This window comes from Quercus lobata, chromosome 4, assembly GCF_001633185.2.
Source record: "Quercus lobata isolate SW786 chromosome 4, ValleyOak3.0 Primary Assembly, whole genome shotgun sequence".
Lineage (NCBI taxonomy): Eukaryota > Viridiplantae > Streptophyta > Magnoliopsida > Fagales > Fagaceae > Quercus > Quercus lobata.
The window spans coordinates 37,048,161-37,113,683 of NC_044907.1; the positions used below are offsets into that span (position 1 = coordinate 37,048,161).

At 33.3% G+C, this 65,523-nt stretch overlaps 7 protein-coding genes across 7 annotated transcripts; 1 reads left to right on the forward strand and 6 right to left on the reverse strand.

Moving 5' to 3' along the window:
• The first annotated feature begins 10,904 nt into the window (after positions 1-10,904).
• Positions 10,905-13,715, forward strand: LOC115986893 (putative pre-16S rRNA nuclease). The gene is made up of 6 exons (XM_031110256.1): positions 10,905-11,271; positions 11,359-11,418; positions 11,630-11,742; positions 12,411-12,479; positions 13,205-13,256; positions 13,370-13,715. Exons 1-6 carry the CDS (start codon positions 10,975-10,977, stop codon positions 13,505-13,507), a joined length of 729 nt encoding a protein of 242 aa, XP_030966116.1. The 5' UTR covers positions 10,905-10,974; the 3' UTR covers positions 13,508-13,715.
• Positions 13,716-15,881: 2,166 nt separating this feature from the next.
• LOC115985135 (F-box protein CPR1-like) lies at positions 15,882-17,075 on the reverse strand. Its single transcript, XM_031108103.1, has one exon. It carries the CDS (start codon positions 17,073-17,075, stop codon positions 15,882-15,884), a length of 1,194 nt encoding a protein of 397 aa, XP_030963963.1.
• Positions 17,076-25,365: 8,290 nt separating this feature from the next.
• Positions 25,366-25,986, reverse strand: LOC115985136 (F-box/kelch-repeat protein At3g06240-like). Its single transcript, XM_031108104.1, has one exon. It carries the CDS (start codon positions 25,984-25,986, stop codon positions 25,366-25,368), a length of 621 nt encoding a protein of 206 aa, XP_030963964.1.
• Positions 25,987-28,036: 2,050 nt separating this feature from the next.
• Positions 28,037-29,936, reverse strand: LOC115986892 (F-box/kelch-repeat protein At3g06240-like). Its single transcript, XM_031110254.1, has one exon. It carries the CDS (start codon positions 29,858-29,860, stop codon positions 28,694-28,696), a length of 1,167 nt encoding a protein of 388 aa, XP_030966114.1. The 5' UTR covers positions 29,861-29,936; the 3' UTR covers positions 28,037-28,693.
• An 11,867-nt stretch (positions 29,937-41,803) lies between these two features.
• LOC115985137 (F-box/kelch-repeat protein At3g06240-like) lies at positions 41,804-45,187 on the reverse strand. Its single transcript, XM_031108105.1, has 2 exons — positions 45,060-45,187; positions 41,804-42,590 (listed from the first exon to the last, which is right to left on the reverse strand). The coding sequence occupies exons 1-2, from the start codon at positions 45,185-45,187 to the stop codon at positions 41,804-41,806; spliced, it is 915 nt and encodes a 304-aa protein (XP_030963965.1).
• LOC115987735 (F-box/kelch-repeat protein At3g06240-like) lies at positions 44,498-46,714 on the reverse strand. The gene has a single exon (XM_031111327.1). The coding sequence runs from the start codon at positions 46,635-46,637 to the stop codon at positions 45,471-45,473; it is 1,167 nt and encodes a 388-aa protein (XP_030967187.1). The 5' UTR covers positions 46,638-46,714; the 3' UTR covers positions 44,498-45,470.
• An 8,331-nt stretch (positions 46,715-55,045) lies between these two features.
• LOC115987734 (F-box protein CPR1-like) lies at positions 55,046-56,454 on the reverse strand. The gene has a single exon (XM_031111325.1). The coding sequence runs from the start codon at positions 56,403-56,405 to the stop codon at positions 55,221-55,223; it is 1,185 nt and encodes a 394-aa protein (XP_030967185.1). The 5' UTR covers positions 56,406-56,454; the 3' UTR covers positions 55,046-55,220.
• Positions 56,455-65,523: the final 9,069 nt, after the last annotated feature.

A 65,523-nucleotide genomic window follows, 5' to 3' on the forward strand; every position in this document is an offset into this window, starting at 1 on the left:
TTTCCTCAAAAACTTCTTTTCATGAGAGCTTTTAACTTTTCATAATGCATTTAAACAAAATCATTCTCTCATGATCAATAACATAATATAGCTGTTCATAACATATTGGTTATTTCATATCTAATAAGTCTGTACAGAGAAGGCCTTATCACATTTAGGTGCCCTCGTGTGCATGATATTGTCCTCTTTGGAAGGCCTGATGGCACATCCCCTCAAGGTTTTGTTCCTCCCCGCCATCCGTACACATTGGGGAGAAGGCCTTATTCAGATTAGAGTTATAGGCAGCCCCATTTCCTCTACTTTAAATGGCCAAATAGATAACATTTTCCATGTAAAGCTAGTAATTTAACCCCTACTGGCTAAGTTCAGATTACCAAAGGACAAAATCCGAAAACATTTCATACTTATACATCATACTGAAATTCATAGTTTGCATAACATTCACAATAATAGCATTTCCATTATTTTCTTTAAACATCATGTTCATGGAAATTAGTAATAGCATCAATATGCTTAAATCATATAAATAAGGTTTCGAAAGCTCACGAACATATCTTTGTCTAAAAAATGCTTATATGTCGTATCTCTAATCAAAAACCTTTTAATATATACTACACTTTAAAATAACCTCATGACTTACCAAATGCATATATAACTTATCCCTTACCTGAAAGCAGAGAAATCGAAAGCCTACAGTCGAAGGAGCTTCAACTTGGGAATTGGTAACACCTAAATCAAATATCAAAGCTTATTACTATCAATTATTACTTATTATAAACTTACACATTTATCTCAAAGCCTATCTCTTATAATTAAGGAAATCCTAATTTCACCTCAATGAGGTTCTCATAAATATATTATGCACACATCAACAAATGATGTATCAAACTAAAGAAAGCCATCATTCTCATATTTATATCATGTCTCCAGAGGTGCCAACTTCATTTCAAAATGTGCTTGAGATTAAGGCAATAATGCATGCATAAACATAAACCCTTTTAAGCATGGTCATATAACCATATACACTCATATGGCAACATAAAAAAGCAGTAGAATAGTTTAGAACCCCTCCTTTAAGTACTAAACCTTGAACCAAGGTATACAAAATTTAGCTATGATCCAGACATATCAAATGATGAGCATAATAAATTATAGCTCAAATCATTCACCCTAACTTTAGAATTAAATCCTCAAAGTTAGGCATGTCCCTTACTATTCACTGTTTTATTCTAACAGCATATACTTCACTTATAAAATACAAATGGGCTAACAATTCACATCCAAACTTCATGAAATTTTACAGAGAAACTCCTCTGGATGTCTAGTAAATACCACATCAATTTTGGAGTCAAAGTATAAAACCATAATTTACTAAAATCATACAATACAGCATACTCAACTCTGTCCTGACAGAAATTCATGCAACTTAGAAATTGAACCATTATTTTTATATTAATCCAAATGCTGTGAGACCACTTTCATTACAACCATATTTGTCTTATATTTCATAAGAAATATCCCTAGCATCCAAATTCACTGTATACAATTTAATACATAATTTATCATACGTAAACACAAAATCTGTCACAGTGACAGCTTTGCAACATTTTCTTGTAAATTCACAAACAAATATCAAACGATGGTATTTTGATATGAAATTTAATATACACCTACTAGACATATCATATAATAATCTCATAAATACTTTACCCATAGCTGTCCTAGAAAAATACAGGATTTATGATGACCAAATAGGTTAACCAATGAGTGCAACTCTTAACAAGTTCATGAACTAACTCTCAACAAGCTTCAATTACTGAATCAACTACACATTCAGCACCTCAATTAGCAATTCCATAAAGTTTATCTAGCTATTTTACTCATTTTAATACTTACCAAAACAGTTTTTATCTTAGTCTATCATCTCGGAGCACATGCAAGCATAACAATGATTCAATTCGAATTAATCAACAATCTCTAGAATCCAACCCATATACAAAATCATATAACCATTACTTAGGTTTAAATGGATAAATAGATAAAAGAAATAGATTTTCCCCTTACCTTAGACACGGATTCTTGGAGTGATAAGAGCTAGAATCACTCTAGCTACAAGTTGGGAACAAGTGCTTGAGAAGATTTGAAAGAAACTCTTGTTACTGCTGGACTTGTAGGTATGAGAGGGAGAGGAGAGTTGATAGTTTTTCTTTCTTTTGGTGTTGGACTCGTGGGTATGAGAAAGGGGACTCAAGAGAGCTTCTTAAGTCTTCTAGTTGTTTGAGAAAGTCAAAGAAGAGATAAGGTGCAGCCAATAAGAACAAAGAAGGAAGAAAAGAAAGAAGCAAAGCAAGAAGGACCAAAGGAAGTTTCTAGAGCAGCCAAGAAAAGACAACAGAGATTGACTTGGGTGGGGCACATGTATTGCAAAGGAGAATAGTGAGTTGATGGCTCACCTTACAACCTTTTGAAGTTTACTTCCCACCCCCCTCACAAGCTTATATTCTATAAAGGCCCAAACTATAAAATAACTTTGCATATAAACCCTTACCTTTATAATTAATTAAATACCAACAACTATATTTCTAATAACTTAACCACTTAATATAGTTTTGTACATACTTATACTTAGTATATATTCATAATACAATTAGTCATTCAATTACTTATAATCTTTACAATTCTTATTTAATGGCATTATAAAATAATATATTTATTAAATACCTTTTTATTAATTATAGAAAGAAAGTGGCTTAAACTAATAATTAACCATTAAAACACATAGTTTAATTATAAAGTTGGGTCAGGGTGTTACATCCTTCCCTCCTTTAAAAAATTTTCATCCTCGAAAATTATAATAGTGAATATCTTTTTATTACAACAATGTAAAATGATAAGTTGAGAAAATCACAAAACATAGTAGAATCACATGTCAAGTCATTTACATACATTACAACTCTTTATCTCATTATAAAATTTCCTTAAGTTATGATACATGCTTTCAACAATTTTCATGCCCAATTAAAAGATACCACACTATATACACATGCAAACGAGTACTAAAAGCACACTTCACTAACATATATTCAATCTAAGAAGAAATTCTTTTATACACTGATCAGAATTTATATTATCAATATAATCAGTGGATTTGATAAGAAAATATCTTAATTGTGACAAACGGATGTTAGAAATCATTCACTTGTCAAAATTTTAGTAACTTGGGCAACATATTATATTTCAAGAAGTACAACAAAATAAATTAATCAAATAAGGTCAATTTCACAAACTCAAAGAATTTCTTAGAAAGCATCCATTTAGCATATATCTCTCCTTTATTAAAAATATATATATATATATATATATATATATGAGATATAACGTTATACATTATCAACAACCAAAAACTTATCAAAATTCACTTTGACAACATTTTTTTTTTCCAAAATAAACTTCATCAAATAATATCATCACAAGTGATATTATGTTATACTAAAATTTTTCGTTGTCAATAACTTGTTTAACTACACGTGAGCTCAACGGTAGTTAACAAATTACTTGACTGAGGAATAGGCATAATAATCATTTTATGTCACCCCACATAAGGTTAGTTGGCAAATGACTTAACAAATCACACGTGGCCAGTGGTGTTCAACTAATGATTTTCAATAATACATTGAAATTTAAGGCTCAATCAATCACATATATTTAAATGGAAGACCCTTGAATTTAATAATTAAAAACTATCCAAAACAATAATTGAATTCGTGTTTAAGTGAAACCTCAATTCAATAATTAAGAACAATCTAAATTATTAAACATTTAAACATTTAAAGTTTAAGTCTAAACTTAAAGTTTAAATCTTGTGCGTTGCATGCTACATGTGTGTGTATATGCATGAAAAATGATCTAAATTTAATATTTATTGTAGAAAAGAGGTGGTGTAGTCTTACCCCTCTCTAGCTAATTCTTATTATAATTCCTTCGTTTAGCGTGTGAATATGCATGAAAAATGATCTAAATTTAACATATATTGTAGAAAAGAGATGATGTAGTCTTACCTCTACCTAGCTAATTCTTATTATAATTCCTTCGTGTAGTGTGTGAATATGCATGAAAAATGATCTGAATTTAACATATATTGTAAAAAAAAGGCGGTGTAGTCTTATCCCTGTCTAGCTAATTCTTGTTATTGTCCATTTGTTTTGCAAGGAGGTAGAAAACCCCTCTTATATAAATATATAAATATATATATATATATATATATATAAGTCAGCGTTAATATATAATAGCTAAGATATTAATCTTTGGAAGTGGTATCTCATACAAATTAGTATTTCAATTGTGGGTTTTAGTAGTTAAAAGTTAGCGCATAGTAGTTAATAATTAGAAAATTACTTTGCAATTTTTTTAAGCCAATCCCTTAAAAAAGGTATTTTAAGTAAATTAATAAAAAAATTATTTACATATGAATTTTGATTAAGTCGTGCATCGCACGGGCATAATGCTATTACTATATAATAAAAGTTAGGCTTAGAAACCGTGGTTGCGTCAAGTGGTTATACTAAATTGCAGGAATTTTTTTAAATTTTTAAAAAATTAATATATTTTTTTGTCCATGAGTCTTGTGGTGTATTCTTGCACCCATGTCTAGAATAAGTAGACAACAACCATCCCGACCCTCTTCATGGTAGTCAACTCTCGATAAAATTGAGGGGGCGGCCCGAGATTAGGCGCCCACAAGTCACAAGTGCCTGGAATAACTTCACATAATTTTCAATTTGGGTGTCACTTTGCGCTTAATATTTTATAGTTTTATTGTTCTCATAATTCTCGGCTTTTTTCCTCAAAGTCTTTTCCTGTTACTCTAACTTTTTTTACAACGCTTCACTCCATTAGACTAAAATCAAGTACTACCCAAACTTTTTCGATATCTTTTTATTATTATTCAATATATAATTTTTTGTGCATTGCTCAAACTTTCTTTGATGAAAGGAAGAATAAGTATTTGTCAAAATTGTCTATATACCTCGCTCGTATTTGCAATAAAACCTTTTGTTTTCACCAAGCTTAACCAATTTTCATCGATACGGGGCAAATGACCTTGTTTTGGTGCACCCACTTGATCTTCCAACTTAGATTTGAGTAATTATTGTTTTTGTACTTGATCAAAGAAATGTTTTTAGGGAACACGTGACAATGACAATAAAAATAAGATATTGTGATTTTTGGAGAGCAACTCTTTTCTACTAGTTATCTACCCCTCAAAAAATAATTGTTCTAGAAGTTCATGGCACTGACCAAGATATTACTTTAGTAAAGAAAGTTACTTATAACATCTCTCTATCTAAAAGCACCGTCTAACTTCTCCCTATTTAAATAAAATTATGTTTTGGGATATGTACTATAATATTTTTTTGAGAAAGAAATATGTACTATAATATAGTGTAACTATTTTTCCCAATCAATTTTAAACTTAAATCAATCGTTTCAATTATCCATTTAATTTTAAGAAATTTTAGGATGATGCGTAATCGTTTAAAATTAGTCATGAATTCAGATGTTTACAAAAATTTATAGTTTATTATAAGTATTGCAAATGATCTCACAGTATAGATGATTTTTTCCGCAGTTATTTATTAATTTTATAGTAATTGTTTTGCAAACTCATAAGTCGTAATAGTAAGCAATGGACAGGATTTTATGGAAAAAAAAAAAAAATATATATATATATATATATATAATTTTAACATATTTCCAATTAAATTTGTCTTTTAAAGAAGATCGTCATATGGTTGTGTTTGTACCATAGAGCTTTATGCAGTTCTTAAGCATTCATTAAATGCAATACTACTGTTTGTGGTCAAATATTTTAATATGATCAAGTTAGTTTATTTTATTGGATTTAAAATAAAGCTATATCACAATCTGCAAGATTTTTTTTTTCCAATACACTAATATGACTTGTATATTATGAATAATAACTTGAGCAGATAATTTGATCAATTTGTTGTCTTTAAATTATGGAATAGTATGATATTTTGAATTCCATATACACTAATATTACTCATGTGTATCTTCGTTCTAAACAAATATGTTATATTAAAAGAATTAAAAATGGATGTTTGACCAACTATATTGTGTCTCTTTGATCATAAATTCTCAAAGTTCAACTCAAAGTAATTTCACACTTATGAATACACTTGACCTTTGATGAAATTATATGTTAACAAGAAAAAAATAAAATAAAATAAAATAGTTTTGTTATGAAACCTTCTAACCACCGAAAGCATTACTTAAACAACAAGCAACATAATTAAAAATGTTTATACTTTTAAAAGTAAAAATTCCTATTTGAATAATACTATCCTAAGAATTAATTAATTTATTCACTAAATTAGTTATATTACAAATGGTTATAATTATTTTGAAAAATGAAAATTTTAAAAGTAGTAGAAAATCAATAGCTAGGAAACTTATGAGGAAACTTCTAGTGTTGATTATGCATCTTGTTATCCTTATTTTAATTGATTTTTAAATTAACTAGCATGTAACTCCATGCAACCATTGCTGCATTTAAAATTAAACAAAATTTTTATTATAAAAATATAAATAATTAGTCAAATTATTTATTTTTTTTTTAAAAAAAACATGTAACACATGCATTCATGCATACATATAGATACATTTAAAATTAAACACAATTTTTATCATAAAATATAGATAATTAGTCAAATTATTTTTTTAAGGTAAATAGAATTAGTCACATATTAAAATTCTTACCTAAATTTAATACTACTTATGATAATTTTTTTTTCTAATTTTTAATAAGATAGAATGTGTGGTGATTTTTATTTTATTTATTTTTTGAGAAACATGTGATGGTTTTTATTGAGTATATGTAATTTTTTTTTTTTTAATTTTATAGTTCATTAATATTAGATTCTTAGTATTTTGCACTTATTAACTCATTTGACACAAAGATTAAAAAACTTAAGTAGACACATGGCACATGCTTAAGTGGGTAATTATAGTGTAATCCCCACATAAATTTAGACGTGCAAAATTGGATTATAATTTCAAATTCTAATTCAACTTTCTCTATGTTTTACCTATTAATATATATATATATATAGATGACTTGTAAATTTGAATTTTTTTTAGTTATATAATTATGTTTTTTATGGTTTATTATATTGGACTTCTCGTTTTCTAAACTAAATTAACTAATTTGGCACAAAAATTTAAAAATTTAGATTAGATGAGACACGTTGCAAAATTAAACTCTAATTTAAATTCAATTTTTACACTAAATTAACTCACTTGGCACAAAATTTTAAAATTTAGATTAGATGGGACATGTGGCACAAAATTAGACTCTAATTGAATTTCAATTTGAAATTTAATTAGATTTTCTCTCTGCTTTACCTATTATTATATATATAGATGATATGGCTTCTACTTCTTTCCATACCCTTTCACTTTCAATTTTGCCTCATTGTCTTTCTGAACTTAATAATATGTCCAAACAATTTTCTATTTTCTTAGTTCAAAGGATTAAACTATAGGTAATAAAAAAATAAATAAAAAAAACCCTATAGGTGTCAATGTTCAACCCAACTCACGAACACGATACGAACCCAATGCAGGTTTTTGTGGGTTAAGGTTGGGTCATAAACGGGTCAACCCAAAAGTGACACGATAAGAAACGTGTCATAAACAGGTCAACCCGCATAATATGCAATAGACACGTTTGACACGTCAATTTATTGGTGTCAATTTGAAATTACTCATTTTAAAAAAAACTCATTTAACTGGTATAACAAATAAATATTCATTTTATTTTAGATTTGTCAAATACCTTTTATATCCAACCTATATTTTAAATTTAAAAAGAAAAGTGAGTAATTACAAAAACTTATAAGGGATATAATTGGAAATTGAAACTTTACAAATCCTGAGGATATTATATTTTGTTGAACTATGTTATTTTGAATTTGGGTTGAAGTTTTTGCACTTCTTTTGGGATGTCAAAAAAAAAAAATCCCAACCACCTGCAACCTGACCCGAATTTTCCAGGGAAGAACTCGACCCAACTCAAAGATGTAATATATATTATTTTATATATTATTATTCATATTTTGTGTGTCTACATTGGGGTGTTCATAGTGTGGTTTGGTGTGGTTTTAGTTCACTTTTATCGCCACATTGCAGGTGCAGTTTGGTGTGGTTTTAGTCCATTTTTATCACGGCACTGCACTATGCAATTCGATATGATATATCATGGTGCGGTTTGGTGGGTTTTGGATTGGGAAATTTTTCAAAATTTTGGGCTAGATTAGCCTAACCCAAAGCTAGTTTTTCTTTTGTTTTGGACCAATTTTTAAAATGTTGGACTGATTTTTCTTTATTTTGGGTTGATTAAGAGTAGTGTAAAAAGTTTTTAAGTATGAAATTACTCATCTTCATATAATATTAATAATTTAGTATAAAATAAATAAATTTATTTATTAAGTGCAGTGCGATTACAATAGTGGTTTTTGTCGATTTAGGTGTGGTGATGCAACTTGAGTAGTTTTGGTGAACACCCCTGTCTATACTACAATGCAAGATTTACACAATGTTAAACAAGATTTTCCTTTGTTTTGTATCAAATCCAAACTATGTGTAGGCCTTTTTGGAGAAGATGCAGGTAGTGAGGGATTTTAGGAATTTTGTTAACAGAGCAAGGAGAAGGAATTTTGGAGAAAATACGGGTAGTGGGGGATTTTGAGATTTTTGTTAATAGAGCAAGTAGAAAGAAATTTTGGAGAAGACGCGGGTAGCGGGGGATTTTGGGAATTTTGTTAAGCAGAGCATATTACATTTAGCAAGGGAATAGGGATTCATTACTTTTAATAAAGAAGGTCTATTCCTCATTTTAAGGAATGGGGATTTATATGGAATGATTATTACATGTAACTAGTCACTAACCTGTGCAATGCACGGGATAATTCAATAATAATGATATATATTTAATTTGCTTGAAGGTACATTAATAATTAGTTTGCAAAAAAAGAAAAAAATGTACAATGAAACCCCTAATTGACAGCACACCCTAACATCAAAGATAGTAAAAGACTTAATTAAATTCAGCTGGAATTTAGTTGATAGGTGGGGAAACTAAAGCATACCTTGCTTAGAAAAATTTTCATTTTGATAAGACCAAACCTTGAATATCACGAAAGGATCAGGCCAACGTTCTTATCTTTAATGCAAGGTCTCAATAGAAATTCCCAATAAGTTTAGTCACTCCAAGCCTCCAATTAAGAAGAGCTTAATTCAAATTATTAAAAAAAACATAATTCATAAACTATGAAAGATGTAACCAAAGAAATAAAAATTATTTGAATACGTTGGCTAGGACACTTGCAATGCAAGCACTTGTCCATGCACTTACAACAAAAGTATCAAAACATGAAAATCACAATAACAAAATACAAAATTTTAACTAAATAAAAAAGTGCATTAACCTATATTTTACAATAAACACCCATAGAGCAAAATATAACAAAGGAATAAATATGTTTGAAGAATAAATGTAGAGTAGAAAATAAGATTAGTCACAAACACAAGAAAGAGAATGTTTATTTGTACACTATTGAAGGTTGAACTACAACAAACCAATGAATGCTTCAGTAATTAACTGTAGCCTAATTTTGGCTACTACTACTAAATTCAATCTAAATTATTGCCAAGACTCCTCTTACCATGCCACATGTTTTCATAATCCATATTATGCATCTATACAGTTAATACTATCTTAGTCTTTGGCAATTTTAAACAAATGTATACTGTCTTGTGGCAACTTTAAATTAGTGATCTACTTTTACAAACATCAATTTAGTGTTGTGAAGCTATGAAGGTAAACATGTAGAATTTCATGTTCAAAAAGTCATATAATTGAAGGTCTATGCAATAGTAAAGATATAATTTTGGTACACACATACCTTTTTTTTGGCTGATCTTCTAGCCTCCAATTCTCTCTTAGCTTCTTCTTTCTTCCTAGTTGTTTATTCTTTTTCACTCTCTCTTGTCGCTACAATAGGATCCTTAGCTGCTTGACTGTAAGCTCTGTAGCTACATGACTTGAATACTCCGCTCCTAAGGAAGATTAGATGTACAATTGAAAACCCAATATGGATAAACGTTGAGCAACTTTGCTTTCTTTGTGGTCGATGTTGTGTAATCCGTAGTTGTCTTAGTTGTGCTTACAATAGTGTCCTTTACTTGTGTTCCCTTCTCTATTGCAATGTCTTTCATAGCCTCACTTTTCTCTACGACTGTATCCTTTACTTGTGCTGGTACCTTAGTCTCTACTGCAAACATTAAAAGTATATGTATATAGTGGATTATATACTTGGAGAGATTGTAGCTAGAGAGAATAAAGCCTCTGGAAGGCATAGCAGCTTTCTCGGAGGCAAGGGGAGATGCTTGCTACAACGTTTAGGGTTGTTGAAGGTTTAGGGTTTATGGAGGCAGCTTTTATTTGAGTCAATGATGAAGTTTGGGTTTTGGCAAAGAAGGGTTACAAAAAGAGAGAAATAAAGATGTGTTCTAATTGGAATTGGAGCAAAAAAAATAAAAATGATGTGGCAAATAAAAAGAAAAAGAAAATAGTGGTGACGTGAAAAATTGTGGAAGTTTCAAAGGTTTCGGTTTTATATATATATATATATATATATAAACATAACAAACAATTATATAATTAAATCATAGGAATAACTATTATATTACAATATCTATTACAATCTACCAAACGTAGTCTTACTATTTTCACCAAAAAAAAATCCAAACTATGCTTCTATCTTGGATCTCAAAAAAAAAAAAAAAATCCAAACGATGCGTTTGGCATCTTCGTAATCTCTGTCTCTCTCTCTCTCTCTCTCTCATATCAGTCACTCAGATAACACACTACAGACTCTACACAGCGCGGAGATGGGTTGGCAGCAGCAATTAGGAGTAGGAGTAGGACCTTTACAACCACACTTTCTCTCTCCAAATCCAACCACTCATAAACCCGTAAATACCCCTGCTTCTCTGCCACTATCCTCTACCAAAACCCTTAATTATATTCCCACGCTAAGGGCGATTTCTCTACAGCAACTTCCCCCTAATGCCCTCCGCCGGAAAAGAGACCCCAATTGGAGAGGTGGGTTCAGTCTAGGGGTAGATTTGGGAATGTCCCGCACTGGCCTCGCACTCAGCAAAGGCTTCTCAATTCGTCCTCTAACTGTAATGTTTTGTATTTCTCTTCAGATACCTTTTTTTTTTTGTTAAGGATAATGAAACTAAGAAATGGACAATATTTTTGAATCTTAGGTTCTGGAATTACGAGGACAAAAACTTGAGCTTCAGCTTCTTCAGATTGCACAACAAGAGGTACTGCTAGTCTGCTACTAAATGTACACTTCATTTGGAGTGCCGTATTAGTGACGTGTTCGTGTTATGTTATAATTTTTTAAAAATTGCTCGTGTTGTCATGTCATACCGTACTCTTTCCCGTGTTCGTGTCCGTGTCTGTGTCGGTGTTTCCTAGATAATATGTATGTGTTTATATTTTTATTTATGGTTAGAGAGGAAAAAAATGTAGGAAGCTGATGAATTTATAATTGGGCTTCCTAAATCAAGTGATGGAAAGGAGACACCTCAGTCAAACAAAGTTCGTAGTGTTGCCGGAAGATTTGCTGCTCGAGCTGCCGAGAGGTATACATACATACATACATACATAAATATAAATACACTGAGGTAGTGTAATGTTTATGTTGTTTAATAATGATCATGGCCAGGTCAAATTCCGGATAACTGGATCTATGATTCTGTGTATTCTGCCTTCTTAGTTGGTAATTGACTAATGTCTATTGCATCAGAAACTAGATTTCTGAATGATTTATCAAGTCTCTATCTGCCTTGGTTTATTTCTTCTAATTACTAATACTTGTGCAAATTTCTTTTTTTCTGGATAAATAGGTGTAGTTTGTGTTCTTATTACTTTATAAGGGTTGTTTTTATTTAGGATAACCCACATATTGTTGACAAGGAATCAAAAACACTGAATGGCAAGAAGAATCCCGAAGATAATGTACCACTCAAAAGATTCTCTGTATCTTATTATGTTATCTGATATTTATCTGTTGATTCTTTGAATGTCTTGTTATAGATTAGAGCCCCTCACCTGTTGTAATAGTATTTAAGGACTTGTAATGTAAAAGAATAGTATTATCCCTGTGAATACAAGAACAGGTTGTCAATTTTCTGAATTTTTTCTTCCACTTCAAAACTCTTTAGTTTTTCTTTCTTTCATTTTTCAATTACTACTTCACTAGAGTTTTGAACTTTAGATGTGGATTGGTGATCCCAAATTTAATATTCAGGGGTTGGAGAGTATACCTGCAAGATGAACATGGGACAACAACTGAAGCAACAGATCGCATGATTTGCATGTAATATTTTCTCTCTTTTTCCTTTTTTCATGCTTTTAGGATTGGATACCAGTTATAGGCAATTGTGGTTGCTCTTTTATTTGATTCTTCTGCTTCGGTTATATTAGTTTGTCTTTGCCAAGAAGCTAGAGTTGTTAAATGGCCTTATCATTATCCTTTTTTTTTTTTTTTTTTTGGAGTTGTATAGCTATTGGTATATTATGTTCTTCATGGCATTTGTGAGTGTGATGTAGAGGCATAACCACATTCACTGAAATGAATATACAAGGTCATACTTTGTGAAAAACTGTTGAATTGTTTAAGTTTTATAACATTATGAAACCTTTTTCATAAGCCATATGGAACACAATGGATGAATTCATTTCTCTAGACCCAAATACCATATAGTTCCCTGTTAAACCTGCATCATGAGCTATTTGGTGAAATACATTGAATAAAAGTAGTAATTATCCTTGATGTTTTAAGGATTTGCTATGGGCACTGTTGCAGCTGTTTCCAAATTCAATATGCTTATTTTCTTGGTTCTGTGCTTTACACCTGATGAAAGATACAATGTCTTGTCTCAAGTATATTGGTTGATATGCCTAGTTATTTGGATCATTATCTAATTTTCAAGGCATAATACTCAACGTCTATGGCATAGGTTATAATTATATCATTGAAAAAGATGGTGAAAATGCATGTACTAATGAATACTGTATATCTGTGATATAACTGATTTTCAGGGGCCTCAGCAGGTCTACTCGGCAAAGCAAAACTGATGCATATGCTGCCATGGTATGGAACAAAATTTATATTTGGTTCCTTTCAGTTTTTAATCATCTACTCTTTTCTACTTAACGAAGTGTGTTATTTTGCCCCCATTCCTTTTCTACCTTTTGTGGCTGCAGATGGTACTGGAGAGATATTTTTCCTTGGCTGGCCAGGAAACTGAACTTGTACTGCCCAAGAATTTGGATTTACAAGAAAAACTTAAGACAGGTCCACCTAGAGACATTGATTTCTTTCCTGAAGAATTTGAGTGTTGACAATTTTCTTTTGGTACTCAGTCTGATTCAGATTCATTCAATTACATTATGCTCTCCTTTGTAACACAAGTAGCCTAGAGTAGTAGAAAGTAGTAGAAAATATAATTGTAAAAAATCAAACCAGCAGAAGCTGGCAGTGTTTTTCAATTGGTAATATTTTCACAAAGTACCCATATATGATGAGTGTACCATTGGCTTCTTTTTCTCATTTGATTCTACATTATGCACCCAAAGTTGTAATCTTTATAAGTTGTTTTATACCATAAAACTTTTACAAACCAAACGATTACAAATGTATTGCACTGCTGTCAGAAAAGATTTCTTTGAAAATAAGTTAATTGCAGGAAGTGAGTAAATAAACCAAGGAAAAACCGACAAAGAAAGAAACAGCTACTTATCTTTCACGTACTAGTGTACGTCTTCAATGATTATCTTTTGGGTGACGGGTGCTTCATATCAATCATTATAATATATTTTTAACATGGTCATAATTGAGGTCATATTGAACAAATTATTGATGATTGACGTGTTAAAAAAATGCAGTAACTTATGTGATCAAAAGGAGGTTCTAATTCAACCATGTCACTAGAAAAGCACAAGTTGAGCTACAAGGTTCATGGCGTATGATTTGGGCTCAAAATAACTAGAAAGTGCTAGTTAAGTTACAAGATTATTGGCTTATGACATTTTTCATTCATTTTTTAAACAAAAAAATACCAATACTAGACAAACAACAACACAAGCACCAAGGATGAAATAAATCAACAATAATTTTACTCTACTACATCAGACCATTACTTTCATGCTTGTTGCAAAAGAAAATGAGTTATTTATTTATTTATTTATTTATTGCATGAAAAGGGTGGAATCCTTGGAGTAAGTCACTTTTCACTGTAACAAGTTAAACCCTCATGCTAGATAGCCCTGCCATCTTGGTATTAATTTGATAGCACGATTTGAACCTAAGTTCTAAGGCGAGGCGGACGAAATGCTTGACTGCTAGACTCCCACCTCAAGGTCAAGCATTAAACATTTCTCAATCATTGCTTGCATTGCAAAATCCTATAATTCCACCAATTATGCCACTTCTTATTCAAAAGCATTTCTTATTCAAAAGCATATTTTCTCCCTCAATTAACACAATCCTCCACAAAAATAGCTGGGATAGTTGGAAAACCTAGAATACCAAGATACTTCCCATGTAGAATTTCAGGATCCAACAAGTCTATACACAGAAAATTCCCCATTTTTTTCACAAGTTCTCTGTTTCAATTGTATTATATTGGGCCAAGTGAAGTGAATACATGAAAGAAAATGAAAAATTCGAGTTTTCTCGCTAGCCAAAGCAGGGACCTTTTGAACCAAAAGTCCCTTGCCCAATGCAACCCAAAATTAATTAGCTTTCATCACCAACAATGATTTAGATACTGTGGAAACCGCCAGTTAGCACATCTTTTTTGAATGTTCTCCCATTGTGAGCTTCTTTCCATTTCTCTTTCTGGTTTAATGCTAGGGAGTTCTAATCTAATTCTTTGTAACAAGCAGGTGTGTACAATGGATTACCGTTACCTATTTTGAATGCAAAAGGAAGAACGGAGACTATAGGGCCTGTTTGGATAGAACTTATTTTGTTGAAACTTAAAACTGAAAACTGAAAACACTGTAGCAAAATAATTTTTAAATGTGTGAATAGTACCGTGAGACCCATTTTTAATGAAAAAGTTGATAAAAAGTGGAGTTTGTGGGTCCGTGAACAGTGCATATGTGCACTGTTCACTGCAGAAAGTAACCGCAAAGTCAACATTTGCTGTTACTGTTTATTGAACAGTAACCGCAAAACTCCAACACGCGTGAAAACCAAAAAAAAAAAAAAAAAAAAAAGGACAAAAACGCAAATTTGAAAACGCAAAGCAGAAAAAACTGAATACAAACATACACTATGGTATTGAAAATTCATGCAGCAGTTAAACCCAGCTCCTTATCTCTAATATTGTGGAACCAAATAATATAATTTGAAACAAACCAACCACTAAGACTCGGCAACAACTAAGGACTTCAACCTTTAGCAAGCCACGTTACCAACTAAATCAAATATGTAACAACAAAAATGATTAATACCTAATAGAATAAGAAGAATATGTTTCCCAAGCATGTTTATGTTTCCAACAAAATTAAAAAACATATATCAAAAACTCTTTTAAAATATAGCCGTAGGCATTAAAGTTACACAAATAAGCCTTTCTAGCAAAACAATAATGCCCACTATAACGAAAGGAAACAAAATAACAATAGTTTTTATTTCTACCATACCAATATACCATGACTTCTTATCTAGAAACCACCGTTTACTAATAAAAGCGTCACAGTTTCTCTGTTACAGCCGTACAGGTACCATATCTGCCCTATCAAGTAAAACAAGGCTCTCAATGAAATTAGTCCCACTTCGAAAATCTTCGATACCATTACCACCAACATCCTTTTCATGTAGAGTCTCGATGTCAATCGAGATACGCTTAAGATTCATCCATTCTACAGTAGAATTTCTCCTTTTCATGGATCTTCTCTGCCAATGGTGAAGTAGAATTTCTACTTCACCATTGGCAGAGAAGATGTCATAACTTTTTTCAACTATAAGTAAACCGTTGTCGGAATAGCCATTGAATCTTATGACTCTGTGGAAAGGAACAACAGAAAGTTTAGTCCAAGATTGATGGACACCATACTCCTTCATCACCCACACATGTAATAATAAAGGGTCTCCTTCCTCTTCTGTCAAAGCCAGTTTTCCTTTGAACACTCGACACAAATTAGAGCGTATGACAGCAAAAGGCGTTTCCATCATTCCGAACTTCTCTTCATTAACATCAAATGTCAAAATAAAAGGCCTCGCTGGTTCCCTTACTCCTTTACGTACATAGGCCATCCAATGCAAAGCTCCACTAACAAATGGAGCGAGGAACAAATCAGTATGGATATTGAAGAGGAGAACATCGGGTGCGAACGGGGGATGAAGCCTTTTCCATGAACCCGAATTTATTGAGTAAATCTCTGCCTGAGGCGGAGTCCCTCCTAAGTAATAAGAAATCTTAACAATTTTGTAGTCATTGGTTTCAGAATGATAACAAAATCCAGTTTCAACAAAAGAAAAGCCAGCTGATGAGCTTGAGGATAAGAGAGAAACCGCCTTAAATTTTCCAATGCTGGGGTTCAACAAATATAACCCGTCTTTGGCAGAAAAACAAAGTAGACCATTGCAGGATCCCACAAGTTTGGGCCAAGTGAACGGAATATCGAATTCAGAAATCCTATCAAAGGTGTGTTCGCAAATGACTGTACATAATTGTCTATCATATAGAATCCTATCACATTTCATGAATAAGAGACGACGAGAACTGTTGAGTTTAAGGTGGCTGGAAATGAAACTTGGACTGGTAATGGAGGAGTTCCAGGATTTGCGAACGCACCTGAATCTTAGTACTGATTTAACTGGTAGGTTCGCCAGAATATTCAGTACCAAGTCGCGTGGGAGATGGTTTCTGAGAACCGGTGGTTCTCTCATTGAAGACATTTTTCAACGAAAGGACAGAGATAGAGTAGAGAGACAGAGCTAATTCAAGGTCTGTGTGTCATTCATATCCCCCATTTTTTATGAAAATAAGCAAGCAATAGCATACGATGTTTTTGTCGTTTATTGTCCAATTTTTTTTTTTTTTTTTTTTGAAGGAAATTTATTTTTCAATTTTAAACTCTTCAGCAAATGGTGCGTTTGAAATTTTCAAGTCAAGCTACACAAATGTGTACAATGTTGTGCACATTATACTTATACCATAACATCATATCATATATTATTATATAATAAAAGTTGTGCTTAGAAACCGTAGTTGTGTCAATTAGCTACTTTCACTAATTTATAAATTAATTTTATTAAAAAAATTATTAAAAAAAAACTCACATGTTGACTAAGAGATAAGATTTAATAATAATTTATAAAAAATTAAATTCTATTCAAAATACAAGTCTATTATTAAAATTTTCTAAACTTAAATCTATACCATCCATATTTTTGTTTGTTTGTTTTTTTTTTTTTTTTTTTTCCAGAAGTATAATAATAATTGGGTTAAGAAGCTGTGGTTGGATCAAGTGGCTACTCTCACTAATTAGTAAATTAAATTTTTTTTTTTTTAAAACAACAACCTGGGTTTTTGAAATTCTACTCTAACATAATCTAAGTGTATATGTGTGTGAAACTTCCTCCTAGAGACTTAAACCCCAATCTTTACCCCCCACATCCCACAAACATTTATACTTGTGAAGTAACTATTGCATCATGGGTGTCCGGTGGTACAACCCACATTTTGACTAAAGGATCAAATTTAACAATAATTTAAAATAAATTTAAATTCTATTCAAACTAAAAGTCTATTAGTAAAAATTTCTAAACTTAAATTCTACACAACCCACGTTTTTGTTTTTTACCTCAAGTATAATAAAAGTTAAGCTTAGAAACCAGAGTTGGGTCAAGTGGCTACTCTTACTAAATAATGAATCAATTTTAATAAAAATAAAATAAAATAAAACAACCACATTTTGACTATGAGATAAAATTTAACAATAATTTAAAACAAATTTGAATTCTATTCAAATTAAAAGTCTATTATAAAAAATTTCTAAACTTAAATCTCACACAGCCCACGCTTTTGTTTTTGTTTTTTTCCTCAAGTTGTATTATATTAAATTAATATTTTATTAGGATATTAAGCTACAAAGCTCTTGACTAAGGATAAGATTTAACCATAATTTAATTTAGATAAAGTTGTGTCATCTAAGTTTTAGAAATTTAAATTCTACTCCAATTAAAAGTATATTATCAAAATTTTTAGAACTTATATATATTCAACCATGGTTTTTCGTAGTTGCATCAAGTGGTCACTCTCACTAATTAGTAAATTAATTATATATTTTTTGTTAGTAAATATTTTCTCAATTAAGAGATAATATTTAACAACTATTAAATTAGGTAAAATTATATCATTTAAATTTCAACAAATTTAAATTCAATCTAAACTAAAAGTCTTTTATAAAAAATATATAAACTTAAATCCCCCACAAACACCCACGTTATCTTTCTATAAAAATTATAAAAGTATTAAAATTATTTAAAAAAAAAAAATCTCATTTTGACTAAGGGATAGGATTTAACAATAATCATGTATTTCTCCCTCAAGTTGCATGATTTAACAATAACTTAAAACAAATTTAAATTTTATTCTAACCAAAAGTCTATTATAAAACATTTCTAAACTTAAATCTTATACAACCCACGCTTTTGTTTTTGTTTTTTTTTTTCCTCAAGTTATATCTTATTAAATTAATATTTTATTAGGATATTAAGCTACAAATTGTTTGACTAAGGGATAAGATTTATTAATAATTTAATGGTCAAAGTTGATACAAAAATTGTTATAACCTAAGGTTATAACTTCTTTAAAAATTACTATATATTTTGAAAATTAAACTATTAGATTGTATGCTTTTTATACTCTTGATACACATGTCAAATTTTGTGTCAATCGGATATTCTTTACTATATGATCTCTAAACTTATATTTTATGCATAATTTTAAATTACAAAAACTTGCAATTTAAACAATTTATTGATGACATATCTATTGATTTTTAATTTTCTAGAAATTTTGCAAGCATGGAGAATATAAGAAGAAAATGTAATCCAATGATGGATTTATCAAAATTCACCTCTAATAAATAGATATTCATTTCTTCTTTTTTTAGGTATAATTTTGTAGCTAAACTTATTCCAATTTCAATTTAGATAAAACTATATCATCTAAATTTTAAAATTTTAAATTCTACTCCAACTAAAAATCTATTATAAAAATTTTCATAATTTATATATTGTAGGGGCTACAGCCCAAAATAATGAGTTGGGCCTTGGGCCCGTCCAAGGAGGCAGCATGGCTTAGCGATCTACGTTTTAAGCCTTATCACAAGAGGTAAAGAAAAAGGTCCGAAGAGGAATTCTTCCTCAGACACTGAAAATCCGAAGTAGAACTACATCCAAGTCACTGAAGCCCATCCCCTAAATACGTGAGAAGGATGGAAACACAAAATATCTCAGCAAAAGCTGCCACCACCACATTGAATGCACTACAACTACCTTCCTAGCCGCATTAATGTGGAGAAGACCCTTAAACAGTGTTGCCTTAGCCACCGCAACTCACAAAGGACTGAAAGAGGTGTCTAATGGGAGGGGTACTCAAGTGGAGGTTTGGATGATCAACAAGTGTAAAGCCCAAATGATAAGGAAGGGTCTATATATTATATAGAAACCCTCATAAGAAAGGGGGACAGAAAAAAGACGGGAGAATACTATGGCATTCAAAGAAATCCTAATGTGCTGGTCTGTATACATAAATTAGACTTTGAATCTCCTCGGACTGTGAGATTTTTCAACGTAATGGTTTTTGTTCTTATCCATGTGTACCTTTATCCCATGCAAACCTCTGTCTAACTTATGTAACCTTAGTTCTTAAACCCATACTCTACTAAATTCATTATGTTGGGCTTTTTGGATCGAGACTTCACACGATTGGGGTTTGGGCTCCAAAAATTGTCCCCCTACATATATATTCAACCATGGTTTTTCAATACAATCTCTCTTAACTAATAAGTCATTCCTATAACTAAATCCCACACAATACACCCCAATTTGTTGTGTTTTATTTTTCAAAATGCAATTACTCTTATGTTTTAATCTAATAAACTTAAACTCAACTTACTTATTACTCTTTGCTTTTGAACTTACATGCTCGATATTATGCTAAATGAAGTTTACTATAAAAAAGTAAAATAATGGATACCCATTTAAGTTCTTGGTTCTCTTATGTAAGGTTCATTATTATTATTATTATTATTATTATTATTATCAATTTTTGAACTCTTTTGTGTCTATTTTGATTTTTGGTTTTGGTTATTGTATTTAATTTGTAAGTGTGCTGATTTTTTCAATTAGATTATCACTAGGAAAAAATCGGTATTGAGGAATTATCTTGTTTATTATTTTTTGTGATGGCTAAGGCATAAATTAAAGATAAAATAAATTTTTTATTAGAATTATTTTCTTATTTTATAATTTATTATTACTATTTATTTACTAATTTAGTTTTAATTATTTTTAAAATGTTAGCTGTGGGGCCCAATAATTTATGGGCCAGGCCCACTTGCTCAGAGGGAGTCCAAAGGCCCAAGCCGAAAAAGGTTATGGCCCTAGCTCAAAAATATAAAACAAAAAATGGCCCGGAGGTGCAGCCGAGGACAGCTTAGTCCTCGGCAGACCCAAAGCTCCATTGAGAAAAGGGGTATAGGAACAAGTCTGTAAGGAGATCAAAAATATCTTGGGAAGGTTATCCCTACTACCCTTCCCATATAAGACTCTGCACCTAACAGAGCCTATTCTTCAGCTTTATCAACCATCCCCAACAATTTCGGGATTAGATTGATGGGACAAATATCAGTCTTGTAAAGGTTGACCCTACACGTGGACGAAGGACAGCGAACGCAGGCTAGTATAAAAGAAAAAGTAAGTGAATCTGGAAAGGGGCTCCCATCCTACCTCCAAGAAAGAGACGACAGGGGTAGAAAGACCGGAACAACTCATGCAGATCGGAAAAAACCCACCGTTGGGGAACCGGAGTAGGACCTTAATGCTCCTCGGATCAAGTCCGAGGAGTCCAACCCCATGGGATGCGACACTATAGGGCTTAAATGTTCAAACCCAACTCCTATTTCTATATGAATTCCTCCAAAATCAAGACCGGAATATCGCCCCGCGCCCAACGGCTAGCTTTTCAAGTCCACTCTCTACAAATCATATTGTGAGGGATCTTTCACGTGCGAGCCCAACATCATTATTGGGCCGCAAGAGAATCGTGCCCTTACATTAGCTTACATATGAATCTTTATCAAGCTATGTGCATCACATGGGAATAATATTAGTACTATATAATAAAAGATAGGCTTAAAAGCCGTAGTTGCGTTAAGTAGCTTTACCAAATTACAATAATATTTTGGATAAAAATAATTTCTTTGAATAAAATAACAATAAGGGTTTTAATAAAACATGTAACATGCATCTAAATTTCAATTGATAGAAACAACAACCTATTTCTTATTAATTTCTTTAGATAAGATAACAATAAGTATTTTACCAAAACATGCAATATGCATCTAAGTTTTAGTTGATAGAGACAAAAATTTATTTGTTCTTATCAATTTTTTAGATAAAGTAACAATAAATATTTTAACAAAACATGCAACATGCATTTAAGTTCCAGTTAATAGAGACAACAACTTATTTTCTTTAAATAAAATAACAATAATTATTTTTACCAAAACATGTAACATGCATCTAAGTTTCAATTGATAGAGACAACAACCTATTTGTTCTTATCAATTTCTTTAGATAAAATAACAATAATTGCTTTACTAAACATGAAACATGCATCTAAGTTTCAATTGACAGAGGTAACAACTTATTTATTCTTACTAATTTCTTTAGATAAAATAACAATAGCTATTTTAAAAATACATGCAACAAGTATCTAAGTTTTTTGATACTTAATAAGGACAACAACTTATCTGTTCTTATCAATTTCATTAAATAAAGTAACAATAATTACTTTAACAAAACATGTAACATACATCTAAGTTTCAGTTGATAGAAACAATAACTTATTTGTTCTTGTCAATTTCTTTACATAAAATAGCAATAAGTGTTTTAACAAAACATGCAACATGGATCCAAACTTCGTAAATTTAAATTCTACTCCAACTAAATCTATTATCAAAATTTCAAAACTTATATATATTCACAAATGGTCTTTTCATAGAATCTCTCTTATATCTCACTTTTTTTTTTCTTTTTTTTTTTGGAGTTGCAACTTTTGTATAAAATAAATAAATTTATAGATAAGTGGGCTGGGATTACATTAGTGGTTTTAGTCAATTTAGGGGTGGTAATGCAATTTGAGCAGTTTGGTAAATACCACAAATATTCTACAATGTAAGATTTACACAATATTAAACAAGAATTTTCCTTTGTTTTAGTAACGAATCCAATCGATGCTACTATCAAAATGAAAATAGAGATCTCTATATAATATGGAAGGTGCCTACCTATCAAAATTAAAATAAATTTATAAATTTTTCTTTATTTGACTTTTAGTCGGCCGCTTCTTCTTATGTCATGTGACTGCATAAATTTATACCACATTTAAGATTAAAAATACCGAACAATTATGCCTTTTCGCTCTACTAATTATCAAAATCTACTCACTATTTCACATAAAATATAAACAGACGGGAAAGGACTTGCTGCAGACTCTATTACGGTGCTGGCTGCAAACAGAGTCAGGTGGCAGGAAGATGACTAACGGTGGTTACGTTTGGTTTGGACCCATTTGCTCTCTCTTTCTCTGAATCAGACCTTCTCTTGGTCCACCCGCCTCACTCCGCCGTGTTCCACCTTTTCGCCGCCAAGAACCACCACTCCAACCCCTTCTTTTAACTGAAATATTTGTGGTGAAGATGAAGGCGATAATAGTTCAGAATTTTTCGAGGTTTGTTACTTAATCGGATTCCATATCTCTCTCTCTCTTTTTTTTTTCCTATATATTTTAAGATTTTTTGGGTTTTGTGGGTAAATCATACAATTTCTTCTATTTTGGAAATTTCGGGGGATTTCGTAAATTAAAATTTTAGCTTATACCAATAACTCAAAGGAGAATAATGGTTGTCTCAACAGTAGCCATTAACAAGCAAAGCAACTAGAAGTCTAGAATAAAAGGTCTGTGTGTGCTCCATCACACCCTTTCAAGCCCACAAACTGACAAACCTTCTTCATCTCAAATCTTTCAAACCCAGCAAGCCTTTTTTTCTTTTTTCCTTTTGATAAAGACAGTGGGTTTGGACGCATGGCTTATAAAGATAGTATTTTGACATGGAGCACAGTTCGTGTTTGGTTTGGACTGTGTTCGTCAGCCAAGTACTAATGGACTAGGAAAGCTAAGGTATAAAATTATATTAATGTGTAGGCTAATTTTTTTAACACATTCAATAGTTTTATTTATTTATTTATTTATTTATTTATTTTTATGGTTAATAATAACAGCTTCAATAGTTTTCTGTTGCTAATGGACTAGGAAAGAATATTCAATGTTTTTTTTCTTTTTTAGAATAAATCAGATTGTTCATATTATTGGCTTCAAGGCTCTTTATTGTATGCATTTTCTTATGAGATATTTTGGCTGTCTTTGTATTCAATATTGAAGTTTAGGTAGGTAGATGTACAGTTTAGTGATCTAGGGAGGTGGATGAAAATTGTAAGTGACTAAGATACTTGGCAGATTCTTTCAAAAGTTGTGACTAATTGGTTGTTATACATAGAGCTGAACTTGGACATTGATGCTGAAATGTGTTCGAGGATGGGAATAGTGAATTTTTTAAGAGAATCAGTTTATAAAATTAGCATACTGTGTTATAAAACTCTACCAACAAACACAATCTGCCACATTGTCATGGGAATTTCAGAAAGACTAATAGGGTAAAGCACAAGGAACATCCAATTTTACTCTTGTAGGAAATAAGATAACCAATAATATAAATAGGAGCTGACAGAAATATTTTGGCTCAAAAGCTGTACAAATACTATTTTGTGCATTGGTTGGCCATAAAAAAGATTGAAAACTCAATTTTTGGTGCAATGCACATTTGAATAGATCCAGAGGTATATTCAATCAAAAAATTGGGAAAAGTGCAACAGTTAGTAACTGTATTTGATTTATGATCGAGATATCTGGCATAAGCTGATTGCAGGAAGAAGAATGCTACTACTGAAGTGATGTTATAGAGTTCATAAGTTAATGATAGGATGGTATTTTTAACATCAAGATAGGAACTTTTGCAACTACGTCTAATAAATTAGCTTCTAACTGCCAATATTAAGGTTAAACGTACCACAGAAACAAAACAAAAAAAAAAAAAAAAAAAAAAAAAAAAAAAAAAAGACCACGTAGCTTGTATCATGGAAGTAGGAACATGCCCTGAGAATGGTAACATGCTCACTATACAAGAACTTTGCTATTCCTTTTCAACATTCTTAGTTTTACAGCTTCTTTTATTCTCCTCTTGTTTTGGTCATTTCTTATTTTATATTGTGGTGAGGAGAGCTCTAATCTAGCTCTTTAACACTACCAGAGGGATACAAGTAAAAAAAGGATTATGTTGGCCAAATATTGTTTTTGTTGACATTGCCAGATCTAGGTAAGTGCACAACAGCCATCCGCATAGAAAAATCAAATATTAATATATATAATAGCCACAAAAGGATAATTAAACCTAGTATAAAAATCAAGCATTTTGTGGTACTATCATGCCCACGGCTAAAGGAAAAGGAATAACAAGGGTTTCACTTCATCCATACCTCTAATGACTTTACTTCGAATATGCACGCCACCATCCCCTTAATAAGACACCATGTTTGCTCCATCAAGCAAAGCAAGGCTATCCATGAAAGTTCCTACACATGAGGCATGTTGAATATCAGAATCCTTCTCGAGTAGCGTTTCAGTGTCAACTGACACAAACTTATACTTCTTGTTCTCCAATTGATCATTTCTTCTGCAAATCAGAAGAGAACCATTCTCAGTGAAGCCAATGCAAATAGGTACTCTTTCCAAATGGTAGAACAAAAAGTTTATGCCAAGACTCATGCACACCATACTCCCTCATAACCCATATGGTGTACTGGTAGTATTGTTCACTCTCCCCATATGTAATGACAGCTAGTTTCCCCTTGAATGATGCAAGACATATTTGAAAGGAGGTACTCTCATAGAACCATCAGGCATTTCCAGTTTCCTAAATTTGTCACAATTGACATCAAAGCACATAATCATTTCACTACAGTGCTTTTCTTCTTCTTCTATGAAACCTGCCATCCAGTGCAAAGCTCCACTAACCAATGGGATTGGCAAAAAATAATTATTATCATAGAATTTAATATTGCTTCTCAACGGCATTTCAATCCTTCTCCATGAATCTGAACTTAATGTGTACACCTCAATTTCAGATGGAGGCACAGAATGAGAAATTGAAATCCTCACAACCTTGTAGTCATTATTCTCGGAATGATATGCAACTCCAAGTGTAACAGAATCTAATTGTCCTAAGCAAGGTTTGGGCAACCTCTTGAATTTTCTAATGCTGGGATTCCACAAACATATAACATTACCAGAAGTGGTAGTACTTTCAATATCAGCAAGACACAATAAGCCATTGTAGGAACCGACTATTTTGGCATGCCTAGAAGGAAAATCAAAGGGAATTCCTATATCAAAAATCCTATCAAACGTTCCATCGAAAGTGACCGTACAGAATTGCCTCAGACTTGTAATCCACGGCATGTGTATGAGATAACCATGATCTTTGTTGTTATTGGTATTATTAAGGTGGGAAGAGATGAAATTGGGTGTGGTGATTGATGAGTAGTAGGATTTGCAAATGCACCTAAATCTTAAAAGAGTGATTTGACTGGTAGCCTAGCCAAGATGTTGAGTACAATGTCATGTGGGACATAGTTTTTCTGTTGGAGGATCGGAGGTTCTCTCTTTTGGAACATTTTTCAAGCAGAAGAGAAGAAAAGAGAGGGCAAAGTAGTAAGGATCTTAAGATCTTTATAAAGAGTTGTGCTCTGAAAGTGTTTGATCTGCTAAGGAACTTAAGATATTTGTAACTTTAAAGACGACAGACGACTCCTTATATTCATCTAAAAAAGATTCATGGTATGAACAAACTTCTACTATGATTGAAATTTGCACATATCAGAGATTAGTTTAAAAAGAAGGAAATTTTGGCAAGATTCTGATTTGGATATGGGCATCAAACCCATTTTTTGAGGAGTTAAAACGGCAATTTTATTGTATGGCTAAACAGAGTTTGAGTGAAATTAAAGAACTTGGTACCATCTTCAATCTACACCTAGATACATTCGTGAGCAGAGATTCCCCTTACAAGAGCTAAGTAATTTGTAAGTCCAAGAAAAGAAAATTACACCAAGCTTGACCTTTCAGTCTTCTGTCAAAGCAAGATACTCTCAAAAAATTACATATCTTATTAGCAAAAATTTCACAATTGTGCCAATTATAGAGCTAGAGCTTGCTTTTTTTCTTTTTTCTTTTTTTTTTTAATCTTGAAATCAATAGCAAGATGTCAAGAGCTTTATAGTTCAAACGACACCGCTTTGGTGTTTTCAATTGAAACATTCAGGTCCAAATACCTCAGCCTCAACTATTAATGTCTAAAAAATAAAAAGTAAAATACCAAGAGCAAGATGAACTATAAACATAGAGGATAATTATATAGTATCACTAGCCTTGTCACATGCCTTACGTGCATGATCAGATTTTTTTTTTTTAACCTTCAAAATTCTTTATTCATCCCATTTGGTTGTTTCAGTCTTCATTCTATAATACCAACAACTTCATTACTCACGGTAACTAGTAAAGTACTCCGACGAAATAGAGAATTAGCAACTCGATTAGAAGCACCAGAGTTATGTTTAATAACACAGCAGGTCTATTCCATATAAGAAGCATACCTTGTAAGCATCTTATTGAAGATTTATTGTCTACAAAAATTCATGAACTCCATTGAAATTCAATAATTTTCCCATTCTCCAAGGCAACTGCATACACCCAAGGTAAAATGTTTGCTAAATCTGTTTTTATGCAAAATTGCAACCAATGGTTAAAAAACCGAACTGTTTAGAGGAAAATAGAAGAAGAAGAAGAAATTCAAGGTTTTACGGCTAGACTAGGGTTTTAACCAAAGTAGAACCGTAATAATGTCATACTTAATTTTATATTTATTAAAAATAACAAATAAATTTCTAAAAACGAACAAAATTGGTTAAAAGATTTCTAAAGAAATTTGACCAATTTTCTCATGAATTTTCATGATTTTAATAAGTTCTAACGAAAGTAATAGTACATAAACAAGCATAAACAAAATGTTGAGTTTAGTGATCCTTCAAGTAGAAAGTATTTAAATCTAAATTAAAATTATTCATACTTGTAAAAAAAAAAATGTATTTTAATCTAAATTAAGACCATTTTCAAAACAAATTTAAAAGTAGCACTTTGACATGCAAGATCACAATTCTTAAATCTTTTATGAAGCCATGGATAATTTTTCCCTTCCACATTAGACCATTACTTTCATGCCTTCTGCAAAAGAAAAGGAGCATTCAGCATTCCTCAATCACAGCTTGAGTTGCAAATAATGACACTTCTTATCCAAATAGCATATTTTTTACATCAAGTAACGCAATCCTCTCCACAAAAGTAGCAGGCAAAGCTGGAAAAGTTAGAATACCAAGATCCTTCTCATGTAGAGTTTCAGGATCCAATAAGTCAATACACACAGAATAATTATCCAATTTTTCAAATTCCCTTTTCATTTGTGTTATGATCAGCCCAATTAGTCAGGAAAATACATGAGAGAGTGATAAATTTAAATTTTTCTCGCCAGCCTAGGCAGGGACCTGCTCTTCAAACCAAAAGTACACTAAGCCTGGTGCAACCGGAAAAAGTCTAGAACATTTTCCAATTGCACAAAAAAAGATGTTTATTCTATGATTATGATTCATGCAGACCATACTATCTCGTCACCCAAACAATCAAAGCCAAATTTTCCTTGTACAATTCAAGATGTTCTACTTGCAAGTCATCTACAACAGCAAGAGGTAGTGTGATCCAATGGGATGACCGAATAATTTCTTCAGGGACTGCTATCTCTCTGAATTTCTCTCCATTGGCATCAAATGACATCATTCTAGGCAAGTAAGTTGATTTTGTTGCTAAAGTAACTCAAACACCATCAACTAGACTAACGCACCACTCTATCAAGGGGATTACAAAAGGATAAAAGGTCAAGAACAAATATTTTGAGTTTCATATCATATCAAAATACTTACTCAAAAATGCCTACATAGAACCTAGTTACCACTTCCCAGACACTATTTCATGCTTTAATTTGCCGTAAACAAATCAAAAACAACCATAGTCCAATACCACTAGGGACTTCACTTATAATATGCATGCCACCAACCACTTAGTAAGACACCATGTTCGCTCCATCAAGTAAAGTAAGGCTCTCCATGAAGGTAGCTACACTTAAAGGTTGCTGGATATCAAAATCCTTCTCATGTAGAGTTTTGGTGTCAACTAAAACAAACTTCTCTTCTTGATTGTTGGTCTCATGGCAGTGAGTCAAAAGTGAACCACACATAGTGAAGGCAATGCAAACAGAGAATCTCTCAAGTGGTACAACAAAAAGTTTATTCCAAGACTCAAGCACGCCATACTCCCTCATCACCCAGATGGAGTATTGGTAGGCACCACGTTGTTCACTTTGTCCAAATGTAAGGAAAGCCAGTTTCCCCTTGAATGATGCAAGACGTGTCTGAAATCTCACTATTGACATAGCACCATCAGGCATTCTTAACATTCTAAATTCCTCACTATTGACATCAAATGACATAATCACTTCAACCTTACGCTCCTCTTCTCCTTCTACGACACGTGACATCCAGTGCAAAGCTCCACTAACCAATGGAGCTAGCGAAAGAAAACTATCATCCGATGCCTTAACATTGGCTCTCAATGACATCCCAACCCTTCTCCATGAATCCGAACTTAATGAGTACACCTGAGTCAAATTCAATCCTATCCAAGGATAACTCAAAATCTTCAAAACCTTGTAGTCATTGTTCTCCGAATGATAAGCAAATCCGAGTTTAACAAAACCCGTAATTCTTAAGCCAGAATCAGGCAACCTCTTGAATTTTCTTACACTGGGGTTCCACAAATATATAACATTAGTCGAAGTAGCGAGACACAACAACCCATTGCAGGAACCGACTATTTTGGACAACCCAGAAGGTAAATCAAAGGGAACTTCAATGTCGAAAATCCTATCAAAGGTGCGGTCCAAAGCGACCGTACAGATGGGTCTGTTAGAAGAATTCATGGCGCGTGTATGACGCGGCATGTGTATGATATAACCATCACCATTATCATTATCATGAGCATGAGCGAAGTTATTAAGGTGAGTTGAGATGAAATTGGGGGTGGTGAATGAGGAGTTCCAGGGTTTGCAAACGCACCTGAATCTTATGAGTGATTTGGCAGGCAGCCATGTCAGGATGTTGAGTACGATGTCATCTGGGAGATCAATCTTCCTTCGTCGGAGGATCGGTGGTTCCGTCGTTTGTGACATTTTTCAACGGCAGAGTTGTTACACAGAGACGAGCTCAGAGAGATTCGGGGTTTCTGTGTGTGTGTGTGTGTGTGTTTTTTTTTTGAACTTGTTATTTTATTTTTTAGGCACGTTTGTTTTATGGTTGGAATTTTTTTGGGCCCATTTTTTTTGCTCCGAGGCCCAAAGCTTTATGCTCCGAGGTTGTTTGTGTGTGTTTTTCACATATCAAAAGACAAAGAAAATCGTTTGGCTCATATTTTAACTCAATATGTTAATAGTTTGTTTAAATGACATTAATTTTGCAATGTATTTGGATTTGAGAGGCTCAAAATCCAAATTTTTTTTTAAATAAGTTAAAAAATTGGATTTAGATTTGGCTCCAAATCCAACTAGAATTTGATAGGCCAAAATTCATAATTTTCAATTACCCTCAAATACAATAGAATTTCTGAAATCCTTTACGCACACTCCTCTTTCTCTCTACTTAGGCTCGTGCTTCTCTCTCTTCCTCATAACGCAACAAGCTTCTTCTTCTCTCTCTTTCTCGCGACAACTTATAGTTTGTCTCTCTTAACTCTTATCTTTCTCTGGGTTTTTTTTTTTTTGGCTATGACTAAAGATATTTAGTCATCATCTTGTTAATTGGATTATCAATACTACGTCATGTATTTAAAATTAAAATGTAGAAGGATTAAAAATAATAATAATTAAAAAATAAATTGTATTGATCTCAAATCTAAATCCAAATTTAGGTATCCAAACAATGGAATTTCGAACAATTAATTTCAAATCCTACATTGTTTAAAAAGGCACAAACAAGGCATTTCAAATCAAGGCATTTTAAATCAATAAATTTCAAATCTAAATCCAAATGTTGTCATCCAAACTGATAGGCCAAGAATGTATTGACCTCTTTGGTAACTTAATCAATTAATTAGCCAAGTAAATTAATTAGATTCAATTACATGCAATAAGCGTGGTAGCATAAAAAAAATCACTAACTAAGTTAAATGCAGCAAAAAATAAATTTGACACAAATGATTTGTTTACGAATAGGAAAAACCACCGAGGTAAAACCCCACCGGGTGAATTTAAGGTCACTACTCCCGAGAATCCACTATTATTAAAACAAGCGGTTACAAGTAAAAGAAATCTTAGTACCTAATACCAACCTACAGTTGAACCCTTACCCTAATACCCAATTGGACTTGTAATGTAGCGGCAATCTCTCATTTTAATGCATGGTTCCCAGTACGTGACTAACCAAAAATACACGGATCCCAGTGTGTAACAAACACACCAACTTGAAGAAGATGTTGGCTACAAAGTTTTTCAGTTCATCTAACAATGAAAATCAAGAAACTCCTTAGTTACAAAACCCTTGGCACAAAGACGCAATAGATTTTAGAGAGAATATGATAAACTAGGGCAAATTCTATCTCCGGTCACAATTTGCATGCACAATCAATTTGCATTGAGTTGTATCACTTTGCATCCCTTGAGACGGCCCTTAAAATAATCCTTATATATGTCTAAGGTTGTGAGAAAAGAAACTTTACACAAATACACATAGATATGCGTGAAATTAGATCTGGAAATTTGAAAAGTTTTTATTGATAATTTTTTTTGGAATAACATTTTTATTGATAATTTCAAGTAGAAATATTGTATATACGGACAAATATACAAAATTATGCATTTTATATAATAATAATAATAATAATAATTGATGATGCACAGAATCGTCAGTAACAGTGAGCGGATGGAATCCTTCGTGGTGAGAAAATATGCTCAACGATGATCACCGGTGTGGTGCCTGCCACAACGTCTCCGATGCCAAAGTCAGAATAATAAAAATAATAATCAATCAAGATGTATCCCTGTGTGTGTATATTTCGTACCTTTTTACTGACTGTGTAGGAGCTTTATATTTGCAACCTTGGGGGCTAACCGTTGGGGTGATAAATGCTTTCTCAAGTAACGCCCCTGGTCCAATAATGAGACTTTTAAGAGGTTCCCAACGGTCTGCTGGGCTGATTTCGTAACCGCTCAAGTCATTGATTGACTGCATTGAGTGACTCTCTGTCTTCATCAGTGACGATGGTTTTCCTCGTTGTTCCTGATGACTTCGTCAAGGATGCTTCCTCCGTCACTAAATGTTATCTTCGTCTAGGGATGCAGCATCGTCATTCCCATCAATAATAATAATAATAACAATAATAATAATAATAATAATAATAATTCATTTAATTAGAAACGAGTTCTAAAATTATGTTTTTAGTTATTATTTCTCAAAAAAAAAAAAAAATATAAAAAAATTCATGATTAAAGCCGTGCAACACACAGGACTTTCACTAGTATATGGTGATGAATCCTGTGATATCAGTGGACTGAAAGTGTCAGGCCTTGATGAATTTGTGACTGGATCCTGAGAAAACAAACAGAAAACTCAGAGGAGACCGGTGGAAGCCGGCCAAGAACCCTCCGATGGTGAAGTTAGCCTTTTGTCTGACTTTGTAAATTGAAAGTCTCAGAAAAACCGAACCCCTTACTCTTTCATTGGCGTGTGTTTATATAGTATGCAGGAAGCGGTTACTTGTTTGGTAATCGTTCCTACTGTTGGGGAATCCAAAAGGTTCGGAGGTAACTTCCGTAACTGACGTAGAAGTTTGTTCAAGAAGTCTGCATTTCACAACGGTTGGACTTAACTAGCGACGATACGTTCTTCCACTCGGTGGAGACATGTAGTAGCCTTCCTCGTCCTTTAGAACGAGGGGACGGTAGTAAACCGTCCGTCCTTTATGGATGGACAGACGGTAGAAAGCCCGTCTGTCCTTAAGGACAGACGGACAAGGAGCTTGGCAAGGATTTCCCTTCTTGTCTTTCCTTTGGACGACGCATATGGACGGGAAACGACTTATGAATTTTCGTTGCACATCATATGGTATTCTTTTCTTTTCTTTTCTTTTCTTTTCTTTTTTTTTTTTTTTTTTTTTTTTTTTTTTTTTTTTTTGCAAATATTAACAACATTATACATATTTTTCTTGTCTACTTTAAGGGTATTCATAGTGCGGTTCAGCGTGGTTTTAGTCCATTTTTATTACCGTACTGCATGGTGCGATTTGGTCAAGACCATCACCACATCACACCTCAATTTTCCGATCACATGTTTAGTGCAATGCAATTCGATATGTATATCATGGTGTGTTTTGTCAGTTTTGGATTGGAGAATTTTTCAAAATTTTGAGCTAGATTAGCCCAACCCAAAGTTTGTTTTTCTTTTGATTTGGGCAATTTTAAAAGTATTGGACTAATTTTTCTTTATTTTGGGCTGATTAAGAGTAGCCTAATAAGTTTTTATAAGTGAAATGATTCATCTTTTATAATAATAGTATTTCATATAATATTAATATATCTTTAATATAAATTAAATAAATTCATATACAAGTGGGGTGCGATTACCTTAGTGGTTTTAGTCCATTTAGGGGCAGTAATGCAATTTGAGTGGTTTGGATATTCTACAATGTAAGATTTACACAATATTAAACAAGAATTTTCCTTTGTTTTAGTAACGAATCCAAATGATGCTACTATCAAAATTAAAATAGATTTATAAATTTTTATTTGTTTAATTTTCTGTTGATTGCTTCTTATTTTGTCATGTGACTGCATAAATTTATGTCACATTTAAGTTTAAAAATACTAACAATAATGCCTTTACGCTCTACTAATTAGTCTAATTTTCAAAATTTACTCACTATTTCACATAAAATATAAATAAACGGGGGAAAGGACTTTGCTGTAGACTCGGGCTAGCTGCAAACAGAGTTAGGTGGCAAGCTGTGAGTGTGACAGGTATCCCAAACTCATGTGCATTGCACATGACCAATTAACTCAATGAAGATGACAAACGGTGTTAACGTTTGGTTTGGAACCGTTTGCTCTCTCTTTCTCTGAATCAGACAGACATTCTCTTCGTCCAAGCCGCATCCACTCATTCCCTCTCCACCAGCCTCACTCCGCCGCGTTCCACCTTTTCGCCGCCAAGAACCACCACTCCAACCCCTTCTTTTCACTGAAATATTTGTGGTGAAGATGAAGACGATAATAGTTCAGAATTTTTCGAGGTTTGTTACTTAATCGGATTCCATATCTCTCTCTTTTTTTTTCTTTTTTTTTTTTACCATACATTTTTAGATGTTATGGTTTTTTGTGGGTAAATCATACAATTTCTTCTATTTTGGGAGATTTCGTAAATTAAAACTTTTGCTTATACCAATAGCTCAGAGAAGAATAATGGTTGTCTCAACAGTAGCCATTAACAACCAAAGCAGCTAGAAGTCTAGAATAAAAGGTCTGTGTGCGCTCCATCACACCCTTTCAAGCCCACAAACTGACAAACCTTCTTCACCTCAAATCTTTCAAACTCAGGAAGCCTTTTTTCTTTTTTCCTTTTGATAAAGACAGTGGGTTTGGACGCATGGCTTATAAAGATAGTATTTTGACATTAAGCCAAGTACTAATGGACTAGGAAAGCTAAGGTATAAAACTATATTAATATGTAGGCTAATTTTTTTAACACATTCAATAGTTTTTTGTTTTTTATTTTTTATTTTTTATGGTTAATAATAACAGCTTAAATAGTTTTCTTTTGCTAATGGACTAGGAAAGAATATTCAATGGTTTTTTCTTTTTTACAATAAATCAGACTGTTCATATTATTGGCTTCATAAGGCTCTCTATTTTATGCATTTTCTTATGAGACATTTTGGCTCTGTCTTTGTATTCAATATTGAAGTTAAGGTAGGTAGAAGTATAGTTTAGTGATCTAGGAAGGTGGATGAAAATTGTAAGTGACTAAGATACTTGGCAGATTCTTTCAAACTTTGTGCTTTCAACTGGAGTGACTAATTGGTTGCTATACATAGAGCTGAACTTGGACATTGATGCTGAAATATGTCCGAGGAACTTCATTTTATTTTAGTTTTTTTTATGCCGCTCCTCTTTCGGATAATGATTCAAAGTAGTTGTTTCTTCAAATAATATCTATTTGAAACCGAGGTAAATTACTTATAGTTTTGATAATGTTTTATAGAAAGAAAATGATTGAAACTTTACTTTTAGTTTTAATATAGAGCTATATTCCGTTTGCAATGAGATGCTGACTCCAATTCCATTGATGGCTTACAAAACTTCCCTTTCTATACCTGTCATCAATAAGTTATTTATGAAATGTTTTCCATATTGTCATTTGACCATTTTCAAATTTTATATAGGTAATTCCCATTATTAGCAAGAATGCAGCCATGAAATGCAACAGCGACTTTTGTACATGAGCTATGATGCCACTTAGGTTGATTACTTGATGAACAAATTAGTCTACAAATTAGTCTCTTATCCGTTCTTTTAGCTTTATTTTCTATTTTTTTTTACCATAAGGTTGATTAATTATCTTTTTATTTAATTAGCCCATGCATCACATGGGTTAGCGACTAGGAAATAAATAAAACCCAAATGATGCATTTGGCAGCTTCGTAATCTCTCTACCATCAGCCTCTCTCAGATAACACACTACAGGCTCTGCACAGAGCAGAGATGGGTTGGCAGCAGCAATTAGGAGTAGGAGTAGAACCTTTACAATGACACTTTCTCTCTCCAAATCCAACTGCTCATAAACCCGTAAATACCCCTGCTTCTCTGCCACTATCCTCTACCAAAACCTGTAATTATGCTCCCAGACTAAGGGCAATTTCTCTACAACAACTTCCCCCCAATGCCCTTCGCTGGAAAAGAGACCCCAATTGGAGAGCTGGGTTCAGTCTAAGGGTAGATTTGGGAATGTCCCGCACTGGTCTCGCACTCAGCAAAGGCTTCTCAATTCGTCCTCTAACTGTAATGTTTTGTATTTCTCTTCAGATACCTTTGTTTTTATTAAGGATAGTGAAAACAAAGAAATGGACAATATATATATATATATATATATTTGAATCTTAGGTTCTGGAATTACGAGGACAAAAGCTTGAGCTTGAGCTTGAGCTTCTTCAGATTGCACAACAGGAGGTATATATATAACATACTACTACTAAATGGACACTTCATTTGAGGTGATATACTGGTATCGTACCCTTGTCATGTTATAATTTTAAAAAAATTGCTTGTGTCACCATGTCATATCCTTACTCTTACCTGTGTCTATGTTTCCTAGATAATATGTATATGTTTATATTTATTTATGGTTTGAGGAAAAAAAAAATGTAGGAAGCTGACGAATTTATAATTGGGCTTCCCAAATCAAGTGATGGAAAGGGGACACCTCAGTCAAACAAAGTTCGTAGTGTTGCTGGAAAATTTGCAGCTCGAGCTGCCGAGAGGTAAACATTCATACATACATACATACATAAATATAAATATATATATATATACACACACACTGAGGTAGTGTAATGTTTATGTTGTTTAATAATGTAATAAAATCCATGTGAGAGTGACAATGATAATGATCATGGCCAGGTCAAAATCTGTATAGATGGATCTATGATTCTGTGTATTCTGCCATAGTTGGTAATTGACTGATGTCTCTTGCATCGGAAACTAGATTTCTGAATGATTTATCAACCCTCTATCTGCCTTGGTTTGTTTCTTCTAATTACTAATACTTGTGCAAATTTCAATTTTTCTGGATAAATAGGTGTAGTTTGTGTACTTATTACTTTCTTAGGGATGTTTTTATTAAGGATAACCCACATATTGTTGACAACAAATCAAAAATACTGAATGGCAAGAAGAATCCCAAAGACGATGTACCACCAAAAGATTCTCTGTATCCTATTATATTATCTGATATTTGTCTGTTGATTCTTTGAATGTTTTGTTATAGATAAGATCTTCTCACCTATTGTAACAGTATTTAAGGACTTGTTATGTAAAAGAATAGTATTATCCCTGTGAATACAAGACCAGGTTGTCATTTTTCTGAATTTTGTCAACTTCAGAAACTCTTTAGTTTTGCTTAGAACTTTCATTTTTCAATTACTACTTCACAAGAGTTCTGGATTTTAAATGTGGATTGGTGATCCCAAAATTAAAATTCAGGGGCTGGAGAGTATACCTGCAAGATGAACATGGGACAACAACAGAAGCGATAGATCGCATGATTTGCATGTAATAATTTCTCAAAATCTCTTCCCCCCCCTCCTGTTTTTAGATCGGATTCTGGTTATTGTTGGCTGTAGTTACTCTTCTATTTGATTCTTCTGCTTTGGTTATGTTTGTGTATCTTTGCCTAGACGCTAGTTTTGTTAAATAGCCTTGCCATTTATCTTCTTTTTTTTTTTTTTTGGGGGGGGGGGGAGTTGTACAGCTTGCAATTGGTTTATTATGTTCTTCATGGCATTTGAGCACTTAAATTTGTGAGTGTGATGTAGAGGCATAACCATATTCACTGATATGAAATTGATACAAACTATGCGAAAGACTACAAATAATTCAATTTTATGACATTCTGGATCCCTTTCATGTCCTATATGGAAGACAATGGATGAATTCGTTTCTCTGGACCCTAAAAAGCCATAAAATTCCTCATTCATTGAGCTATTTGGTTAAAAAAAATATTGAATAAAAGTTTTAAATTATCCTCAATGTTTTAAGAATTTTCTATGTTTTGTTTGATTTTAAGCAATGCATTTAGAAGAATGGGAAGTTTGACATTTTTGTAATAGGCTGGCACTGTCGCAACCATTGTCAAATTCAATGTGCCTATTTTCTTGTTTTTGTGCTTTACACTTGATGAAAGATGCATTGTCTTGTCTGAAGTATATTTGTTTGATATGCCTAGTTATATGGATCATTGTCTAATTTTATAACACTGGCATAGGTTATAATTATATCATTAAAAAGAAGGTGAAAATTCCTGTACTAATTAATACTGCATATATGTGATATAATTAATTTTCAGGGGCCTCAGCAGGTCTACTAGGCAAAGCAAAATTGATGCATATGCTGCCATGGTATGGAAAAAAATTTTATATTTGGTTCCTTTTGGTTTTTAATCATCTACTCTTTTCTACTCATGAAGTGTGCTATTTTGCCCCCATTCCTTTTCTACCTTTTGTGGCCGCAGATGGTACTAGAGAGATATTTTTCCTTGGCAGGCCATGAAACTGAACTTGTACTGCCCAAGAATTTGGATTTACAAGAAAAACTCAAAACAGGTCCACCTAGAGACATTTATTTCTTTCCTGAAGAATTTGAGAGTTGACAATTTTCTTTTGGTACTCGGTTCCAGATTCATTCAAGTACATTATGCTCGCCATTGTAACACAAGTAGCACAGAGTAGAAAGTAGTAGAAAATATAATTGTAAAAAATCAAACCATCAGAGGCAGGCAGTGTTTTTCAATTGGTAATTTTTTTTCACAAAGTTTATTCTTGTGACAACTGGTACCCATTGACATTGGATTAAAAGTTTACCATTGGTCCAATTTGATCCTACATTATGCACTCAAAGTTGTAATCCATTATACGTTTGAAGCAGCGTAAACCATGACACTTTTACAAAATACAAACCAAAAGATTACAAATGTAATCCACTGCTGTCAGAAAATATCTTTGAAATTGAGCTAATTACAGAAAGGGAAAGTGGGTAAATAAACCGAGGAAACAACGATAAAGAAGAAACATCTACTTATCTTCACGTACTAGCGACGGGTGCTTCATACCAATCATTATAATAATATTTTTAACATTGTCCTAATTAAAGTCATATTGAACAAATTATTGATGGCGGGTTGAACAAAATGCAACCACTTAGAAAGAGGGCTTAATTTAATTAAAACACTAAGAAAGTTCTAGTTGGGCTACAAGGCTCTTGGCATTTGATATTTTTCACTAACACTTTCTAAAGAAACATATTGTGATAGGTATGAAAATTTTGGGCTCAAAGTAACTTGGAAATGCTAGCTGAGTTACAAGGTTCTTGGCCTATGACATTTTTCAGTCACTTTTTAAACAAACACATCAATTTCTATACAATTATAGAAATATGTACATGTTCAAAATTTTGGGCCCAAAAAGTAGTGAATATCTACAGTTATAGAGAATAATTCTTCTCTTCCGTAAATAAAAATTTGACACAACTTTTAAATGAAAAGGTCGGCCATTAGAACAAGCAATTTTTTATAGTTAGTAGTTCATGAAGGAGATGAGCTACAATTCATGAGACATAGAGAGAGAGGATTTCTGTCTATATAAGGTCAACCACAAATAATTTTGAATTTACTGCCAAAAAAATATTGGGGTTTAGTAATCTTTAAGGTAGAAAGTATTTTAATCTAAAATAAAACCATTTTTAAAACAAAATCATAAGTGGCACATTAACATGCAAAATCACAATTTTTAAATCATATACAAATTTATATAAGAATAAAAATTTATGAAAAGAGAGGTGATAAAATAAAATAAATCCAATAGAACAAAATGTAAATATAATATTTTTTTTAGAAAAAAAAAATATAAATATAATAGTTAGTACAACAAAGTCACTTGCCTTAATGGTTAGTTTGTCACCATGTTTGCCAGAAAATTGGTTCTCAAAATTTTCCAAAAAAGGAGAAACCACACTTTGAACACCAATATGAAGATAGAAAAGAAAAAAAAATGATCTTGTGGGTATTAACTCAACATTAACTAGTATAGGTTTAAATCCTATCGTATTAAATAAAAACAAACAAACAACACAAGCACCAAATAAATCAACATTAATTTCACCCTACCATTACATTCATGCCTTTTGCAAAAGAAAAGTAGCTTTTTTTCTTTTTTGATTGGATGAAAAAGGTGGAATCCTAGGAGTAAGTCACTTTTCACCGTGACAGGTTAAACCCTTAAGCTAGATACCCCGTCACCTAGGCACTAATGTGTCTCGCACAACTTGAACCCAAGCATTAAGGCAAGGCGGACAAAGTGCTTGACCACTAGACTCCCGCCCGGGTCAAGCATTCAACATTTTTCAATTACTGCTTGCATTGCAAAATCCTATACTTTCACCAATTATGCCACTTATTCAAAAGCATATTTTCTCCATAAAAGTAGCAGGCATAGTTGGAAAATCTAGAATACCAAGATACTTCCTATGTAGAGTTTCAGGATCCAATAAGTTTATACAGAGAAAAATTTACCCTTTTTTTTTGCACAAATTCTCTATTTCAATTGTATTATAATAGCCCAAGTGAGGTGAATACATGAAAGAAAATGAAAAATTAAAATTTTTCTCGCCAGCCTAAGCAGGGACCTTTTGAACCAAAAGTTCCATGCCCGGTGTAACCCAAAAAAAGCTAGAACATTTTCCAATTGCACCAAAAAAAAAAAAAAATGTTTACTGCATGATTCATGCAGACTATACTACCTCATCACCCAAAAAATCCTGAGTGTTTGAAGTGACAGTATGCAATCAAAGCCAAATTTCCCTTGTACACTTCAAGATGTTCCAACTGCGATTCATCTCCAACAGCAAGTGGTAGTGTGATGTGATCCAATAGGTTCACTGATTAATTTCTGCAGGGAGTGCTATCTATCCGAATTTCTCTATATTGGCATCAAATGACATCATTTATTCAAGCAGGTTGATGTTGTAATTTTTTCTAAACTTACAAACCATCAACTAGACTAGGTAGACTTAACCCAACACTCTATCAAGAGGATTACAAAAGGAAAAGCACAAATAATTTTGAATTTAGTATCGTATTAAATTACTTATTCAAACATGCCTCCATAGGAGCTAGTTACCACTTACCAGACACTATGTTGTGCTTCGGCTTGCCATAAAAAAATGAAAAACAACCTCTATTGTTCTTAATATCATAGTTGTCCAACTGATACTTGACTATCAAAATAATGGTGAGGATGGGATTAGTGAATTTTGTAAGAGAATCAGTTTATAAATTAGCATCCTGTGTTATAAAACTCTACCAACTAACACAATCTGCCACATTGTCATGGGAATTTCAGAAAGAATAAAAGGGTAAAGCACAAGGAACATCCAATTTTACTCTTGTAGGAAATAAGATAATCAATAATATAAATAGGAGCTGACAGAAATATTTTTTCTTAAAAGCTGAACCAAATACTATTTTGTGCTTTGGTTGGACATAAAAAAGACAATGAAAACTCAATTTTTGGTGCAATGCACATTTGAATAGATCCAGAGTTATATTCCATCAAAAAATTGGGAAAAGTGCAACAGTTAGTAACTGTATTTGATTTATGATCGAGATATCAGGCATAAGCTGATTGCAGAAAGAAGAATGCTACTACTGAAGTGATGTTATAGAGTTCATAAGTTAATGAGAGGATGGTATTTTTAACATCAAGATAGGAACTTTTGCAACTACCTTTAATAAATTAGCTTCTAACTGCCAATATTAAGGTTAAACATACCACAGAAACAAAAAAAATACCATGTAGCTTAAATCATGGAAGTAGGAACATGCCCTCATAATGGTAACATGCTCACTATACAAGTACTTTGCTTTTCCTTTTCAACATTCTTAGTTTTACAGCTTCTTTTATTCTCCTCTTGTTTTGGTCATTTCTTATTTTATATTGTGGTGAGGAGAGCTCTAATCTAGCTCCTTAACACTACCGGAGGGATACAAGTAAAAAAGGATTATGTTGGCCAAATATTTGTTTTTGTTGACATTGCCAGATCTAGGTAAGTGCACAACAGCCAATCCACATAGAAAAATCAAATATTTATTTATAATAGCCACAAAAGGATAATTAAACTTAGTATAAAAATGAAGCATTTTGTAGTACTATCATGCCCACGGCTAAAGGAAAAGGAATAACAAGGGTTTCACTTCATCCATACCTCTAATGACTTTACTTCGAATATGCACGCCACCATCCCCTTAATAAGACACCATGTTTGCTCCATCAAGCAAAGCAAGGCTCTCCATGAAAGTTCCTACACATGAAGCATGTTGAATATCAGAATCCTTCTCGAGTAGAGTTTCAGTGTCACTAACACAAACTTATACTTCTTGTTCTCCAATTGATCATTTCTTCTGCAAATCAGAAGAGAACCATTCTCAGTGAAGCCAATGAAAATAGCTACTCTTCTTCCAAATGGTAGAACAAAAAGTTTATGCCAAGACTCATGCACACCATACTCCCTCATAACCCATATGGTGTACTGGTAGGATTGTTCACTCTCCCCATATGTAATGACAGCTAGTTTCTCCTTGAATGATGCAAGACATATTTGAAAGGAGGGTACGCTCATAGAACCATTAGGCATTTCCAGATTCCTGAATTTCTCACAATTGACATCAAAGCACATAATCATTTCACTACAGTGCTTTTCTTCTTCTTCTATGAAACCTGCCATCCAGTGCAAAGCTCCACTAACCAATGGGATTGGCAAAAAATAATTATTATCATAGAATTTAATATTGCTTCTCAACGGCATTTCAATCCTTCTCCATGAATCTGAACTTAATGTGTACACCTCAATTTCAGATGGAGGCACAGAATGAGAAATTGAAATCCTCACAACCTTGTAGTCATTATTCTCGGAATGATATGCAAATCCAAGTGTAACAGAATCTAATTGTCCTAAGCAAGGTTTGGGCAACCTCTTGAATTTTCTAATGCTGGGATTCCACAAATATATGACATTACCAGAAGTGGTAGTACTTTCAATATCAGCAAGACACAATAAGCCATTGTAGGAACCGACTATTTTGGCATGCCTAGAAGGAAAATCAAAGGGAATTCCTATATCAAAAATCCTATCAAACGTTCCATCGAAAGTGACCGTACAGATTTGCCTCAGACTTGGATTCGCATGTGTATGAGATAACCATGATCTTTGTTGTTATTGGTATTATTAAGGTGAGAAGAGATGAAATTGGGTGAGGTGATTGATGAGTAGTAGGATTTGCAAATGCACCTAAATCTTAAGAGTGATTTGACTGGTAGCCTAGTCAAGATGTTGAGTACAATGTCATGTGGGACATAGTTTTTCTGTTGGAGGATCGGAGGTTCTCTCTTTTGGAACATTTTTCAAGCGGAAGAGAAGAAAAGAGAGGGCAAAGTAGTAAGGATCTTAAGATCTTTATAAAGAGTTGTGCTCTGAAAGTGTTTGATCTGCTAAGGAACTTAAGATATTTGTAACATTAAAGACGACAGACGACTCCTTATATTCATCTAAAAAAGATTCATGGTATGAACAAACTTCTACTATGATTGCAATTTGCACATATCAGAGATTAGTTTAAAAAGAAGGAAATTTTGGCAAGATTCTGATTTGGATATGGGCATCAAACCCATTTTTTAAGGAGTTAAAACGGCAATTTTATTTTATTGTATGGGTAAACAGAGTTTGAGTGAAATTAAAGAACTTGGGACCATCTTCAATCTACACCTAGATACATTCGTGAGCAGAGATTCCCCTTACAAGAGCTAAGTAATTTGTAAGTCCAAGAAAAGACAATTACACCAAGCTTGGCCTTTCAGTCTTCTGTCAAAGCAAGATACTCTCAAAAAATTACATATCTTATTAGCAAAAATTTCACAATTGTGCCAATTATAGAGCTAGAGCTTGCTTTTTTTTTCTTTTTTCTTTTTTCTTTTTTTTAATCTTGAAATCAAAAGCAAGATGTCAAGAGCTTTATAGTTCAAACGACATCACTTTGGTGTTTTCAATTGAGGCATTCAGGTCCAAATACCTCAGCCCCAACTATTAATGTCTAAAAAATAAAAAGTAAAATACCAAGAGCAAGATGAACTATAAACATAGAGGATAATTATATAGCATCACTAGCCTTGTCACATGCCTTATGTGCATGATCAGATTTTTTTTTTTTTAACCTTCAAAATTCTTTATTCATCCCATTTGGTTGTTTCAGTCTTCATTCTAGTAAACCCAATCCAAACTCGATCTTCAACACCACTAGTTGCCATCAGTAACTTGATTAGAAGCACCAGATTTGTTAGCCTCATTTAATTTCTTCAAACATTTAATACCAACAACTTCATTACTCACGGTAACTAGTAAAGTAGTCCGACGAAATAGAGAATTAGCAACTCGATTAGAAGCACCAGAGTTATGTTTAATAACACAGCAGGTCTATTCCATATAAGAAGCATACCTTGTAAGCATCTTATTGAGGATTTATTGTCTACAAAAATTCATGAACTCCATTGAAATTCAATAATTTTCCTATTCTCCAAGGCAACTGCATACACCCAAGGTAAAATGTTTGCTAAATCTGTTTTTATGCAAAATTACAACCAATGGTTAAAAAACCGAACTGTTTAGAGGAAAAAAGAAGAAGAAGAAGAGATTCAAAGTAGAACCATAATAATGTCATAATTAATTTTATATTTATTAAAAATAACAAATAAATTTCTAAAAACAAACAAAATTGGTTAAAAGATTTCTAAAGAAATTTGACCAATTTTCTCATGAATTTTCATGATTTTAATAAGTTCTAACGAAAGTAATAGTACATAAACAAGCATAAACAAAATGTTGAGTTTAGTGATCCTTCAAGTAGAAAGTATTTAAATCTAAATTAAAATTATTCATACTTGTAAAAAAAATTTATTTTAATCTAAATTAAGACCATTTTCAAAACAAATTTAAAAGTAGCACATTGACATGCAAGATCACAATTCTTAAATCTTATATGAAGCCATGGATAATTTTTCCCTTCCACATTAGACCATTACTTTCATGCCTTCTGCAAAAGAAAAGGAGCATTCAGCATTCCTCAATCACAGCTTGAGTTGCAAATAATGACACTTATCCAAATAGCATATTTTTTACATCAAGTAACGCAATCCTCTCCACAAAAGTAGCAGGCAAAGCTGGAAAAGCTAGAATACCAAGATCCTTCTCATGTAGAGTTTCAGGATCCAATAAGTCAATACACACAGAATAATTATCCAATTTTTTGCAAATTCCCTTTTCATTTGTGTTATGATCAGCCCAATTAGTCAGGAAAATACATGAGAGAGTGATAAATTTAAATTTTTCTCGCCAGCCTAGGCAAGGACCTGCTCTTCAAACCAAAAGTACACTAAGCCTGGTGCAACCGGAAAAAGTCTAGAACATTTTCCAATTGCACAAAAAAAGATGTTTATTCTATGATTATGATTCATGCAGACCATACTATCTCGTCACCCAAACAATCAAAGCCAAATTTTCCTTGTACAATTCAAGATGTTCTACTTGCAAGTCATCTACAACAGCAAGAGGTAGTGTGATCCAATGGGATGACCGAATAATTTCTTCAGGGACTGCTATCTCTCTGAATTTCTCTCCATTGGCATCAAATGACATCATTCTAGGCAAGTAAGTTGATTTTGTTGCTAAAGTAACTCAAACACCATCAACTAGACTAACGCACCACTCTATCAAGGGGATTACAAAAGGATAAAAGGTCAAGAACAAATATTTTGAGTTTCATATCATATCAAAATACTTACTCAAAAATGCCTACATAGAACCTAGTTACCACTTCCCAGACACTATTTCATGCTTTAATTTGCCGTAAACAAATCAAAAACAACCATAGTCCAATACCACTAGGGACTTCACTTATAATATGCATGCCACCAACCACTTAGTAAGACACCATGTTCGCTCCATCAAGTAAAGTAAGGCTCTCCATGAAGGTAGCTACACTTAAAGGTTGCTGGATATCAAAATCCTTCTCATGTAGAGTTTTGGTGTCAACTAAAACAAACTTCTCTTCTTGATTGTTGGTCTCATGGCAGTGAGTCAAAAGTGAACCACACATAGTGAAGGCAATGCAAACAGAGAATCTCTCAAGTGGTACAACAAAAAGTTTATTCCAAGACTCAAGCACGCCATACTCCCTCATCACCCAGATGGAGTATTGGTAGGCACCACGTTGTTCACTTTGTCCAAATGTAAGGAAAGCCAGTTTCCCCTTGAATGATGCAAGACGTGTCTGAAATCTCACTATTGACATAGCACCATCAGGCATTCTTAACATTCTAAATTCCTCACTATTGACATCAAATGACATAATCACTTCAACCTTACGCTCCTCTTCTCCTTCTACGACACGTGACATCCAGTGCAAAGCTCCACTAACCAATGGAGCTAGCGAAAGAAAACTATCATCCGATGCCTTAACATTGGCTCTCAATGACATCCCAACCCTTCTCCATGAATCCGAACTTAATGAGTACACCTGAGTCAAATTCAATCCTATCCAAGGATAACTCAAAATCTTCAAAACCTTGTAGTCATTGTTCTCCGAATGATAAGCAAATCCGAGTTTAACAAAACCCGTAATTCTTAAGCCAGAATCAGGCAACCTCTTGAATTTTCTTACACTGGGGTTCCACAAATATATAACATTAGTCGAAGTAGCGAGACACAACAACCCATTGCAGGAACCGACTATTTTGGACAACCCAGAAGGTAAATCAAAGGGAACTTCAATGTCGAAAATCCTATCAAAGGTGCGGTCCAAAGCGACCGTACAGATGGGTCTGTTAGAAGAATTCATGGCGCGTGTATGACGCGGCATGTGTATGATATAACCATCACCATTATCATTATCATGAGCATGAGCGAAGTTATTAAGGTGAGTTGAGATGAAATTGGGGGTGGTGAATGAGGAGTTCCAGGGTTTGCAAACGCACCTGAATCTTATGAGTGATTTGGCAGGCAGCCATGTCAGGATGTTGAGTACGATGTCATCTGGGAGATCATTCTTCCTTCGTCGGAGGATCGGTGGTTCCGTCGTTTGTGACATTTTTCAACGGAAGAATTGATACACAGAGACGAGCTCAGAGAGATTCGAGGTTTTTTTTTTTACTGCTGCGGGTTAGCTTTGTTTGTTTTTTTCTTTTGAACTTGTTATTTTATTTTTTAGTCACGTTTGTTTTTATGTTTAGTATTTTTGGGGCCCATTTTTGTGCTACGAGGCCCAAAGCTTTATATTCCAATGTCGCTTGAGTGTGTATTTCTCATGTCAAAAGACAAAGAAAATCGACTGCTGTATATTTTAGCTCAATATACTCATGGTCTATTTGAATGCCATGAATTCAGCGATGTATTTGGATTTGAGGGGCTTGAAATCCAAATTTTTTGTTTAAATAAGTTAAAAGAGTTGGATTTGAATTTGGCTCCAAATCCAACTAGAATTTGATAGGTCAGAATTCATAGATTTCAAATACATTTAAATACGGTAGAATTTCTGAAATCTTTCACACACTCTTATCTTTCTCTCTACTTAGGCTCGTGCTTCTCTCTCTTCCTCACAATGCAACAAGCTTCTTCTTCTCTCTCTTTCTTGCAACAACTTATAGTTTGTCTCTCTTAACTCTCATATCTCTCTTTAACTTCTCTATTTCTCTTGTTCTACTAAATCTAAATTCACAAAGACTGTGGGTATTTTTTTTAGTTGGCTATGAGCCTATGACTAAAGATATTTAGTCATTATCTTGTTAATTGGATTATCAATACTACCTTGTGTATTTAAAATTAAATGTAGAAGGATAAAAAATAATAATAATTAAAAATAAATTGTATTGATCTCAAATCTAAATCCAAATTTAGGTATCCAAACAATGGAATTTCAAACAATTAATTTCAAATCCTACATTGTTAAAAAGACACAAACAAGGCATTTCAAATCAAGGAATTTAAATCAATATATTTCAAATCTTAATCTAAATGTTGTCATCCAAGCACAATCTAAAGACATTTTGAATTATGAAAATTAGATAGAAGATTACCCATGTATGATTGAGGCAGCTCTTGTAAATGATGTTTACATTTTGCTAGTGCTTAATAATATTTTAAGCTTCACACTAATATATATTTTTTGAATGATAATATTTTTATGTGCTTTATTAATAACCAATAAGTATTACGAGAGAATCAATTCATTTAATATATATATATATATATATATATATAAAACATGTGGAATCATTTATAATTAAGAAATAAACTAATATTACTTTAATGAGATTAATTAATGATAAATTAATAACAACAATATTTCATGAACTTTGATGGCCTACCAAATAGGCCATTCTGTCCTAGGCCTTATAGTTCAACTTATACTTCTAGGTAGGAATAAACCCAAGAGGGTCATATGGGAAAAAAAAAGTATATTAGTTATATTTCGACCGAATATATATATATGTATATATATATATATATATTCAAAAATGTTATGATGAAATCCCATGTGTCTGACAAGCCACAAGCCATGAAGTGAAGTGATGATATGAAGTGATCCCAATCTCATGCGTCTGACAAAGATATTCAATAAAGCCAACAAAGCCCATATTGAAGTCTTTAAAAAGGAAAAAGGAATCTACGTACATTGCCTTCATACTTGCATGATATTGCTATTGCCATGCTTCTTCTGACAAAGTTTGAACCAAGAAGATGACAAAAAAGTTCAGATGTTTATATATATATATATATATATATATATATATATAGACCCTCTTCGAAGTAGCTTAGCACCTTTGACCTCTCCTCTCCAGAACCATTAGCCCAAACTCATGTAAATCCTCAACTCAAAACATATGGATGCTTATTTGGATTTTTTTTTTTAAAGAAATATTATGTTTATAACATTTTCACAAAAACTTTTACAACAAACCTTAAATGGCAGATTGTTATTGGCTGTTATTAGTGGGTAGAAAAATAATTTCAGTAGTGGGTTCAAATTAGAAACAATAACAAGTCATTCATGTATTTAGGTATTTTTAATAAAGACATATAGGGTTCAAATTTCATTTTTGAACATCAAATTATCAATAAAATAAAATTGTTCAATTAGTGTTCCATCAACACAATAATATACCCAAAATCTCTTACTAACATAATTGGAACTCCCCCATCCAAATTAATGTTAAATCTATTCAAATGAACTCCTAATTCACAAAATGGCAACACTAGGAAATCCAAATTACTCACACCATCTCTAAAGATGGTTTGGCTATTGAAGATTCAAAAAAGAAGAAGGAAGAGATGGGTGGATAGAGTAGAACATATATATTTGTTTTGTGGGGGTAAATTAGTGATATTTGGTAACATTTTTGTGAAATAAGTGTGAGAATCATATGTTGTTTCCTCTTGGTAACCTTATTGTGAAATATACGAAGTGAGGAAAAGTCGCACAACTAGTACATTGGTAAAAACACAATATATTATCCATTTGGCCAAATTAGTCGTATATTTGATTATTTTAGATATGGGAATTCATATTTTACTGATCAACATAATAATAAGATTTTTTTTTTTTTTTACTGATAAAAAAAAAAAAACATAATAATAAGATAAAAAGTATAATAAATTCCTAAGGTTTAGAGATAGGAATCAGTAACGTGACGTAAGATACCAATTCTGCAAGGCAAAACACAATGGAACATTGTAGATTTAGGCTGTTGACTTAAAACATATACGAGATACAAACTAAAAGCAAAAAGGTTAAGAGTGTGATAGAGAAGGAAAAAAAATTGTTGAAAAGATCCCGGGACTTCAAAAGCTCAAAGGAACCAACCAAGACTCGTTTAAACAGTAGAATTTAATACAAGGGTAAAGTAGAGTTTGATTCTTTCAAGCTAAATGAGCAAATAAGGATTATGTTTCCCATCAAAAAAATAATAAAAAAAAGGGATTATGTTAGCCAAGTATCGTTTTTTTTGTTGACATTGCCAAATCTAGGTTTGTGCAAGACAACCATCCACACAGAAATATTTTTTGAACACGTTCGTTTTATGTTTAATATTTTTTGGGCCCCTTTTTGGTGCTTCGAGGCCCAAAGCTTTATGCTCCGATGTCGCTTGAGTGTGTTTATGGCATGTCAAGCAACAAATAAAATCGACCCCCTCATATCTTAGTCCGATCTGCTAATGGTCTATTTAGATTTTATGAATTTGGTTATAGATTTGGATTTGAGGGACAAAAAAATCCAAATTCTTTGTTTAGATAAGTTAAAAGAAATGGATTTGGATTTGACTCAAAATCTAATCAGAATTTGATAAGTCAAAATTCATGAATTTCAAATACCCTCAAATATAGTAAAATTTTTGAAATCTTTCACTCACGCTCTTCTCTCTCTACTTAGGCTCGTGCTTCTCTGTCTTCCTCATGACGCAACAAACTTCTTCTTCTTCTCTCTCTTTCTCGTGACAACTACAGATTTGTCTCTCTCAACTCTTATCTTTCTCTTTAACCTCTCTATTCCTCTCTTTCTACTAAATCTAAATCCATAAAAACTATGGGTTTTTTTTTTAGTTGGCTATGACTAAAGATATTTAATCATCATCTTGCAATTGGATTTTCAATACTACCTCATGTATATAAAATTAAAATGTAGAAGGATTAAGAAAAATAATAATTAAAAATATGTTGTATTGATCTCAAATCCAAATCCAAATTTAGCTATCCAAACAATTAATTTCAAATCCTTCATTTTTTAAAAAGACCCAAACAAGACATTTCATGTAGCTTGGCACCTTTGACCTCTCCCCTCCAAAACCATTAGCCCAAACTCATGTAAATCCTCAACTCAAAACATATGGATGCTTAATTGGATTTTTTTTTTTTTTAAGAAATGCTATGTTCATAAAACTTTCAAATTTAGGTATCCAAACAATTAAATTCAAATCCTTCATTGTTTAAAAAGACCCAAACAAGGCATTCATGTAGCTTGGTGCCTTTGACCTCTCCCCTCCAAAACCATTAGCTCAAACTCATGTAAATCCTCAACTTAAAACATATGGATGCTTAACTGGATTTTTTTTTTTTAGAAATGCAACATTCATAACACTTTTACAACAAATCTTAAATAGTAGGTTGTTATTAGTTGTTATTAGTAGGTAAAAAATTAATTTTACTAGTGAGTTCAAATTAGAAACAATAACAACTAACCACCTAGAATTTGTTGTAAAAGTGTTGTGAAAACATTGTGGACACAATACTTTTTTTTTATTATATACCAACCCTCTTTAGCTTGAAATCTTTGGTCCATTTATGTATTTAGGTATTTTAATGGAGACGTATAGGATTCAAATTTCATTTTGAACATCAAATTATCAACAAAAGAAAAAACAAAATTGTCCTATTAGTGTTCCATCAACACAATAATATATCCAAAATCTCCTACTGACATAACTAAAACTCCCCCATCCAAACTACCATTACATCCATTTCTAAATCCCTTCACTAAGCGATTACAAAAATCTATTCAAATGAACCCCTAATCCACAAAATGGTGACTCTAGGAAATCCAAATTACCCACACCATTTCTAAAGAAGGTTTGGCTATTTGAAGATTCAAACAAAAAAAGAATGAGAATGGTGGTATAGAGTAGAACATATATTTTCCTTTTGTTGGGGGGCGTAAATTGGTGATATTTGGTAACATATTTGTGAAGTAAGAAAGTGTGAGAATCATATCTTGTTTCCTCTTGGTAACATTTTTGTGAAATAAACAAAGTGATGATGAAAAGTTGCACAACTAGTACATTGGTAAGAACACTGTATATTTTCTATTTGGCCCAATTAGTTGTACCTTTGACTATTTTAGATATGGTAATTATAAGAGTGGGATAGAGTAGGGGAAAAAAATTGTAGAAGAGATTCTGGAACTTCAAAAGCCCAAAGGAACCAGCCAAGACTCGTTTATGGCTACCAAATAACCAGCAGAATTTAAAACAAGCGTAAAGTAGAGTTTGATTCTATCAACCAAAACAAACCATTAGTCAAGAAGCCATTATTTATTTATTTAGCTATCAATAAAAGAAATTATGTTATGACATTGTCTTCACAGAAATATATATATTATGACATTGCCTTTTGTTTGACATTGAATATTACCAAGTTACAATATTGGGTTTAGAAGTTAGGGGGAAAATTACCATATTCTAAGGGGAAACCACTGTTTCCATATCCATATAGAGATCTTTGCAACTATCATATCAATAAAGGGGGTTTGCAACTATTGAAGAAGTAAAAGATTCAGGAATTTGTTAAATGATTTGTTATATTATAAAATCGTAGGAGAAGATTGGGAAAAAAATGGTAGAAAATTGGAATCCGACCCTTGTAAAAGCCAATAACACTTTGTTTTTAATACTATTCTTAATGGTGCCTAACTCAGAACCAATTGTATTAGTTCACTTAAGCACATAAAAGCTGGATATATAATTACTGAGTCTAATTCAAAAAAATGTGTTTACGTTGACCATAAACTGATAAACCATGTAGCTCTGCTTGAACCAAGGAAGTATTAACATGACCTTGGAATGGTAATATGCTCACTAAACAAGCACTTGGCTACTCTTTTTCAACATTCACAGTTTTAGAGCTTCTTGAACGTTTTGTTCTCTTCTTTTAAATTGTAGCCAGGAGAGCTATAATCTAAATCTTTTTTATACTACCAGAGAGAAGCATAAGCAAATAAAGGATTATGTTGGCCAAGTATTGTTTTTTTGTTGACATTGCCAAATCTAGGTTTCTGCAAGACAATCATCCACATAGAAATATAAAAAACTAACAGAAAATAACCACAAAATGATAATGTAAACCTAGGATACAAATCAAGCTTTAAGCAGAAAATTAGTTCATAAAATTTTAACAATTTTATTTTGAAGTAATAAGTAATAACATAACAATAGTCATGTCATGTGAGTACCATTTCACTCAACTATAATAGGTTTAAATCCTATTATATTTGAAAAAAAAAAAAAAAAAAAAAAAAAAAGCCCCCACAAGCATTAAAAAATTATATAAGTCATGGATAATTTTACCATTCCCCCATCAGACCATTAATTTCATGCGTTTTGGAGAAGAAAAGGAGCATTCAGCGATCAGCATTACTCAATCACAGCTTGAGTTGTAAATAATAACACTTCTTATCGAAATTGCATATTTTCTACATCCATTAATGCAATCCTCTCCACAAAAGTAGCAGGCATAGTTGGAAAAGCTAGAATACCAAGACCTTCTCATGTAGAGTTTCAGGATCCAATAAGTCTATACACACAGAATAGTTATCTAATTTTTCACAAATTCTCCTTTTCATTTGTGTTATAATGGGCCAATTCAGGTAAATACATAAGAGTGTGATAAATTTGAACTTTTCTGCAACCTAAGCAGGGACCTTTCCGAACCAAAAATACACCATGCCTGGTGCAAACGAAAAAAGATTTGAACATTTTCCAATTGCACAAAAAAAGAAGTTTACTCTATGATTATGATTCTTGCAGACCATACTGCCTCATTACCCAAACATCCTCAGTGGTCGAAGTGAACATATGCAGTCAAAGCCAAATTTTCCTTGTACAATTCAAGATGTTCAACTTGCAAGCCATCTCCAACAGCAAGTGATAGTGTGATCCGAATTTCTCTCCGTTGGCATCAAATGACACCATTCTAGGCAAGCAAGTTGATTTTGTTGCTAAAGTTCTTTCTAAACTTAAAAACCATCAACTAGACTAAGTAGACTTAACACACCACTCTATCAAGGGGATTACAAAAGGATAAAAGGTCAAGCACAAATATTTTGGGTTTCCTATCATATCAAAGTACTTACTGGAACATGCCTACATAAAAGCTAGTTACCACTTACCAGACGCTATTTCGTGCTTTGCCTAGCAATAAGCAATTCAAAAACAACCCACCTCTATTGTTCTTAACATCATAGTTGTCCAATTGATAATTGAAAATCAAAATAAATTGTGAGGATGGGATTAGTCAATTTTTGAGAGAATAAGTTCATAAAACTAGCATCCTGTGTTATAGAACTCTGCCAACTAGCACAATCTGCCATATTGTTATGGGGATAACAGAAAGGCTAAATGGGGAAGGCAAAAGGAAAATCCAATTTTAAACTTGTAGAAAATAATATAAACAATAACATAAATAAGAGCCAACACAGAATATTTTTGCTGAAAAGTACTCTTTTCTGCTTAAGTTGGCCATAAAGGAGACAATGCAAACTCAGTTTTGGGTGCAATGTACATTTGCATAGATCCAGATGTATATTCTATCGAAAATAATTGGGAAAATTGTAACAGTTCATAGTAGTAGATAGAGATTAGAGATGCAGAGTTTAAGAATATGAAGTATTGAACCAAGTTCAAGAATCAAGATGGTGAAAGAAAGAACATGTAGATAGAACAATTTTAAAGTGTGTGCAAGATAAAGGATGACTTTACGATGTCCATGCAAGAGGTCAAATATAGTACCATAAGTATTCTATTTCATGGATGTTAAATTAAAAGTTAAAACAGAGATATTTGCATGCATCATTAAAAATAATAATTAGTTAAAAATACTAATTAGCTAACAACTGTTCACACCCCTAAATTCTACTTGCCCAACCAAACAAAAGTTCAGGAAATACGTTTCTGTAGCTCACAACCTAATGACTGTACTAGCCTTTAAATTCTTCCTTATTCAACCAAACAAGTTTAGTGCAACCATAGCATGCTTCTTTAGGATAAAGAACACAAAAGTACTAACAGAAACACAACATTTAGGCAGCTAAACTAGTTGATCAACATCTACATAACAAAAAGCATGTGGTTGAACCCATCTAAGCAACAGATAATAGCATTCCTTATATATATAAATCTCTTAGACTCTAAAGATATGATAAAATAGCAGGATCACATATCTTGGGACAGACAGACTCTCTGTCATATAAATTAGCTTCTTATTGTCAATATTAAGGGTAAATATACAACAGAAACAAACAAAAGACCATGCCGATTGAGCCAGGGATGTAAGAACAAGACCTTGCAATAATATAACAGGATCACATATCTAGGGACAGACTCTCTTTCATATAAATTAGCTTATTACATCCATATTATGGTTAAACGTACTCTATTGAAACAAACAAAAGATCATGTAGCTTGAAACAGGAAGTAAGAACAAGACCTTGGAACGGTAACATGCTCACTAAAAAAGAACTCAGCTACTTCTTTTCAAAATTCTCAGTTTTAGAGCTGCTTTTATTCTCTCCTCTTTTTTTGGTCATTTCTTCTTTTAAAATGTAGTCAAGAGAGCCAGAATCTAGAGTGTTTTAACACTACCAAAGGGATACGTAAGCAAATAAGGATTATGTTGGCTAAGTGTTGTTTTCTACTTACATTGTCAAATCTAGATTTGTGCACGACAAACATCTACAGAGAAATATCATATACTAATATATAATACTATAATAGCCACAAAAGGATATTGTAAACCAGGGACAAAAATCAAGCCTTTTGCAATACTATTATGCCTACTACTAAAGGAAAATTCATCCATAGTCCATACCACTAGGGACTTCACTTATAATATGCATGCCACCAACCACTTAGTAAGACACCATGTTCGCTCCATCAAGTAAAGCAAGGCTCTCCATGAAGGTAGCTACACTTGAAGGTTGTTGGATATCAAGATCCTTCTCATGTAGAGTTTCGGTGTCAACTAAAACAAACTTCTGTTCTTGATTGATGGTCTCGGGGTAGTGAGTCAAAAGTGAACCACACATAGTGAAGGCAATGCAGAAAGCTAATCTCTCAAGTGGTACAACAAAAAGTTTATTCCAAGACTCAAGCACGCCATACTCCCTCATCACCCAGATGGAGTATTGGTCGACACCAGGTTGTTCACTTTGTCCACATGTAAGGAAAGCCAGTTTCCCCTTGAATGATGCAAGACGTGTCTGAAATCCCACTGTTGACATAGCACCATCAGGTATTCTTAACATTCTAAATTCCTCACTATTGACATCAAATGACATAATCACTTCACTCTTGCGCTCTTCTTCTCCTTCTACGACACATGAGATCCAGTGCAAAGCTCCACTAACCAATGGCAATGGCAACAGAGAACAATGATTAAGTTCCATAACATTGGCTCTCAATGACATCCCAACCCTTCTCCATGAATCCGAACTTAATGTGTACACCTCAATCTCATCAGGAATAGGTGGTCCCTCTTCAGGATAACTCGAAATCCTCAAAACCTTATAGGCATTGTTCTCCGAATGATACGCAAATCCGAGTGTAACAATACCCAACTTTCCGAAGCAAGAATCAGGCGACCTCTTGAATTTTCTAATGCTGGGGTTCCACAATAATATAACATAATCGGAAATGTTGCGACCCCAAGTACAAGCAATACACAATAACCCATTGCAAGAACCGACTATTCGGATAGACTTAAAAGGAAAATTAAAGGGAACTTCGATCTCAGAAATCCTATCAAAGGTGCGGTCGAAAGCGACCGTACAGACTGCTCTGTTAGAAGAATTTGTATGCCATGGCATGTGTATGATATAACCATCACCATTATCATTATCATTATCATGAGCGAAGTTATTAAGGTGAGTAGAGATGAAATAGGGGGTGGTGATTGAGGAGTCCCAGGGTTTGCAAACGCACCTGAATCTTATGACTGATTTGGCAGGGAGCCTTGTCAGGATTTTGAGTACGATGTCGTGTGGGAGATCATTCTTCCTTCGTCGGAGGATCGGTGCTTCTCTCGTTTGTGACATTTTTCAACGGAAGTGTTAACACACACAGACAAGCTCAGGGAGATTGGGAGAGGGGTTATTGTTTTTTTCTTTATTTTTATTTTAATTTTACTGCAGCGGGTTAGCTTTTGTTCCATTTGAACCTGTTATTTTATTTTATTTATAGGCTCGTTTATTTATGTTTAATATTTTTTGGGCCTATTTTTGTAAACTATGGGCCCACTACCCATAAAATCCGCACCGCCAGAAACCCAAAGCTTTATGATTCGAGGTCGCTTGAGTTTGTTTGAATGCCGCGAATTTGGTGATGGATTTGGATTTGAGGGACTTGAAATTCAAATTCTTTATTTGGATAAGTTAAAATAAATGGATTTGGATTTGACCCCAAATCCAACTAGAATTTGATAGATTGAAATCCATGGATTTTAAATACCCTTAAACACGATGAAATTTCTAAAATCTTTCACACACGCTTCTCTTTTTCTTTGCTTAGACTCGTGCTTCTCTCTCTTCCTCACGATGCAACAAGTTTCTTCTTCTCTCTCTTTCTCGCAACGACTTAAGGTTTGTCTCTCTCAACTATTATCTTTCTCTTTAACCTCTCTATTTCTGTCTTTCTACTAAATCTAAACCTACAAAGATTGTGGGTTTTTTTTTTTTTTCCGTTGGCTATGATTCAAGATATTTAGTCATCATCTTGTCAATTGTATTATCAATACTACCTCATACATTTAAAATTAAAATGTAGAAGGATTAAGGAAAATAAAAAAATATATATATATATATATTGTATTGATCTCAAATCCAAATCCAAATTTAGGTATCCAAACAAGTAATTTCAAATCCTTCATTGTTTAAAATGACCCAAACAAGGCATTTCAAATCAAGGCATTTTAAACCAATGGATTTCAAATCTAAATCCAAATGTTGCCATCCAAACACAACCTAAGGACATTTTGAATTATGAAAATTAGATAGAAGATTACCCATGTATGATTGAGGCAGCTCTTGCAAATAATATATACATTTTGCTTGTGCTTAATAAAATTTCAAGCTTCACGTTAATATATATTTTTTAAAAGATAATATTTTTATGTGCTTTATTTATTTATTCGATACCATTCAGAAAGAAAATGTTACAAGAAAGTTTGATTGACCATATAGCATTGAATTGGCATGGAGTTTGCCAACTTAGCTAGGCTACTGACATTACTAATTACTACTCTTGGGACATAAATAGAGTGATAGGATACATCATTTTGAGCTAAAAAGGCCAAGTCTGCCAACAAAACTCTCTCCTGCCAGCTGGGGGGCCATTTACTGTTGGTGACATTAACAGCTCTCCTACTATCACATAGAAACAAAATATGGTTGAATCCCAAGCTCCTAGCTTTTATAGCTACCTCGATCATAGCTTCCTAGAAGGTTTTAGAAACTGAAGAGGAAAAATTATGCATGACGGAGCTATATGGACGGAGGTGGCACGGATAGACGTGGCATGTATAGACCGGACGGCCATATGGCATCCAGCCCATTATTATGTGGTCTCCAAGAAGCCTTAATTGGAAAATACTTGCGACACATGATTAGCCCTGGTTTGTAGAATCCCAACATGAGTAGAATTTTAGAATATACACGCATTAATGAGTATCTTCCCTATAAGGAAAAGATTTGTTCTGCAAGTAAAGGAGTCTAGCCCTACGCGACTATAAAAACCCAAAGACCCTCAAGAAAAAGGTACGCACAATTTCTCTAAAGTTCATACTCTCTAACATTGTTGGAGCTCTCTTCTGACTTAACTTTTGGAGGGTCTTTGGTCGGTACCACACCGGTACTCTCTGTAAGGTCTTTTTCTATGTTGGGTAGGTTTGGTATCGAGCGTGTTGGAACCATGTGGCTCACTGGTGATTTTTTCGGCATCATCAATTCACGTCTATGGGGAATACGAGTAATCAATCATTGCTTTATCCCTGAGACAAAAGGTCATAGGGTCCAAACTCGATCGATGGCTTCAGCTAACCAAGAAATTGGAAATCTCCCCATTGTTGTAGAATGGCAACTACAAACACTCTCGGCTGCGATCAAGCGACTTACTCAACAAAATAAAGCTCTTATGCTACAAAACTAAGCGTTGGAAGTACAAATTAAGCATCCACCAAACAAAAGTTAAAGAAACCCATTTCATGCACCTCAATACCTAACAACTATATCTTTAAGTTCTTCCTCTCTTCAACCAAACAAGTTTAGTGAACAGATTCCATAGCAGTATAAACCATAGCATTTTTATAGGATAAAGAACACAACAGTACTAATAGAAACACAGCATTTAAGCAGCTAACTTGTTCATCTGCATCCAATGATAATAAACATGTGATTGAACCCATCTAAGCATGAAATAATAACATTCCTTATCTAGATAAATCTCTTAAGGCCAGAGATAAGATGATATAGCAAAGATCACATATTTTGGGACCAACTCTCTGTCATATAAATTAGCTTCTTATTGTCAATATCAAGGTCAAATGCACTATAGAAACAAACAAAAGACCATGTAGCTTGAACCAGGGAAGTAAGTGCATGACCTTGGAATGGTAACAAGCTCACTAAAAAAGCACTTGGCTACTCCTTTTCAACAGCGCTTATTTAAAACAGAACAAAATGGGTTACTTGGAAACTGCATATTTTCTGTGTTCTTTAATTAGGAAAGCAAGAGCATCATGCTGCTTTTTTTTTTTTTTTTTTTTGACAGGAAAACAAAAAACTATCATTAGTGAGAAAAAATGGAAAAGTACAAGTTGTTCGTAATGATGTAATGATGAACAAATAAGAAAAAAAGAGAACAAACAGCACAACAAAAAGAGAAATCAAGAAACTAAGTTTAGGGATAGCATGAACTCAGAGAGAGAAGAACAATCAGTAAAACCCCAACAATGAGACCACTCCAAAAGACTACGTTGGCATAAAACATTTAACTCATCCAACATCTTCTCATTATCCTCAAAGGAGCGACAATTACATTCCAACCACACAATCCACATTAAGCACCTGGAACCAAATTCCAAATGTCCGAATTAGGATTCCCAAGCCACTAATGCCAACAAGATAAGAACCCCACCACTGAACCTGGCATAACCCAATGAATACCAAAAGCCTGAAGCATAAAAGTCCATAGGGAATGAGTAACAGGACAATGAAGAAGAAGGTGATCTACTGACTCCTCATCACAACAACACATACAACACCAAGAAGCCAACGGGCGACCCCTAAGCATTAGATTGTCCAAAGTGAGGATCCGACCATGTGTAGCAGTCCACAAAAAGAACGCCACTCGTTTAGGAATCTTTGGTTTCCAAATTCGAAGCACCCCAAATCGCATGGTAATAAGACCGGATGTCAAACTTACCATCGCCTTTTAACCGCCAACAAAGAGTATCGCTCCTATCACCTCGAGGAATACGATTTTGGATAAGCTGGAATAGGGAATAGGATGCAGCTAGCTCCCAATCTTCAAACGCTCTATAAAACCTTAAATCCCATACTCTAACAGTACCCCCTTCAGGAATCGACAGAACCTCAGAGATACGAGCATCCTTGACCGTTGAAAACACATAGAGCTCATGATAGAGGTCTTTTTTAGTATTATCTCCAATCCACCTATCGTGCCAAAAGCGGATACGAGTGCATTCACCCACAACAAAAGACAGATGCTTAGAAAAGCTCTCCCACCCTTCATTAATGCTTCTCCATAGGCCACACCCATGAGTCCTCCTGCACACTTTAGTACGCCACCCCCCTTGACCCTCACCATATTTTGTGGAGATAACTCGCCGCCAAAGATGGGTAACTTCATGACCAAATCTCCACAACCATTTCCCTAATAAAGCTTGATTAAAAGATACCACACTTCTTTTCCCCAAACCACCCATCTCGACAGGTAAACACACCTTTTCCCAAGCCACCAAAAGGTATTTGAAACTCCCCTCAGAAGACCCCCAAAGAAAGTTCCTCTAAATACTTTCCAATCTAGCAGCCACAAATTTAGGAATAGTAAAAATAGATAAAAAAATATGTTGGGAGGCTTGAGAGAGTACTCTTAAGGAACATGAACCTACCACCCTTAGATAAATAGAGACGCTTCCACCCAAATAGCTTCTTCTCCATTTTCTCCAAAATAGGATTCCAAATCGAAGTTGTCTTAAAAGAAGTCCCCAAATGCATTCCCAAATATTTCATAGGCAAACTACCCACTCTGCAATGGAGAATATTAGCTAATGCATCTATATTATTCACTTCCCCAACAGGGACAATCTCACTTTTCCCAACATTGACCTTCAAACCCGTAAAGGCCTAAAAACAAGTCAACACCAACCTTATGGACAGAAGCTGTTCTCTAGAAGCATCACAAAATAAGATAGTGTCATCAGCAAATAACAGATGGGAGATATGCACACCAACAGAGTTCACAGAGCCCACTTGAAAACCCCAAATGAGATTACATTCCTTTGTCTTCTTCAATAGTCTACTCCAAACCTCCATTATCAAAAGAAACAGGAATGAGGATAATGGATCCCTTTGTCTCAATCCACGAGAACTTCCAAAAAAACCTTCAGGGGAGCCATGTACTAGGACTAAAAAGTAGACAGAAGTAACACAAGCCCTAATCCACCCCTTCCATTTCGACCCAAAACCCATCCGGCCCAACAAATAAAACAAGGCCTCCCAGTTCACATGGTCATATGCTTTTTCAATGTCAAGCTTGCAAACCACACCCGGTAATCTGCTCTTCAACCAGCTATCCAAACATTCATTTACAATAAGCACCGAATCCAGGACCTGCCTTCCGCCAACAAACGAATTTTGAGACTCAGAAATAAGATTGTCCAGAACCGCCCTCAATCTATTAGCCAACACCTTGGAAAGCAGCTTGTACACACTACACACCAAACTAATAGGGTGAAAGTCCTTAATGTTAACAGCATTGCACTTCTTGGGAATTAAAGTGAGAAACGAAGCATTCAACGACCTTTCAAACACAGAGTGCTGATGAAAGTAATCAAAGAAATCCATGACATCCTTTTCCACAACACTCCAACATTTGTGAAAAAAAGCCATGGTGAAGCCATGGTGAAACCATCAGGACCAAGGGCTTTATCATCCTCCATCTCCCTTAATACAGGAAAAACTTCCTGCTTTGAGAACTCCTTCTCTAAGGACAACCTCTCTTCCTCTTCAATGCAAGCAAAATCTAACCCATCCATAGTAGAACGCCAAACCTCATTATCCTCATACAATCCCTGGTAGAAAAGAACTAACTAAGAGCGCACATCAACCTCATTCTCATAAAGAATGCCATCCATCTCTATCCTCTTAATAAGATTAGCATTTCTACGGGAATTTGCTAATCTATGAAAGAAACGAGTATTATTATCTCCCCCCTTCACAAACAAAGCACAAGACTTTTGTCTCCAGAAAATTTCCTCAAGAGAAGCCAAATGTTCGATGTCCCTTTAGAGCTGAATGCGATGATGCTGATCCTCATTCGAAAGACCCACCGACTCCTCTCTAGCATCTAAACCCATAAGTGCAGTCAGCAAATTCTTCTTTCTAAAAGCCAAATCGCCAAACACCTCTCTATTCCACTTTTTTAAGTCAGCTTTCAAAACCTTCAACTTTTGAGCCAAAATATAACTTGGAGAGCCCGTAAAACTATAACCAATCCACCATTGCTGAACTCTATCAACAAAACCCTCAGCTTGCAACCACATGTTTTCAAATTTAAAGGCACTTCGGCCTCGACAAACAACACTAGCTTCCAACAGAAGCGGACAATGATCTGAAATAACACGGGGAAGCACCCGTTGGGAGGTATTCTCAAAATGTTCCTCCCAATCTAAAGAAACCAAAGCCTTGTCAATTCTTGACATAGAGGGGATACCGGAATCTCTAAACCAAGTAAAGGATGCCCCCTCTAAAGGTAAACCAACTAAAGAATTGCTCTCTATAAAGTCCGAGAAGGCAAACATAGCAAGGCTGAACGACTCACAACCAAGTCTTTCACTTAGGTACCTGATAATATTAAAATCCCCTACTAAACACCAAATGATCCTTGGTAACATTGGTAACATATTTGTGAAGTAAGAAAGTGTGAGAATCATATCTTGTTTCCTCTTGGTAACATTTTTGTGAAATAAACAAAGTGATGATGAAAAGTTGCACAACTAGTACATTGGTAAGAACACTGTATATTTTCTATTTGGCCCAATTAGTTGTACCTTTGACTATTTTAGATATGGTAATTATAAGAGTGGGATAGAGTAGGGGAAAAAATTGTAGAAGAGATTCTGGAACTTCAAAAGCCCAAAGGAACCAGCCAAGACTCGTTTATGGCTACCAAATAACCAGCAGAATTTAAAACAAGCGTAAAGTATAGTTTGATTCTATCAACCTAACAAACCATTAGTCAAGAAGCCATTATTTATTTATTTAGCTATCAATAAAAGAAATTATGTTATGACATTGTCTTCACAGAAATATATATATTATGACATTGCCTTTTGTTTGACATTGAATATTACCAAGTTACAATATTGGGTTTAGAAGTTAGGGGGAAAATTACCATATTCTAAGGGGAAAACACTGTTTCCATATCCATATAGAGATCTTTGCAACTATCATATCAATAAAGGGGGTTTGCAACTATTGAAGAAGTAAAAGATTCAGGAATCAGAATTGAATTTGTTAAATGATTTGTTATATTATAAAATCGTAGGAGAAGATTGGGAAAAAAATGGTAGAAAATTGGAATCCGACCCTTGTAAAAGCCAATAACATTTTGTTTTTAATACTATTCTTAATGATTCCTAACTCAGAACCAATTGTATTACTTCACTTAAGCACATAAAAGCTGGATATATAATTATTGAGTCTAATTCAAAAAAATGTGTTTACGTTGACCATAAACTGATAAACCATGTAGCTCTGCTTGAACCAAGGAAGTATTAACATGACCTTGGAATGGTAATATGCTCACTAAACAAGCACTTGGCTACTCTTTTTCAACATTCACAGTTTTAGAGCTTCTTAAACGTTTTGTTCTATTCTTTTAAATTGTAGCCACTAGCCAGGAGAGCTATAATCTAAATCTTTTTTATACTACCAGAGAGAAGCATAAGCAAATAAAGGATTATGTTGGCCAAGTATTGTTTTCTTGTTGACATTGCCAAATCTAGGTTTCTGCAAGACAATCATCCACATAGAAATATAAAAAACTAACAGAAAATAACCACAAAATGATAATGTAAACCTAGGATACAAATCAAGCTTTAAGCAGAAAATTAGTTCATAAAATTTTAACAATTTTATTTTGAAGTAATAAGTAATAACATAACAATAGTCATGTCATGTGAGTACCATTTCACTCAACTATAATAGGTTTAAATCCTATTATATTTGAAAAAAAAAAAAAAAAAAAAGGCGCCCCCACAAGCATTAAAAAATTATATAAGTCATGGATAATTTTACCATTCCCCCATCAGACCATTAATTTCATGCGTTTTGGAGATGAAAAGGAGCATTCAGCGATCAGCATTACTCAATCACAGCTTGAGTTGTAAATAATAACACTTCTTATCCAAATTGCATATTTCTACATCCATTAATGCAATCCTCTCCACAAAAGTAGCAGGCATAGTTGGAAAAGCTAGAATACCAAGACCTTCTCATGTAGAGTTTCAGGATCCAATAAGTCTATACACACAGAATAGTTATCTAATTTTTCACAAATTCTCCCTTTCATTTGTGTTATAATGGGCCAATTCAGGTAAATACATAAGAGTGTGATAAATTTGAACTTTTCTGCAACCTAAGCAGGGACCTTTCCGAACCAAAAATACACCATGCCTGGTGCAAACGAAAAAAGATTTGAACATTTTCCAATTGCACAAAAAAAGAAGTTTACTCTATGATTATGATTCTTGCAGACCATACTACCTCATTACCCAAACATCCTCAGTGGTCGAAGTGACCATATGCAATCAAAGCCAAATTTTCCTTGTACAATTCAAGATGTTCAACTTGCAAGCCATCTCCAACACCATTAGCCCAAACTCATGTAAATCCTTAGCTCAAAAGTATGAATGCTTATTTGGATTTTTTTATTTTATTTTACAAATGCTATGTTCATAACAGTTTCACAACAAATTTTAAGTGGTAGGTTGTTATTGGCTATTATTAGTGGGTAAAAAATAATTTTAGTATTGTGTTTAAATTAGAAACAATAACAACTAACTACCTAAGATTTATTGTAAAAGTGTTGTGAAAATATTGTGAACACTGTATTTTTTTTTTATACACCGGCCCAACTTAACTTGAATTCTTGGGTCCATTTTTGTATTTAGGTATTTTTAATGAAGACATATAATGTTCAAATTTCATTTCTGAATATCAAATTATCAATAAAAGAAAAAACAAAATTGTTCAATTAGTGTTCCATCAATACAATAATATACCCAAAATCTCCTATTGACATAATTGGAACTCCCCCATTCAAACTACCGTTAAATTTATTCAAATGAACCCCTAATCCACAAAATGGCAGACACTAGGAAATCTAAATTACTCACACCATCTCTAAAGATGGTTTGGCTATTGAAGATTCAAAAAAAATAAAAATAAAAAATAAAAAAGAAGAAGAAGGAAGAGATGGGTGGGATAGAGTAAAATTGGTGATATTTGGTAACATTTTTGTGAAATAAGCAAGTGTCAGAATCATATCTTGTTTCCTCTTGGTAGCATTTTTGTGAAATAAACAAAGTGATGAAAAGTTGCACAACTAGTACATTGGTAATAACACAATATATTTTCTATTGGCCAAATTAGTTGTACCTTTGATTATTTTAGATATGGGAATTATATTTTAATACATAATAATAAGATGAAAAGTTTTGCTAGCATAATAAATTCCTTAGGTTTAGAGATAGGAATCAGTTGTGACAAAAAATAACAATTGTGCTAGTCTTTTGTTATTGCTAAAGGCAAAACACAGTAGAGCACTGTAGATTTAGGCTTTTGACTTAAAACCTATACGAGATACAAACTAAAAGGAAAAGGTTAAGAATGGGATAGAGTAGGGAAAAGAAAT

Bases quoted from the DNA above. Each gene is read 5' to 3' on its own strand.
- LOC115985137 (XM_031108105.1), bottom strand. From the start codon at position 45,187: ATGTCATTTGATGCCAATGGAGAGAAATTCAGAGAGATAGCAGTCCCT. The intron at 42,591-45,059 runs GTACAAGGAAAA...TTTTCCTTCTAG, and splicing joins CAAGTAGAACATCTTGAATT to GCATGCCAAAATAGTCGGTT.
- LOC115985135 (XM_031108103.1), bottom strand. From the start codon at position 17,075: ATGTCTTCAATGAGAGAACCACCGGTTCTCAGAAACCATCTCCCACGC.
- LOC115986892 (XM_031110254.1), bottom strand. From the start codon at position 29,860: ATGTCACAAACGACGGAACCACCGATCCTCCGACGAAGGAAGATTGAT.
- LOC115987734 (XM_031111325.1), bottom strand. From the start codon at position 56,405: ATGTCACAAACGAGAGAAGCACCGATCCTCCGACGAAGGAAGAATGAT.
- LOC115987735 (XM_031111327.1), bottom strand. From the start codon at position 46,637: ATGTCACAAACGACGGAACCACCGATCCTCCGACGAAGGAAGAATGAT.
- LOC115986893 (XM_031110256.1), top strand. From the start codon at position 10,975: ATGGGTTGGCAGCAGCAATTAGGAGTAGGAGTAGGACCTTTACAACCA. The intron at 11,272-11,358 runs GTAATGTTTTGT...TTTGAATCTTAG, and splicing joins TCTCAATTCGTCCTCTAACT to GTTCTGGAATTACGAGGACA. The intron at 11,743-12,410 runs GTATACATACAT...TTTAATATTCAG, and splicing joins GCTGCTCGAGCTGCCGAGAG to GGGTTGGAGAGTATACCTGC.
- LOC115985136 (XM_031108104.1), bottom strand. From the start codon at position 25,986: ATGCCGTGGATTACAAGTCTGAGGCAATTCTGTACGGTCACTTTCGAT.